Source organism: Pongo abelii, chromosome 6, assembly GCF_028885655.2.
Source record: "Pongo abelii isolate AG06213 chromosome 6, NHGRI_mPonAbe1-v2.0_pri, whole genome shotgun sequence".
NCBI classification, from domain to species: domain Eukaryota; kingdom Metazoa; phylum Chordata; class Mammalia; order Primates; family Hominidae; genus Pongo; species Pongo abelii.
This window is the reverse complement of record NC_071991.2, coordinates 7,651,176-7,711,923: the sequence shown is the minus strand read 5'-3', so window position 1 is coordinate 7,711,923 and position 60,748 is coordinate 7,651,176. Positions and strand designations below refer to the sequence as shown.

General features: G+C 46.4%; 2 protein-coding genes across 10 annotated transcripts; both read left to right on the top strand.

Moving 5' to 3' along the window:
• Positions 1-10,911: 10,911 nt before the first annotated feature.
• Positions 10,912-42,233, top strand: OCM2 (oncomodulin 2). Of its 3 annotated transcripts, none has more exons than XM_063725815.1 (4): positions 10,912-11,059; positions 38,449-38,546; positions 39,765-39,874; positions 41,934-42,233. In XM_063725815.1, the coding sequence occupies exons 1-4, from the start codon at positions 11,000-11,002 to the stop codon at positions 41,957-41,959; spliced, it is 294 nt and encodes a 97-aa protein (XP_063581885.1). In that variant the 5' UTR covers positions 10,912-10,999; the 3' UTR covers positions 41,960-42,233. The 3 variants fall into 3 exon arrangements, with proteins under 3 accessions (XP_063581885.1, XP_063581886.1, XP_063581884.1); XM_063725816.1 differs by having other exon boundaries at positions 38,414-38,546; XM_063725814.1 differs by lacking the exon at positions 10,912-11,059 and adding an exon at positions 36,624-36,837 and having other exon boundaries at positions 38,414-38,546.
• A 12,357-nt stretch (positions 42,234-54,590) lies between these two features.
• On the top strand, positions 54,591-60,459 carry LOC129060287 (olfactory receptor 7E24-like). Of its 7 annotated transcripts, XR_010140809.1 has the most exons (6): positions 54,603-54,800; positions 56,117-56,547; positions 57,025-57,099; positions 57,824-57,871; positions 58,877-58,999; positions 59,889-60,459. XR_010140809.1 is itself a non-coding variant. In XM_063725915.1 (3 exons), the coding sequence occupies exons 1-3, from the start codon at positions 54,685-54,687 to the stop codon at positions 59,995-59,997; spliced, it is 273 nt and encodes a 90-aa protein (XP_063581985.1). In that variant the 5' UTR covers positions 54,598-54,684; the 3' UTR covers positions 59,998-60,459. The 7 variants fall into 7 exon arrangements, 3 of the variants coding, with proteins under 3 accessions (XP_063581985.1, XP_063581986.1, XP_063581983.1); XR_010140812.1 differs by lacking the exon at positions 58,877-58,999 and having other exon boundaries at positions 54,606-54,800; XR_010140811.1 differs by lacking the exons at positions 56,117-56,547; positions 57,025-57,099 and having other exon boundaries at positions 54,591-54,800.
• Positions 60,460-60,748: the final 289 nt, after the last annotated feature.

Here is a 60,748-nt window from a genome sequence, read left to right as displayed (position 1 = left end):
AAACTAATATTTCTCCCAACACAAAGACTCAGGACCATGATTACAGCTAGTTCTGTGGCCCAGGACAGGCAATCTAATCCCTCTGAGACTCGGTTTTTTATTTATTTATTTATTTTGAGATGGAGTCTCACTCTGTCACCCAGGCTGGAGTGCAGTGGCGCGATCTCAGTTCACTGCAACCTCTGCCTCCCAGGTTCCAGCGATTCTCCTGCCTCAGCCTCCTGAGTAGCTGGGACTACAGGCGCCCGACACCACGCCTGGCTAATTTTTTATATTTTTAGTAGAGATGGGGTTTCACCATATTGGCCAGGCTAATCTCGAACTCCTGACCTTGTGATCTGCCCACCTTGGCCTCCCAAAGTGCTGCGGTTACAGGTGTGAGCCACCGCACCCAGACTATTCTTTCTTATTTTTTTAGAGACAGGATGTTGCTCAGTCACCCAGGCTGGAGTGTAGTGGCACAATCATAGCTCTCTGCAGTCTCCAGCTTCTGGGCACAAGTGATCCTCCCACTTCAGCCTCCTGAGTGGCTGGGACCACACTTGGCTCTTTTTTTTTTTTTTTTTTTTTTTGGAGAGATGAACGCTCACTGTGATGCCCAGGCTGGTGTTAAACTCCTGGGTTCAAGCAACCCTCTCACCTCTTCCTCCCAAAGTGCTGGGATTACAAATGTGAGCCACTGAGCCCAGTTGATTTGTATTTTTTAATCCGAAGCTGCTCTGGTGTTAGGACTGACTTGCTTCCTGACCACAGATATAGATGTCACTGCAGTACTGATTCCCCAGTGCTCTGAGGCACGCATCCTCCTGTTGGGGAGTCCTTATGGTCCCTTCAGGGCTTGATTCTTCTCAAATGTTTAAGCATTTTTATTTATTTATTTATTTTTTGAGACAAAGTCTCTCTCTGTCACCCAGGCTGGAGTGCAGTAGCGCCATCATGGCTCACTGCAAGCTCCGCCCCCTGGGTTCACACCATTGTCCTGCCTCAGCCTCCCGAGTAGCTGGGACAACAAGCGTGTCCCACCATGCCCAGCTAATTTTTTTTTTTTTTTGTAGAGATAGGGTTCTCACTATGTTGCCCAGGTGGATCTCAGACTCTAGGCCTTAAGCAATCCACCCACCTTGGCCTCCCAAGGTGCTGGGATTACAGGCATGAGCCACAATGCCCAGTGAAGCAAAACACTTTGTATGCTCTCCCTGCTCCAGAGACAGAGGGCACTTCCCGAAAAGATATGAGGCCACAGACACGCAGTGAGCTGGCAATCTGTGCTTAGTTTTATTTCCTGGAATTGGCAAGGGGAGTCACTGCTCTCAATTGGGCATCGAACTTCCAAATGGTGAAAAACGAGGGTTGTGTGTATATCATGGATATCTCTGTGTGTATGTGTGTGTGCGTGTGTGTGTGTGTGTGAGACAGAGAGAGAAATCGAGTTTGGCGGCCAGGCACAGTGGCGCACACCTGTAATCCCAGCACTTTGTGAGGCTGAGGAGGGTGGATCACTTGAGTTCAGAAATTTGAGACCAGCCTGGCCAGCATGGTGAAACCCCATCAATACTAAAAATACAAAGATTAGCCGGGCATAGTGATGCACGCCTGTAATCCCAGCTACTCAGGAGGCTGAGTAGGAGAATCTCTTGAACCCAGGAGGCAGAGGTTGCAGTGAGCTGAGCTCATACCACTGCACTCCAGCCTGGGCAACAGAGAAAGACTCTGTCTCAAAAAATAAATAAATAAAATAAAGAGTTTGGGGAGCTACAGAGAGCGGATAGCAGAGTTATTTCGCCCTGGGCTGTAGTCATCCTTGTTGAAATCTGACTTCGTTCATTCCATGGAATTTGGGGAGTGGGATGTATATGGAATAAATGTGTCTGGGATAGCTGCATTCAGCATTGCACACACCCAGCTAGGGAGATGGATCACCTTCCCAGGACAGCTTGATCCAGCTGCCTGCTTGGGGTCGGAAGCAAAGACAAACTGGGACCTCCACCAGAAGTCCCATCCCCTGGATACAAACAGGGGGAGGGCGGTGGCAGCACCTGGCTTCTTACTGCGTGCAGATATCAGCTGGCCACAGGAAGCCCCATTTCAACACCTTCAGAGGCCATCTGCCAAGCGCATCTATTCTAGATCCTACAGCTGTGATCACATGCACTGAGTAGGTGTGAAGAGCTGGGCGTCCAGGACTTTCCAGCCCAACCCTGCAGGGTCTTTCTTCTTGGCCCCAGTCTCTGGCTTCTGTTGACATAGCTGAGAGGACAAGCTCTCTTTCCCCGCGTTCAGGACTGTCACGCCATCCACGTATAGTGTGAGGTTGGCCTTTCCTGGGGTGGTTGGAGAATCAGTGTGCAATTCGCAGTTGACCTTCACTATACTATTCTATTCTATTCTATTCTATTCTATTCTATTCTATTCTATTCTATTCTATTCTATTAATTTAAATAGAGACTATGTTGCTCAGGCCGGAGTGCAGTGGCTATTCACAGGTGTAAACCCACTGCTGATCAGCACGGGAGTTTTGACCTGCTCGGTTTCTGACCCGGACCGGTTCACCTCTCCTTAGGCAACCTGGTGGTCCCCTGCTTCTGGGAGGTCACCAATGAATGCCAAACTCCTGGGATCGAGCGATCTCCTCACCTCAACCTTCCAAGTAGCTGGGACTACAGGCATGAGCCACCACACCCAGCGCAGTTGACATTTCTTATGTGCACCCAGAAATGTCATCCTGGTGACCAAGGAGAGAATATGATGCCCCCTGTTTATAAAAGCCCAGTGCTATAATGGGGTTACCAAGTGTCTATCAATGCTCACACAAAAAGTCTTCCATGAGAAGGAGTGAAGCTCAGCCGGGCACAGTGGCTCACGTCTATAATCCCAGCACTTTGGGAGGCAGAGGAGGGAGGATTGCTTGAGGTCAGGAGTTTGAGACTAGCCTGAGCAACAAAGTGAGACCCAACCCCCACACACATCCCCCCAAAAAATTAAAAAATTAGCCTAGCATGTTTGCAAGTGCCTGTGGTCCCAGCTACTCGGGAGGCTGAGTCGGGAGGGTTGCTTGAGCCCAGGAGGTCAAGGCTGCAGTGTGCTATGATAACATCACTGCACTGAAGCCTGGGCAACAGAGCAAGACCCTGCTCCTAAAAAAATTACAACATTAATAATAAAAATAAAATAAAGATCACCCAGGCAGCTTAAAACTCAGGTTATCCCTGTGGTCAGTGCTGCAAGGCATTGACTGTTAGCATTGACGAGTGTCTTCAAGAAGCTTCCATCAGAGGCTGCAAAATGGTACCCACAGGCCAAGCTCGGCCGTAGATCGCCTTGACTGGCCCATGAAGAGTTTGAAAATAATTGTAACTAACTGCCAATATTCAAACATTTGGAGATTTCATGTGGGAAAAAAAAAGTCTGCATTTTCCAATTCTCTGGCCACGCAGAGTCCACATTCAGGCCTAGTAAGCGCCCAGGAGCTGGGCTACAAATGCAGCTACCCCCTTAGAGTTGGCCTTGGTGCCCACAGGCCTCTCTCCCAGGGGCCGGGTCTGCTCAGGCCTGTGGACACCTCTCCAGCCCTGCTGGAAAAATGCAGTTCCCGGAGTGTGTTCTGACCAGGAGGGACTCCTCAGAGCTCCTGAGGAAGGCATGGGCCCCTGGCCTGAGGCCCACAGCAGCTGTCCCAACCCTGTCACCACCTCCGGGCTGTGGTTTGATTTGGTTTAGTTTGGTTTTAGAGACACAGTTGCACTCTGTGATCCAGGCTGGAGTGCAGCGGTGCAATCATAGCTCACTGCAGCCTTGAACTCCTGGCCTCAAGTGATCCTCCCGCCTCAGCCTCCTGAGTAGCTGGGACTATAGGTGCCCACCACCACATCTGGTTCATTTTTACATTTTTTTGTAGAGATGTTGCCCAGGCTGGTCTTCAACTCCTGACCTCGAGCGATTCTCCTGCCTCAGCCTCCCAAAGTGCTGGAATTATAGGCTTGTGTCACCCCACCTGGCTGATTTTTATTTGCCTATTTATTTATTTATTTTTGAGACAAGGATCTCATTCTGTCACCCAGGCTGGAGTGCAGTGGCACGATCATAGCTCACTGCAGCCTCAAACGCCTGGCCTCGAACGACCCTCCCACCTCAGCCTCCTGAGTAGCTGTTCATGCTCAACACCTGGCTCATTTTTAAGTTATTTGTAGAGATGGGATCTTGCCATTTTTCCCAGAGTGGTCTTGAACTCCTGGCCTCCAAAGATCCTCCTGCCTTGGCCTCCTAAAGTGTTGGGATTACAGGTGTGAGCGTTGCACCAGACCCCGGTGTTTGTCTCTGAGGGACTTCCCCACGCATGACCTCACCTGACCCTCAGAGAAATCATCCAGAGGGAAAAGGGACAAGGTCACTACCTGTGCAGGGAGAGCCCTTGGGCTGGGTAAATGGCGCAAGGTATGGGCTGAAGCTTCCCTTGGGGAGGGAAGGGACATAGGTCATGCGACAAGGTGATGTGGCCTGGACACTGTGGGGCACTTTCTCATCCTGGGTGAAAGTAAGGACGTAGGGAGGATGGGAGCATGGAGTAATAGCAGAGTGGGTGACAGGAGAAAGTGGAGGCCCGGCCTGAAAACGGAGGGGGACAATGGTGGGAGGTGATGGGCGGTGGAGATGCCAGCCTGGCCCAGCCGGGACTCAGAGCTGTGGCAGCGGCGCCCCCTGGTGGCCGTGAGGGAGCCTGCTTCCCCTTCCCTGGAGGTTTGATGGCAACATCATGGGAGAAATGATACAAAGCTGAGCAGGTGCCAGGCACCGTTCAAAGTACACAATACATGGGTGTTTCTCTTTTAAATTTTTTATTTAAAATATTATTTAAAATTTTTTAACAGGCAGTTTTCCTTGGGTCTTGAAGTCATAATTTCTTTTTCTTTTTTTCTTTTTTTTTCTGAGACAGAGTCTCATTCTGTCGCCCAGGATAGAAGGCAGGGACACAATCACAGCTCACTGCAGCCTCGACCTCCCACCTCCCAGGCTCAAGCAATCCTCCCACCTCAGCCTCCCGAGTAGATTGGACTACAGGTGCACACCACCACGCCCACCCAATTTATATATTTTTTTGTAGTGATGAGATCTCACTGTGTTGCCCTGGCTGGTCTTGCACTCCTGCGCTCAAGTGATCCTCCCGCCTCGGCCTCCCAAAGTACTGGGATTACAGGTGTGAGCTGCCATGCCCAGCCTGCGTGGGTGTTTCTACAAAATCTTAAGTATCTCTCACAGCAACCCTGTGATTGCCACTATTATCACTATCCCTTTTCACAGCTGAGGAGACCCAGGTTCTGAGAACTGAGGACAGTGATATATCCTATGCAGTGCTATACTGGGATTTGAGCAACCCAGGCCCACCCCAACCCACTCCAAAAACAAAAGTAGGCCAGGTGCAGTGGCTCATGCCTGTAATCCCAGCACTTTGGGAGGCCGAACCAGGTGGATCATTGAGGTGAGGAGTTTGAGACCAGCCTGGCCAACATGGTGAAACCCTGTCTCTACTAAAAATACAAAAATGAGCCAAGCCTGGTGGTGGGCGCCTGTAGCCTCAGCTACTCGGGAGGCTGAGGCATGAGAATTGTTTGAACCTGGGAGTGCAGTGAGCTGAGATCGTGCCATTGCATTCCAGCCTGGGTGACAGAGCAAGACTCTGTCTCAAAAAAAAAAAAAAAAATGTAGACCCAGCAATTCCACTTCCGGGTAGATGCTCCAAAGAATTGAAAGCAGGGATTCCAGCTGATATTTGTGGGATTTTTTAACCTCTTTTTTTTTTTGAGATGGGGTCTCACTCTGTCCCCCAGGCTGGAGTGCAGTGGCGAGATCATAGCTCACTGCAGCCTCAACCTCTAGGCTAAAGCAATCCTATTGCCTCAGCCTCTCAAGTAGCTGGGACTACAGGCATTCCCCACCATGCCCAGGTAAGTTTTTTATTTTTTGTAGAGATGGGGTCTTGCTATGTTGGCCAGGCTGGTCTCAAACTCCTGGCTTCCAGCAATCCTCCCACCTCGGCCTCCCAAAGTGCTGGGATGACAGGCCTGAGCCACTGCACCCATCCTCAACAGATATTTGTACACCCATGTTCATTGCAGCATTATTCACAATAGCCAAGAGGTAGAAGCAACCCAGGAGTCCACCTACCAATGAATAAACAAAATGTGTCTATCCATACAGTGAAATATTATGTAGCCCTGAAAAGGAAATAAATGCTGAAATAAAAGTTTCCTCCTGCTACTGCATGGAGGAAACTTGAGGACATTATGCTCAGTGAAATCAGTCAGTCACAGCTGGGTGCCGTGGCTCACACCTGTAATCCCAGCACTTTGGGAGCCTGAGGTAGGAGGATCACTTGAGCCCAAGAATTCAAGACCAGCCTGAGCAATAAAGTGAGACCTCATCTCTACAAAAAAATTTTAAAAGCCAAGTGTGGTGGTGTATTCCTGTAGTCCCAGCTACTAGAGAGGCAGAGGTGGGAGGACTGCTTGAGCCAGGGAGGCAGAGGTTGCAGTGAGCAGAGATCATGCCACTGCACTCCAGCCTGGGGGACAAAGCCAAACCCTGTCTCAAAAAAAAAGAAGAAGAAGAAGAGGAAGAGGAAGAGGAAGAAGAAGAAGAAGAAGAGAAAGAAGGGAAGCAAGGGAGGGAGCGGAGGGGAGGAAATAAGTCAGTCACAAAGAGGCAAATATGGCTGGGTACAGTGGCTCACACCTGTAATCCCAGCACTTTGGGAGGCCGAGGCAAGTGGATCACTTGAGGTCAGAAGTTTGAGACCAGCCTGGCCAACATGGTGAAATCCCGTCTCTAATAAAATACAAAAAATTAGCTCGGTGTGGCGTGGTGGCGCAAGCCTGTAATCCCAGCTACTTGGGAGGCTGAAGCACAAGAATCACTTGAACCCAGGAGGCAGAGGTTGCAGTGACCCGAGATTACGCCACTGCACTCCAGCCTGGGTGACAGAGTGAGACTTCTCTCAAAAAAAAACAACAAAAAGGCCGGGCGAGGTGGTTCATGCACTTTGGGAGGCCGAGGTGGGCGGATCACCTGAGGTCAGGAGTTCGAGACCAGCCTGGCTAACATGGCAAAACCCCGTTTCTACTAAAAATACAAAAAAATTAGCTGGGTGTGGTGGTGCGCGCCTGTAATCCCAGCTACTCAGGAGGCTGAGGCAGGAGAATCGCTTGAACCTGGGAAGCAGAGGTTGCAGTGAGCTGAGATTGCACCACTGCACTCTAGCTGGGGCAACAAGAGCAAAACTCCAAAACAAAAAAAAAAAAGGCAAATACAGCGTGATTCCACTTATATAAGGTACCTAGAATAGTCAAACTGATAGAGACAGAAAAAAAGTAAAATGTTGGTTATCAGAGCCTGGGGGTAAGGAGGATGGAGAGTGAGTGTTAATGGGGACAGTTTCAGTTTCAGAAGATGGAAGAGTTCTGGAGATGGATGGTGGTGACAGTTGCACAATATTTTGTTTTTTTCTCTCTCTGTCTTTTTTTTTTTTTTTTTTTTTTTTTGAGACAGAGTCTCGCTCTGTCACCCAAACTGGAGTACAGTGGCGCAATCTCGGCTCACTGCAACCTCCGTCTCCCAGGGTCAAGCAATTCTCCTGCCTCAGCCTCCTGAGTAGCTGGGATTATAGGTGCGCACCACCACACCCAGCTAATTTTTGTATTTTTAGTAGAGACGGGGTTTTGCCACGTTGGCCAGGCTGGTCTTGAACCCCTGACCTCCTGCCTGCCTCGGCCTCCCAAAGTGCTGGTGTTACAGGCGTGAGCCACCATGCCCAGCCCGATTGCACAATATTTTTGATGTTATAAATGCCACTGAATTGTACCCTCAAAAACAGCTAAAATGGCAAATTTTATGTTATGCATATTTTACCATAATTTTTAAAAAAAAGCAAGTGTAGGATCCACTCCCAGCTGGGGCTCTGGCCCTGCCCTGGCCCCACAGTGGAGGAAGGTGCTTCTCTCCCATTAAGGTGGACACACATTGACCAGGATTTTGAGCGTGTGGTTTTTTCCTTCCCTAGCCCAGGCCTCGACCTTCTATGACAATCTGCTTTCCTCTTTCATGTGATTTTACTTTCCCAGACTGGAACATTCGCTTTCTGTTCACTTTACTGAACAATTCTCAGATATCCAACCTCTCTTTGTCCTTTCTCTCTCTTCTCTGAAGCTTCCTTGGCACACAAGACACCTAGGCAAGCCTGGGTGGGTACAGGAGTGGTTCACCCCATCCCTGGAACAGGATCAGGGGCTTTCGGGCATAAAGGCCTCCTCCCTGGCTTGATGGTCAACCTGTGCCCGGTGTCACATCCACCAAATGACTTTGTATTTCCCAGCTCCTCTTCCACCCCCACTCTCTTGGGAGAGGTCAGGCCCTTCCAGCCCAGAGTGGGGGTCAGTGTGGACCTGGGATTTGATGTATACTCTAAGCTTGGAGAAAAAAAATGGTTAAAAAGTCCCCCAAGGGCAGCAGGAAATCAGGCTCTGGCCCCAGATGTATTTGTGACAAAAGGGATTAGACTATTGGCAGCTCCTGTTAAAATCAGCCACTGCTGATGGGTTGATCCATGGGTTGATCCAAGAATTCTCTGCAAAGTCTGTAAAATTCCATCCTTGGTCTTCTTGCTTTAATGACAGTCTTTCACATTTTTGTCCTAACGTGTTCCTTCTCAGCCTGATTTTTTAACAAACTGGCAACTTTGAAATGTAAAACAGTGAAATCTAGAATTTTCTCCCAGAGAAAACTTTTCCAGAGAGAACTTCACACACACACACACACACACACCAGTTGAGAACCATATGCTAAGAGCAACTATGTTTACTTTACAAAAGAATAATGTCTTGGCTGGGCACGGTGGTTCATGCCTGTAATCCCAGCACTTCGGGAGGCCAAGACAGGCAGATCACTTGAGCTCAAGAGTTCGAGACCAGCCTGGGCAATATGGTGAAACCCTGTCTCTACAAAAAAAATCAGCTGGATGTGGTGGCACGTGCCTGCAGTCCCAGCTACTCGGGAGGCTGAGGTGGGAGGATCGCTTGAGCCTGGGAAGTGGAGGTTGTGGTGAGCCAAGATTGCGCCACGGCACTCCAGCCTGGGAGACAGAGTGAGACGCTGCCTCAGTAATAATAATAACAACAACATCTTGAAATATCCATTTCTGTCTCTTTCTTGCCACTGGAGACAGTGAGCCAGGTTGCAATTATTTTTTTCCCATTCCTCGCTCCTGCAGGCAGCCAGGCCACTGGGTTCTGAGCTCCTTGTCTCCAGGGAGCTAAGATGAACATGCTAGAGTCAGCTTGCTTCAAGTCTCAGCTCTACCATTTGCTAACTTTGGGTAAATCATTCAAGCCTCAGTTTCCCCATCTGTAAAACAATGAAGATTATCAATGTAACTACATCCTACATGGAGTAGACAGCAGACTACAAGGGTGTCTCAAGACCAGCAGAGGCAACATAGTCTTGCTCTGTCACCCAGGCTGGAGTGCAGAGGTGCGATTATAGCTGACCGCAGCCTTGAACTTCTGGGGCTCCAGCGATCCTCCTGCCTTAGCCTCCCAAGTAGCTGGGACTACGGGCGCACGCTATCACACCTCACTAACTTTTTAACTTTTTCATAGAGATGGGGTCTCTCTATGTTACCCAGGCTGGTCTTAAACTCCTTGCCTCAAGCATTCCTCCTGCCTCTACCTCCCCAAGCAGTGGGATTACAGGCGCGAGCCACTGCGCCTGGCTAATTTTTAAATTTGTGGCAGAGACAGGTGTTGCACGATGTTGCCCAGTCTGAGTCTATATTTTCATATGGTCATTATTCCCCATGTTGAACTTAGAGGCAAAGTCTTATTATTATGGTTGTAGTTGAGAAAACCTGGGCTCAGCAATATAACAAGGTTCATCTGAGGTCAGCCAGTTTATAGCACACCTGAGTTGGAACTGGACCCCACCCCCGCCCCCGACCTTCTGTCGGGTACAAGGTGCTGCCTACATAATGCAAAATATCCACAGTAAATTACAGTGAGGTGAGGCTGGATCTGTAGTCTGCATGACAAAGCGTCTTTAACACACAAACACACACTGCAGTAATCCCCACGTACAGTATTCCCCTGTGAGAGTTAGTTGGCTTTTAGGTTGAAAACAAGCTGATTCTCTGAAACAAGAAACATGTCAGATTGCTTTGCCAAAAAGAGATTCACACACTTTTTTTTTTTTTGAGACAGTGTCTTGCTCTGTTGCCCAGGCTGAGTGCAGTGATGCAATCATGGCTCACTGCAGCCTCGACCTCCTGGGCTCAAGTGATCCTCCTGCCTCAGACTCCCACAGCTGGGATCACAGGCATGCACCACCACACCTGGCTAATTTTTTTATTTTTTGAGGAGATAGAGCCTCACTATGTTGTCCAGGCTGGTCTCGAACTCTTGGGCTCAAGCAATGCTCCCATCTCAGCCTCCCAAAGTGCTGGGATTACTGGGATTACAGGCGTGAGCCGTAGCACCCGGCCTCAGACACATAGGACGAAATCTCCAAACTGCTTCTCTATAAACGACAGACGGTGACTCAAGAACGTGAGCTCGGCCGGGTGTGGTGGCTCATGCCTCTAATCTCAGCACTTTGGGAGGCCAAGCTGGGTGGGTCACTTGAGGTCAGAGGTTCGAGACCAGCCTGGCCAACGTGGTAAAACCCCATCTCTACTAAAAATAAAAAAATTAGCCAGGCATGGTGGCAGGTGCCTGTAATCCCAGCTACTCAGGAGGCTGAGGCAGGAGAATCACTTGAACCTGGGGGGCAGAGGTTGCAGTGAGCCGACATCGCGCCATTGCACTCCAGCCTGGGCGTCAGAGTGAAACTCCGTCTCAGAAAAGAAAAAAAAGAACGTGAGTTCAAGGAACCTGACCCTCACGCCATCTTGTTTCCACCTCGGGCGTTTATTTCCTTGTTTATTTGTGTTTCTTTTCTCCTTCCCCAGAAAGCTGACTTCATGAGACCGAGGATCTCATTCGTTGATCGATGCTGCATATTCAGCATGTTGGATAATGAGGTTGGTGAGATTAATGAAATCCCACCCACCAGGGCCGACCCATAAAGAGTGTTTTTATGAAGAACATGCTCCTGAACTCCGCTCCAGAACCAGCTTTTGAAAAGAAAAATCTGAAAAAATTTGACCTCAGTTAAACTGGTCCAAATCCCTGAGCATAACCAAATCTTTCCTCATTCACTCTTCCCTTAGACCATGTTTAGTTCGGTTGCTGATGACAATATTTGTTTTAGTAAGGCTGTCACTCTACCTTGGGTGAAGATTTGGGTTCTGTGGACTGATGTTTTTATTTTATTACTTCATTTTATTTATTTTCATTTATTTTATTTATGTTATTTTATTTTATTTTTTACTTGACACAGGGTCTCACTCTGTTACCCCGGCTGGAGTGCAATAATGTGATCATAGCTCACTGCAGCCTCAAACTCCTAGGATCAAGTGATCCTCCTGCCTTAGCCTCCCGAGTAGCTGGAACCACAGATGCATGCCACCACGCCCAACTATATATATATATATATATTTTGTTGTTGTTGTTGTTGTTTTTGGTAGAGACAGGGTCTCGCTATGTTGCCTAGGCTGGTCTCTAACTCCTGGGCTCAAGCCTACCTCAGGCTCCCAAAATGCTAGGATTACAGGTGTGAGCCATTAGGCCTGGCCAAGATGTCTTGATTTAAAACAAAACCCTCTTCTGTGTTTGACACGGGGCCTTTCCACTCATGCTCTGGCGTCTGCTGCGGTGCTGCGGTTCTCACTCTGGGATTTTTATTCCCTCTGACTTGCCTTCCTCTGGTAACATCTATAGGCAGCTGCGTAATTCATGCCCACAAAGAAGGACAGACCGAGGAGGCTGGAGAAGTCAGGGTTCCTCTGGAAATAAATATTCTGTATTCTGTTGCATGCACACATATATGCACTTTTTTTTTTTTTTTTGAGATGGAGTTTTGCTCTTGTTGTCCAGGCTGGAGTGCAATGGCATCATCTCGACTCACTGTAACCTCCTCCTCCTGGGTTCAAGCGATTCTCCTGCCTCAGTCTCCTGAGTAGCTGGGATTACAGGCGCCCGCCACCACGCCTGGCTAATTTTTTTTGTATTTTTAGTAGAGATGGGGTTTCACCACATTAGCCAGGCTGGTCTCGAACTCCTGACCTCAAGTGGGGCACCCACCTCGGCCTCCCAAAGTGCTGGGATTACAGCCACGGTGCTTAGCCTTTATTTTCTTATTATCAAAAACCCTAATACTTTATATAGGCTCTAACCCACAATTCCCCTTCCAGGAACTTAAAATATTTACATAAATTGTGGAGATCTCCCCTTCTCATGGCCGAGATGGATAACCCTTCTTGCCTTAAATTCCTACAACTGCACAAAACACAGGAAACAGCAGCTTGTTTTCGTTTTTGAGAAGGGTCTTGCTCTGTTGTATAGGCTGGAGTACAGTGGCAAAATCAGGGCTCATTGCAGCCTCAACCTTCCAGGCTCAAGCGATCCTCCCACCTTGGCCTCCTGAGTAGCTGGGACTACAGGTGTGAGCCAGCATGGCTGGCTAATTTTTATAATTTTTGTAGAGATGGGGTTTCACCACATTGCCCAGGCTGGTCTTGAACTCCTGAGCTCAAGCCATCTGCCCACCTCAGCCTCCCAAGTACTGGGATTACAGGCGTGAGCCACCAAAAGCTTTAATTCTTTTTTTTTTTTTTTTTTTTTTTTTGAGATGGAGTCTTGCTCTGTCACCCAGGCTGGAGTGCAGAGGCACCATCTCAGCTCACTGCAACCTCTGCATCCCCAGTTCAAGTGATTCTCCTGCTTCAGCCTCCCAAGTAACTGAGATTACAGGTGCTCACCACCACGCCCGGCTAATTTTTGTATTTTTAGTAGAGATGGGGTTTTGCCACGTTGGCCAGGCTGGTCTCAAACTCCTGACCTCAGGTGATCCGCCTGCCTTGGCCTCCCAAAGTGCTGGGATAACAGGTATGAGCCACCACACCTGGCCAACTGCTCCGTTTTGACCAATAATTTGGGAATGTGATTTTAAAAAAGCTTTAATTCTTTATATAGCCTTTAACTCACCCTTCCAGGAACTTAAAATGTTTTATTTTTTTCTTGAGACAAGGTCTCACTCTGTCACCCAGGCTGGAGTGCAGCGGTGTGAACATGGCTCACTGCAGCCTTGATCTCCTGGGCTCAAGCAATCCTCCCACCTCAGCCTCCGGAGTAGCTGAGACTATAGGCGCACATTGTCATGCTCGGCTACTTTCAGTATTTTTATTTTCTTGTAGAGATGGGGGTCTTGCTGTGTTGCCCAAGCTGGTCTGGAACTCCTGGCCTCAAGCAGTCTTCCCCCCTCAGCCTCCCAAAATGTTGTAAAAATTGTGGAGACTTCCCCAACTTATAGCCAAGATGGATTAACCCTCTTGCCTTAAATACCTACAAAACCATACAATACATACGCAAAGGCAGTTTTTAGACACCGGTCAATAGGCGGCACTAAAGACCGTGATCTCTGTTAGGGAAGAACCCAATGAGGCAAAGTGTTTCCAGCTGCCACAGGAGGAGGGCAGCCAGGCAGAGCCCAGCGGTCTCCCTGAGTGCAGGAGACAGAGCTGAAAGTGTGAGCAGGCCTGGCCAGGTGTGGTGGGTCACACCTGTAATCCCAGCGCCTTGGGAGGCCGAGGTGGATGGATCATTTGAGGTCAGGAGTTCGAGACCAGCCTGGCCATCATGGTGAAACCCTGTCTCTACTAAAAATACAAAAAATTTAGCTGGGCGTGGTGGTGCATGCTTGTAATCCCAGCTACTTGGGCAGCTGAAGCATGAGAATCACTTGAACCTGGAAGGTGGAGGTTGCAGTGAGCCGAGATCGTGCCACTGCCCTCCAGCCTGGGCCACAAAGTGAGACTCCGTCTCAAAAAAAAAAAAAAAAAAAAGTTTGAGCAGGCCAAAGCAGCTGGAATTTGCAGGATGGAATCCCGCAGGAGAGATGAGCAAAAAAAACCAAACTCTGCAGCTTTGCAAAGGAAACCTCTTGACTCTGAAGCTGAGTGGGATCAGCTCACGCATGGAGGAAATTACCCGAGCAAGACCAGGGGAAGGAATCACACAATAGAAACAGGCAGAATAATTCCAAAGTCCACAAAAAGCTGGGAACCGTTCGTGTTCCCAGCAGGCAAAGTGAAAAACCTCATAATACATGGGGCATTGAGTCAAGTGTTCAGAGGAGCATTGCCTTCGTGGTGCGGCAGAATTGGCCCTAGACTAAGGGTTGCTCTAGTTCTGCAAGTCTCAAAAGGACCACACATCTGGGCATGGAGGCTCACGCCTGGAATCCCAGCACTTTGGCAGGCTGAGGCAGGTGGATCACCTGAGTTCAGGAGTTTGAGACCAGCCTGGCCAACATGGTGAAACTCCTGTCTCTACTAAAAATACAAAAATTAGCCAGGTGTGGTTGTGTGCACCTGTAGTCCCAGCTACTTGGGAGGCTGAGGTGAGTGCATCGCTTTAACCCAGGAGGCAGAGGTTGCAGTGAGTCGAGATCGTGGCACTGCAGTCCAGCCTGGGTGACAGACCGAGACTCCCTCTCAAAAGAAAAAAAAAAGGATTACGCTATTTCCAAGTCACTTAACCATGTCCCAGAATAAAGCTCAAGAATATATTTTTTAAACAAGAATATTCAGCGCCCAACCAGGTAAAATTCACAATATCTGGTGTCCAGTAAAAAATCACCAGGCATGGCAGGGAAGTGTTGGCTCACACTTATAATCCCAGCACTTTGGGAGGCTGAGGCAGGAGGATTGCTTGAGGCCAGGAGTTCAAGACCAGACTGGGCAACATAGCGAGACCTCATCTCTACAAAAGTAAAACTAAAAAATTAGCCAGGTGTGGTGGTGCACACCTGTAAGCCCAGCCAGTTGAGAGGCTGAGGTGGGAGGATCGCTGAAGCCCAGGAGGTTGAGGCTGCAGTGAGCTATGGTGGCACCACTGCGCTCCAGCCTGGGCAACACAGCAAGATCCTGTCTCTAAAAAATAATAATCACCACATATGCCAAGAAGCAAGGATTATACCCCAGGAAGAGGAGAAAAACCAATGAAATGAAATGACAAAGATAGAATTAATAAAGAGATTAAAACAGCTACTACAACTATTTGATATGTTCAAGAAGGTAAATGAAAATATGAGCATGTTAAGGGTAAGTATGATGGCTCACACCTGTAATCCCGGCACTTTGGGAGGCTGAGGCGGGCGAATCACGAGGTCAGGAGTTTGAGACCAGCCTGACCAACATGGTGAAACCCCGTCTCTACTAAAAATACAAAAATTAGCCGAGCGGGGTGGCACATGCCTGTAATCCCAGCTACTCAGGAGGCTGAGATAGGAGAATCACTTGAACCCGGGGGCGGAGGTTGCAGTGAGCCAAGATCGCACCACTGCACTCCAGCCTGGGCAACAGAGAGAGACTCTGTGTCTCTCAAAAAATAAATAAATAAAGTAAAAATAAGAAAACTGATGTTCTGAGAGATTAAGTGAATTTCCCAAAGGCAGACAGCTAGAAAAGCCCAAGATAGGATGGGATCTCCTGTCTCCTGAGCTTCTTTCTATCCATTCAAGGTCATATCTAGATAAGAACATGAGGGTTTTTTTAATTATTATTTTTTAGAGACAGGTTCTCGCTCTGTCACCCAGGCTGGAGTGCAGTGGCACAATTTTATCTCACTGCAGTCGTGAATTCCTGGGCTCAAGCAATCCTCCCACCTCGGCCTCCCAAGTAGCTGAAACTGCAGGCATGCGCTACCATGCCTAGCTAACTTTTTACATTTTTGTAGATGTGGGGTCTCCTCTGCTGCTCAGGCTGGTCTCAAACTCCTGGCCTGCAGCAATCCTCCTGCCTCGGCCTCCCAAAGTGCTGGGATTCCAATCGTGAGCCACTGCACCTGGCCAACATGAGAGTTCTTGAGGGTTTGGAACAATCCTCTGAATTCAACTCTGACATCTGTCCCAGGTCGTTGAAGCTTTTTTTTTTTTTTCTGAGACAGAGTCTTGCTCTGTCACCCAGGCTGGAGAGCAGTGGCACGATTTCGGCTCACTGCAAGCTCTGCCTCCTGGTTTCACGCCATTCTCCTGCCTCAGCCTCCCCAGCAGCTGGGACTACAAGAGCTCGCCGCCACCGCACCGGCTAATTTTTTGTTGTTGTTGTTTGTATTTTTAGTAGAGATGGGGTTTCACCTTGTTAGCCAGGATGGTCTCAATCTCCTGACCTCGTGATCTGCCCACCTCGGCCTCCCAAAGTGCTGGGATTACAGGCGTGAGCCACCGTGCCCGGCTCATTGAAGCTTTTGGGCGACAACATCTCTTCCTTGATGGTTTTCTTTTTGTTTTTTTTTTGTTGTTGTTTGCTTTGTTTTTGTTTTGTTTTGTTTTGTTTTGTTTTGTTTGAGACAGTTTCATTCTTGTCCAGGCCGGAGTGCAATGGCGTGATCTCGGCTCACTGCAACCTCCATCTCCCAGGTTCAAGCAATTCTTCTGCCTCAGCCTCACGAGTAGCTGGGATTACAGGCGCCCGCCTATAATTTTTGTATTTTTACTAGAGACGGGGTTTTACCATGTTGGCCAGGCTGGTCTTGAACTCCTGATCTTAGGTGATCCACCTGCCGTGGCCTCTCAAAGTGCTGGGATTACAGGCGTGAGCCACCGTGCCCGGCCAGTGTTTTTTTATGGGATGGTTTTTCCTGGGTTCTGAATCTCATGGGGATCTCTGCCCAATACAAGGAGACCCCCCACAAAGAGAACCCACATCATGGACAAGTGCAGACAGATAAAAATACAGGACCCTGGAGCGAGAGATGCCAGCTCTGTCATTATGTGGGGTTTAGTTGCAATTTCTCCTTAATTAACTCACTTAAGTCTTCATTAACTGTTGCCTCCAGCTCATCCGTAAGTTGAGATGGAGCCGCTCACATTTCTTGTTCATGAAAAAATCAGCATCCTATAGCATTTTGTTTCTTTTCTGCTATAGCATTTCACACGTGCCTAAGCAGTTTGGGGCTCTCCCAATATATATATATATGTATATATATGTATTTTTTGTTGTTGTTGTTCTTGTTGTTCCTGCTCAAAAACTGAAACATTGATTTAGTGACCACAGAGTTGGCCAGAGAGCAAAAGCAGCAAGAACAGGTTTTGGGTGAAAACTGCTGGAGAACTTCTTGGCAAGAAGTCCTCAAATGTGGTAGCCTGGAGGTGGCTCACTAATGCTGACACCAAATGTGTGTGCCACAGGTGGTGGTGGTTATAGTTGTTGCTGGTTTTTAGCAGGATGGGAGGGAGGTGTGCTTTAACAATCCCAGTTCTGGCCGAACGCGGTGGCTCACACCTGTAATCCCAGCACTTTGAGAGGCCGAGGCGGGCAGATCACCTGAGGTCAGGAGTTCGAGACCAGCCTGGCCAACATGGTGAAACCCCATCTCTACTAAAAATACAAAATTAGCCGAGCTTGGTGCCGCGTGCCTATAATCCCAGCTACTTGGGAGGCTGAGGCAAGAAAATGGCTTGAACCCAGGAGGCGGAGGTTGCGGTGAGCCGAGATCGCACCATTGCACTCCAGCCTGAGCAACAAGAACGAAACTCTGTCTTAAAAAAAAAAAAAGAATCCCAGTTCTTGGGGAGGAAGTTGGAATAGAACCAGCTGGGTCATGTGATAGACACTTCCACTGTGTTTTCCAAAGGAAATTTACATTCAGGAAGGAAAACATGTTGAAGAGTGGAAGGAGAGCCAAGAGAGTTGCTCAGTACTTGGGTAACACATTTCTTATTCAGAGGAAAGTGAGTTTAGCAGGGAAGGAGGGTTCCAGTTCCTCCCTCACCAGTGCTTGGCATGGGTCAGCCCTCCTCATTTTGGACATTTTCATTAATGTGTATTGGCATCTCATTGTGGTTTTATTTATTTATTTATTTATAATTTGTTGTTGTTGTTAGAGACAGGGTCTTGCTATGTTGCCCAGGCTGGTCTCAAACCCCTGGGCTCAAGTGATCCTCCCACCTCGGCCTCCCAAAACATTGAAATTGCAAGCATCAGCCACCACACTTGGCCTACTTTTTAATTTAAAAAAAAATTTTTAGAGACAGGGTCTTGCTATGTTGCCCAGGCTAGAGTACGGTGGCTATTCACAGGCATGAACATTGCACACTACAGCCTCAAACTCCTGAGCTCAAGTGATCCTCCTGCCTCAGCCTCCTGAGTGGGTGGAACTATAGGCATGTGCCACTGGGCCCTCACAGTGGCTTTAATCTGCATTCTCTAATGGTGAATAACGTTAAGCATCTTTTCATGTGCTCATTTGCCATCCATATTGAAAGTTTGTTTTAAAGATAGGATCCATACACCAGCATGTTTGTATTGTGAAAGAAGATAAATTCTCAGGACCCCAAACTCACTATGCCAAAGAGAAAGTCAAGCTTGGAAACTGAGTCATGCAATACTGTCTTCCCTTTTGTTCCCAAACGGAGAGCTGTATTTTCATAACCCCATGTTCTAGCCTCATGCATAAGCCAGGTGCCCACCATGATAGGTTACATATCTTCCCAGATGGCTCCCTCACAAGTTGCTCACAAAGTGAGCCCCTAATTCTTTCAGGATACATCTCCCCCTATAAACTAGCTCTAAAAGCAAATTATGTTAAATCTCACACTAACAATGTCGATTACCAGCTTATTTTCACATGGATAGGACAAGGACAAGACCATAAATCATCCTTCCACCTACCCTGAGATAAATGCAGCATGGCCCTATTCCCCTACTACCTCTTTTCATGTTTACTTTATGTTATATAAAATGCAGATTTACTGAGCTCAAGATGAATGCATCATAAACTTTACTCTTTTCACGTTTATCTTATGTAAAATGTAGATTCACTGGGCTTAAGATGAATGCATCACAGACTCCTTTTCAAGTTTACTTTATCTTGCGTAAAATGTAGATCTACTGAGCTCAAGATGAATGCATCATGGACTCCTCTTTTCACATGTTTATCCTATGTAAAATGTAGATTTACTGAGCTCAAGATGAATGCATCATGGACTCTTTCCTCTACTTCTTTTCACATGTTTATCTTATGTAAAATGTAGATTCACTGGGCTTCAGATGAATGCACCATGGACGCCTCTACTCTTTTCATATGTTTATGTTATGTAAAATGTAGATTTACTGAGCTCAAGATGAATGCATCATGGACTCTTTACTCCCTCATGTTTACTTTATCTTATGTAAAATGTAGATTTACTGGGCTTGAGATGAATGCAACATGGACTCCTGTACTCCCTCTTTTCATATGTTTATCTTATGTAAAGTGTAGATTTACTGAGCTCAAGATGAATGCATCATTGACTTTTTACTCCTTTTTTCACATGTTTACTTTACCTTACGTAAAATGTAGATTTCCTGAGCTGGAGACGAATGCCTCATTGACATGTAAAATGTAGATTTATTGATCGCTAATCAGAGCCTTGAGAGAATAGGACCACTTGCCTCTCTGCCTGCCCTCCCTTCCTTTATCCCTCCTGCTTGCTCTTTCCCCTTTAAATAGTGAAGTTCCCAAACCCTCTTTGGAAACTCACAGGTCACAGATGCTCCTGTGGCTGATGTTCCTCCCGGGCGTGTCCTCAAACTGCTGCATCAACCTCAGTCAATGGGGACTCATGCCTCAGTCCCTTTTTCGGTTAATATTATGTTAATGGGAAAGATCTGTTAGGGAGAGAGAAATTGATGGCACAGGAGAGGGAAGGGGGAGTATGTGGAGTGATGTGCTTGAGAGGGTGGCAGGAATGGAATCCAGTTTAGATGGTGGAGGGGCTGGCTTTAGATAGGATGTGGATGGTTCATTTTTTTTTTTTTCTCGAGACGGAGTCTCGCTTTGTCACCCAGGCTGGAGTGCAATGGCATGATCTCAGCTCACTGCAACCTCCACCTCCTGGGTTCAAGCAATTCTCCTGCATCAGCCTTCCAAGTAGTTGGGATTACAGGTGCGCGCCACCACGCCCAGCTAATTTTTTGTATTTTTAGTAGAGATGGGGTTTCACCATGTTGGCCATGCTGGTCTCAAACTCCTGACCTCATGATCTGCCTGCCTCGGCCTCCCAAAGTGCTGGAATTACAGGCGTGAGCCACCACACCCAGCCTGATGGTTCATTTTATAGCTAAGGCAGGAAGGCAGAGTGAAAGGATGCAGAGGCTGGGAGAGGGCTGATGTTGTCTAGGGAACTTGGGGACACTCCCCTCTGGTCGTTACTATTTTCTCAGTTAAGGAGAAGGCAAGGTCATCTGCTGAGGATGAAGACATATTAGGGTTTGAGAAGGAGATCAGGAATGCAAGAATGATCTGGGGAACAAGGGGGAAAAGAGGGGGCCAGGTGCTGTGGCTCATGCCTGAAATCCCAGCACTTTAGGAGGCCGAGGCAGGAGGGTCACTTGAGCCCATGAGTTCGAGACCAGCCTGGGCAACATGATGAGATCCCGTCTCTACAAAAAATAAAGCATTAGTCAGGCATGGTGGTGCATGCCTGTGGTCCCAGCTACTGGTGGCGGGGGGATGCTATAGTAGGGGAAATCACTTGAGCCCAGGAGGTTGAGGCTGCAGTGAGCTGTGATCGCACCACTGCACTCCAGCCTGGGTGACAGGGGAAGACCTTGTCTCAAGAAAAAAAAAAAAAGGAGGAAAAATGACCTTCACGGTGTTCTAAAAAGCAGTGGCTTCCAGTTCAGAAGGGGTTTGGTGCTCTCTGTCTAATGAGTTGGGGTTCTCTTTTCTCCTCCACGTTCTAGGGTTTTGATGCCTCTTAGCATCACCATCTCTCATTTGGGGAGCAATTATGAATCATTAGTAAAAGCTCAACTTTTTTAAGAAGCAAAACCAGCAAGAAAATTCAGCATGTCTCGGTTTTCTAGACGGCATCCTCGAAGATCACACCCAGGCGCTTAATAATTTAGCCTTTTGGGCAAAGTTCTCATTAGAATAGATCAAATAGGATGAGCATGGTGGCTCACGCCTGTAATCCCAGCACTTTGGGAGGCCGAGCCAGGCAGATCACCTGAGGTTGGGAGTTCGAGACCAGCCTGACCAGCATGGAGAAACCCCATCTCTACTAAAAATACAAAATTAGCTGGGCGTGGTGGTGCATGCCTGTAATCCCAGCTACTCAAGAGGCTGAGGCAGGAGAATTGCTTGAACCCGGGAGGCGGAGGTTGCAGTGAGCCGACATCGTGCCATTGCATTCCAGCCTGGGCAACAAGAGTGAAACTCCCTCTCAAAAAAAAAAAAAAAGAACTAGAGAAATAGAGTGTGATTTCCCGGCAGGAATTTTGACTGGCATGAGACATTTGACTTAAAAGACCTGCAGAAGACAGGGGGCAGTGGCTGTAGTTTGATACCATCGGATATGACCTGGGATTCCCATTAACCAAATTTGGTGTCATCATGACCCAGTCACCCGATCTAGTCACCCTGAGCCCCTCTGCAACTGCTTCAGGTGTTTCCTGGCCAGTGTCAGGGCCGACGAGTAGTGTGATTCGCAAATGCCTGCATTATTCATGTTTTTGATCCATTCTAATGAGAACTTTGCCCAAAAGGCTAAATTATTAAGTGCCTGGGTGTGGTCTTTGAGGATGCCGTCTAGAAAAGTGGGACATGCTGAATTTTCTTGCTGATTTTGCTTCTTAAAAAAATTGAGCTTTTACTAACGATTCATAATTGCTCCCCAAATGAGAGATGGTGATGCTAAGAGGCATCAAAACCCTAGAACGTGGAGGAGAAAAGAGAACCCCAACTCATTAGACAGAGGGCAGCAAATCCCTTCTGAACTGGAAGCCACTGCTTTGTAGAACACCGTGAAGGTCATTTATGGTGGCCATACCATTCCCATAGCTTGTCAGCCAAGGTGTTTTTTTATTAGGCTGGTGCAAAAGTTATAATTGCAAAATTATATTATAGTGGCAATAATACAAAAACCACAATAACTTTTGCACCAACCTAATTAATAAACATGAATCACCTCTAGCGATGGGAGAACACTAAATTCAGGAAATATACATGCTCAGCTGTGACCTGGAAGTCCCAGAGAACTGTTCTGGGCTTGGGCAACACATACCCTGTGCATTTAGAGACAGTGAGTTTAACTGTGTGTTTAATACATAGGTAACAATACTGAAATCTTTTGTTCTTTTATTCATTTTCGGAAAAGAAAATGCTTATACACATCTAGATGTAGGTCAAATATGCCACACTCTTGATAATAATAGAGTTGTCTTCATTTGGATGAAGATTTTCATCACTTCATTCCCATAATTTCAGGGCAGTTTAAAGGCTACTCGTGAATAGTATAGGTATTTGTACAAAAATCCAATATTTTTCTGCCTGGTGCAGTGGGTCGTGCTTGAAATCCTAGTGTTGGGGGAGGCTGAAGAAGGAGGATTGTTTGAGGCTAGGAGCTGAACACCAGCCTGGGCAACATAGCAAGACCCCCATCTCTACAAAAAAAATAAAATTTAATTAGCTGGGTGTGGTGGTGTGCGCCTGTAGTCCCAGGTACTTGAGAGGGTGAGGTGAGAAGGAGCCTTGAGCCCAGGAGTTCAAGGTGACAGTGAGCTATGAATGTGCCACCGCACTCCAGCCTGGGCAACAGAGTGAGATGAAGGACAGAAGGAAGGAGGGGGGGAGGGAGGGAGGGAGGAAAGGAGGAAGGAAGGGAGGGAGGGGGGAAGAGAAGGAGGAAAGGAAGGAAGGGAGGGAGGGGGGAAGAGAAGGAGGGAAGAAGGTAGGAAGGAAGGAAAGAAGGAAGGAAGGAAGGGAGGGAAGAAGAAAGGAAGGAAGGAAGGAAGGAAGGAAGGAAGGGAGGGAGGGAAGAAGAAAGAAAGGAAGGAAGGAAGGAAGTTAGAAAGGAAGGGAGGGAGGGAAGAAGAAAGAAAGGAAGGAAGGAAGGAAGTTAGAAAGGAAGGGAGGGAGGAAGGGAAGGAAGGATGTTGAATTTCCTACCTCCTTGATAGGATGGGGGAGGGATTGGAGTGAAAATTAGGTTGACTTATTATATTAAAAAACCAAATGTATTGTTTGATTTTCTCACATCTGACCTGTGTACTGAGAATTTAAACTCACTCAACTCCCAGTAATAACTGCTAAAACCATTTGGGTGAATTTCTCTGTAGCCTTTTACTGATATGTGGTGGATTTGTATTGTGTCAATTTAGCAAAACTGGGACTGCATTTCCTAAAATTCCCCTCCCTGCCTAGTTCCAGTTTATTGTGAGCAAGAAGACATATCTGTGGAGTGTGGAGGTTGGCACTGGTTACCATGTAACCTGCTCCCACAATTGTGTAAGGTCCAGTCCCTATAACCGCCATCCTGTGTCTATAAACATATATTTTCCAATTTACAAAATACATTTAATACAGTGTCTGTTTCACTTTACAATATGTGGTGGATATTTTTCCATATCATTAAATAGACTTGTAGACTATCCTTTTATTTTTTATGGCCCATCAATTAACAAATCCCTGCACATTGGATGTTGAGGTGATTTCTAATTGCTAAGAGAAACAAAATCTTTGTGTCCATCCGCAATAGTTTGTTTGTTCATTTTTCTTGCAGTTCTTTAAAAAAAATTCCTCCTCTGCCTTCTGGCCTGTATTGTTTCTGATCAGAAGTCTGATGTCACCGGGGGCAGTGGCGTGCGCCTGTAATCTCACCTACTCAGAAGGATCGCTTGGGCCCAGGAGTTCAAGACAAGCCTGGGCAACATAGCAAGACCCCATCTCAAAAAAAAAAAAAGAGAGAGAGAGCAGTCTGATGTCAATCTTATCTTTGTTCCTCTGAACATATTGTGTCTCTTTTTTCTGGCTGCCTTTATGAACTTCATCTTCTCTTTATCACTGGTTTTAAACAATTTTATAATAATGCGCCCTTTATACGTGTTGGCTCTTCCTCCTCCTCCTCCTTTTTCCTCCTCTTATTTTTTCTGGAGGTTCATTGAGCTTCTTGAGCCTACTTTTATCCAATGTGGAAAATTTTCTGCCATTATTTCTTTAAATATTTTTCTGTTCCTTCCTCTTTCTCCTTTCCTCTGAGACTCCAATTACATGTATATTAGGCCACTTTAAGTTGTCCAATAGCTCACTGATGTCTGGTTTTATTTCTTCCAGAATTGTTTCACTCTGCGTTTCAGCTTGTATCTTTTCTATTGCGATGTGGGGGTGTTTGGGAGGGGATTGGTTTTGTTTTGGGGGATTGTTATTTTTTAGGACAGGGTCTTGCTATGTTGCCCAGGCTGGAGTGCAGTGGCACAATCTTGGCTCAATGCAGCCTTGACCTCCTGGGCCCAGGTGATCCTCCCTGGTAGCTGGGACCACCATACCTGGCTACTTTTTAAAATTTTTTGTAGAGATGGGGTTCCACCATGTTGTCCAGGCTGGTCTCAAACTCCTGAGCTCAAGTGATCCACCCACCTCAGCCTCCCCAAGTATTGGGATTACAGGAGTGAGCCACTGTGCCCAGCCTCTATTCCATTGCTATGTTTTCAAACTCATTACTCTTTTTTTCTTCAGTGTCTACTTTGCTAATCCCATCCAGTGTATTTTTCATCCCTAGCTTCACTGTGTTTTGTTGTTGTTGTTTTGTTTTGTTTTGTTTTGTCTTTTTTGGAGACAGGGCCTACCCAAGCTGGAATGCAGTGGCAAGATTATAGCTCACTGCAACCTCAACCACCTGGGCTCAAGCAATCCTCCTGCCTCAACCTCCTGAGTAGCTGAAGTCACAGGCATGCACCACCACACACAGGCGAACTTTTTAATTTTTGTAGAGATGGGGTCTCACTATGTTGCTCAGGCTGGTCTTGAACTCCTGGCCTCAAATGGTCTCCCACCTTGGCCTCCCAAAGTGCTGGGATTACAGGTGTGAGCCACCACGCCCGGCCACTCCCATCTTTATTTCAGCCTTTTCTTCCCCGAACAATGCTCTAGTAAGCTCAGGAAGACACAGCCAGCCAAAGGTCTAAAGGGCTTTTGCCATCAATTTCACTGAGTAATTTAGAGCAAGTGTGTAAGAGTGAGGGGGAAAAAAGACATAGCCAATAATCTCTCAGATAATTTTAAGAAATTGTCCTCTCCTGCAGCATTTGGATAAGAAATGATGTAGCTTCTGTCTTCCTTTGAGGGTCAGAAGGCACGGGGAAGGTGAAGTCTGACACCCATAACGGCTCTGGGCTACCCAGAAAGTCAGCTAAACCAATACTCATGCCAAGAGCTACTGAGTCCAGGCTGGTCACAGTGGCTGATGCCTATAATCCCAGCACTTTGGGAGGCCAAGTCAGGTGGATCACCTGAGGTCAGGAGTTCGAAATCAGCCTGGCTAACATGGTGAAACCCTGTCTCTACTAAAAATACAAAAATTAACCAGGCATAGTGGTGTACACCTGTAATCCCAGCTACTTGGGAGGCTGAGACAGGAGAATTGCTTGTACCCGGGAGGCAGAGGTGGCAGTGAACTGAGATCGTGCTATTGTACTCCAGCCTGGGCAACAGAGTGAGACTCTGTCTCAAAACAAACAAACAAGCAAACAAAACAAAACAAAACAAAAACGACTGAGTCCAAACTTCTAAATAGCTGGGCTGACTTCATACCATTGGCATTCTGAATACGGTACTGACAGAAAGCTGCAGGAAGAAAAGAGAGAAGAAAGGAACTCAGGAAGCATGAATGTTCCCCACGAGGGGGTGCCAGGCCCTCCTAGACCCACCTGTGAACCTACCCCTTCCCCAAGGCCATTGGCAGCTGGAGTCTTAAAATACTTCCTGAGCTCTGGCTGGGCACGGTGGCTCATGGCTGGTAATCCCAGCACTTTGGGAGACTGAGGCAGGCGGATCACTTGAGGTCAGGAGTTCGAGACCAGCCTGACCAACGTGGTGAAACCCTGTCTCTACTGAAAATACAAAAATTATCCGGGCATGGTGGTGTGCACCTGTAATCCCAGCTACTCAGGAGGGTGAGACAGAAGAATCACTTGAACCCAGGAGGTGGAGTTAGCAGTGAGCCGAGATGGCGCCACGGCACTCCAGCCTGGGCAACAGAGACTCCATCTAAAAAAAAAAAAAAAAAAATTTTTTAATTTAAAAAATATATTTCCTGCAGCACTGTATCCTCCCCTATGATCTCATTCCCACCTGCACCCTTCTCCAGTCCCCTCCCACCTGCACCCTTCTCCAGTCCCCTCCCACCTGCATTACCCTAGAACAGCTTCTTCCGCACTACCCAGCAACAAGTCACCGCCCCACCCATCATCCGCACGTGCTCGCCCTGGAGGCCTCATCCTAACCTCTCGGAAGCACTCAACTTGCCGGGTCCATCCTTCCTTCTCGAAGCATTCGTACCCTCGCTCCTGCCCCTGACATTGGCTGACCCGGAACCAGAGCAGAGAGGCCCACGCGCCACGTGTGCGAATTGCAAGTGAAACTGACAAGCGGTTAAGTACAGCACGTTTGCGCCATCCTCCAGCCTTGACGAGAGTATTCTCATAGCAACAAAACCATAGCTGTGACATCTTTGCTTTGTTTTCTTTGTTATTATATATTTTGGGCAGAGGAGTAGGCTGACATTTGCAGAATCCTTTTTTATTTTATTTTATTTTATATTTTATTTTTGGAGACAGGGTCTCGCTCTGTCACCCAGGCTGGGGTGCAGTGGCATGATCACGGCTCACTGCAGCCTTGATCTCCCGGGCTCAAGCCATCCATCGTCCCACCTCAGGCTCCTGAATAGCTGGGACCACAGGCTCGTACCACCCCGCCTGGCTAATTTTTAAATTTTTTTTTAGAGACAGGGTCCCACTATGTTGTCCAATCTGGTCTCGAACCCCTGGGCTCAAGCGATCCTCCCTTCCTCAGCCTCCCAAAGTGCCAGGATTATAGGCATGAGCCATTGCGCTCGGCCTTTGCAGAATTCTTTATGCATTCTCATAGCAGCCTGTCCATTGTCTGGGGCCAGAACAAGCCCTTATTAATAATAATTTCTTCTCACTGGGGTTCTGTGCTCTGTGTCTTATAAAATAAGTCATTAGTCCAGGCCGTGTAGGAAAAGCAGGGAACCAGAGATTTCAGCACGCATCTGAAGGCTGGTAAATTCTGCATCTAATCTCTGAAATTTAGTTTATCTTCATCTGTAAAATGGAGGCATCAATACCTGCCTTAATGTTCTGAGCAGTGAGGTATCCTGTGGAAAATGTTTGCTGCTTTGCTGGGTACAGAAGTGCTTGATATATCAGCACAGAGGCTTAACACATGTTAACATAAGTATGCAGTCTTAGCCAATGTTTAATCTGGGGACCCCATGGCCCACTCAAATTGACATACAAAATTAACTATCACAACTACCACATGAAATTCTTGTAAACATCACGCTAATTGGTGGGTATCTTTTTTTTTTTTTTAGACCGAGTTTTGCTCTTGTTGCCCAGGCTGGAGTGCAATGGCATGATCTCAGCTCACCGCAACCTCCACCTTCTGGGTTCAAGCGATTTTCCCGCCTCAGCCTCCTCCCCAGTAGCTGGGATAACAGGCATGGTGATCCACAAATTAAAATGCCCAGAAAGCCGGGAGCAGTGGCTCACACCTGTAATCCCAGCAGCTTGGGAGGTCAAAGCGGGAGGATGGCTTGAGCCCAGGCATTCGAGACCAGCCTGGGCAACATAGTGAGACCCCCCCCTCATCTCTACAAAAAATAAAATAAAATAGCTGGGTGTGGCGGCGTGTGCCTATAGTCACAGCTACTTGGGAGGCTAAGGTGGGAGGATTATTTGAGCCCAGGAGGCAGAGACTGCAGTGAGCCATGATTGAACCACTGCACTCAAGCCTGGGTGACAGAGTGAGACTCTCGAAAGAAAAAAAAATTAAAGGATAGGGGTCTCACTCTGTTGCCTACGCTGGTCTTAAACTCCTAGCTTCAAGCAAACCTCCCAAAGTGCTGAGATTATAGGCTTGAGCCACCACACCCTGCATGACCTGGGATATCTCTCCCTTTTTCGTCATGGGGATAATAATATTTCACAGAGTTGTTGCCATGGTTAAATGACATGACATCATATTGGTGAACTGGGCAATGTTGTACAAACCTCTTGTGAGCAGGGCAGGCTTCAAGGGTGTGAGACCTATAGTCTTCAGGGTCCTGCACTTAGAAAGCCTGCACACTTGATTTAATCCGCTGAGGCCCCCATATCGAAATTCTTTGAACAAGAGGACTTGCATTTCCTATTTTCTTTCTTTCTTTTTCTTTCTTTTTTTTTTTTTTAGGGATGGGGTCTTACTATGTTGCCCAGGCTGGAGTGCAGTGGCTATTCACAAGCATAATCCCACTACTGATCAGCACAGGAGTTTTGACTTGCTCCGTTTCCAACCTGGGCTGGTTCACCCTCCTTAGGTAACCTGATGGTCCCCTGCACCCAGGAGGTCACCATATTGATGTCAAACTTAGTGGAGACACCCAATCGGCAGAGTGCACTGCAGCCCAGAGCTCCCGGGCTCAAGCAATTCTCCTGCCTCAGCCTCCTGAGTAGCTGGAACTACAGACACCAGCCACCATGCCTGGCAGGACTTGCATTTTCACTGTGCACCGCAGCCCACAGATTACGAGGCCAGCGGTAATTAGGGGACTTGTGCCATTTCCACACCCATAGTAGGTCATGAGGGATGCATTTTGCCCTGCCCCGTGGGTAATCAAAACTGTAAACCCAGGAGAGGTCAGCTCTTATAGACGGGGGCTGTGTACTCCTGAGGATCCCCCATCCTTGTTATTCATTCATTCCATTGGGAAACACACAAGCTGTCCTTTTCACGCAGCCCTAAGACACTTTACGGTCTTCGTTTGTAAACAGCAGTCACTTCGTCTTATGAAGGAGCTTGTCCCAAACCCCCACGTGTAAACTTATTTAACCAATTATTGCTCAGTCTCTGAGTGGAAAAGGAAATCCACTCCTAGAGAAGTATCTCATTTATAAATAAACACTCCGGTAACTCTGGATCCCACCCCATCCCCCACGTCACCACACGGAGACAGTTGGATGCACAAACTCAGATTCAGAGAGCCAGTTCATTCAATGCACAAATGTGTTCATTGAATAGTTACACTGTGACAAGGAATGTGCCAATGAAAGACCGAAGATAAAAATGGACGATGGGGCTGGGCGCGGTGGCTCACACCTGTAATACCAGCACTTTGGGAGGCCAAGAAGGGAGGATGGCTTGAGCCCAGGAGGTCAAGGCTGCAGTGAATCACAATCGCATCATTGCACTCCAGCCTGCATGACAGAGCCAGACCCTGAATCTACAAAACTTAAATTAAAAAATTAAGCCCCGGCGCAGTGGCTCATACCTGTAATTCCAGCATTTTGGGAGGCTGAGGCGGGTGAACCACTTGAGGTCAGGAGTTCAAGACCAGCTTGGCCAACATGGTAAAACCCTGTCTCTACTAAAACTACAAAAAAATTTGCAGGGTATGGCTGCACACACCTGTAATCCCAGCTACTTGGGAGGATGAGGCAGGAGAATCACTTGAATCTGGGAGGTAGAGGTCGCAGTGAGCCTAGATCTTGCCATTGCACTCCAGACTGGGCAACAAGAGCAAAACTCCATCTCAAAAAAAAAATTTTTTTTTAATTTAATTTAATTTAATTTAAAAATTAGCCTGGGGTGGTGGTACATGCCTGTAGTCCCAGCTACTCAGGAGATTCAGGCAGGAGGACCGCTCAAGCCCAGGAGCCTGGATAATTATTTAGTTATTTTCATTTTTTGTAGAGATGGGGTCTTGCTACGTGACCCAGGCTGGTCTCAAACTTCTGGGCTCAAGCAATGCTCCTGCCTCGGCCTCCCAAGTTGGGATTACAGGCATGAGCCACCCAGTCCAGCCATGTTTGGGTTTTTTCAAAACCCACCTGGCTAGGTTGGAGGTGACCCCGAGTGGAGAAAGGTTAAGAGGCCACCATAGTTGTTTCCATTCCCAAAAGAGATGCTGGTGGCTTGGGCTGGGGTAGTGACGGTGGTCCGTGAAGAGAAGATGAAGTTGAGAGACGTTTAGGAAGTGATGTCTGTTGAGAGAACATGGAAGTGGGTCCACGGTGCTCTTAACTAGCCCATCATACATGATGGAAGGAGGGTCTCCCATACATTCAAGAGTTTTGTCCCCACAGTGGCAGCCAGGCTAGGCGCGGCGGCTCATGCCTGTAATCACAGCACTTTGGGAGGCTGAGGGGGGTGGATTACTTGAGGTCAGGAGTTGGAGACCAGCCTGGCCAACATGGCGAAACCCCGTCTCTACTAAAAATAATAAAAAAAAATTAGCCGGGCATGGTGGCGGGCACTTGTAATCCCAGCTACTTGGGAGGCTGAGGCAGAAGAATCTCTTGAACCTGGGAGGTGGAGGCTGCAGTGAGCCGAGATCGCGCCACTACATTCCAGCCTGGGTGACAGAGCAAGACTCTGTCTCAAAAAAAAAAAACGATCTACTTCCACATCTTCCTCCTATTCTTTCCTGGGAGCAATTAGGAATTGGTGGCCAAAATAATGAAGACGACTGAATCAACGTTTAAAAATTGTTAATATATACATATACATGATATACATAAGCATTACATTTCATAAATATGCAAATATGATAAACAACATATCATTATGCATATGCAACATATGTCAGATGCATAACATGACATGCAACATAAAATACATAATATGAAATTTACCATCTTAATCATTTTCTTTTTTTTTCTTTGGAGAGACAGGGTCTCACTCCGTTAACCAGGCTGGAGTGCAGTGGTGTGATCACAGCTCACTGCAGCCTCAAACTCCTGGGCTTAAGTGATCCTCCCACCTCAGCCTCCCGAGTAGCTGGAACCATAGGTGCACGCAACCATGTCTGGCTAATTTTTTTTATTTTTTGTAGAGAGGGGTAGTGCTTTGTAACCCAGGCTGGTCTCAAACTCCTGGCTTCATGCAATTCTCCTGCCTCGGCCTTCCAAAGCACTGGGATTGCAGATGTGCACCTCCGCACCTGACCCATCTTAACCCTTTTGAAGTTCAGTGGCATTAAACATATTCACATTGTGCAACCGTCACCACCATCCATCTCCAGAACTTTCTTATCTTCCCAATCTGAAACTCTGTCCCCATTAAACACTCACTCCCGTTACCCCTCCCCCCAGCCCTGCTAACCACCATTCTGTCTGTCTCTGTCAACTTGAATAGTCTAGGTACCTCGTATTAGTGGAATTATACAATATTGTCTCTCTGTGTGAATCTATCTATATATATACATATATATTTTTATATATATATATGTATATATATATATATATTTTTGAGACGGAGTCTCGCTGTGTCACCCAGGCTGGAATGTAGTGGCACCATCTCGGCTGACTGCAGCCTCCACCTCCTGGGTTCAAGCGATTCTCCTGCCCCAGCCTCCCAAGTAGCTGGGATTACAGACACCCACTACCATGCCCGGATAATTTTTTTGTGTTTTTAGTAGAGACAGCGTTTCGCCATGTTGGCCAGACTGGTCTCCAACTCCTGACCTAAAGTGATCCGCCCACCTCAGCCTCCCAAAGTGCTGGGATTACAGGCGTAAGCCACGGCGCCCGGCCTGAATCGATATTTGATGCTCAGATTGCACATAATGGAATTCAAGTTATCATCTTAAGTGCCTCCTTGATTCAGAAAACATGTTCACTGAATGTGTTATCTTTTTAAAATTTAAATAAATACAATATTTTTCTATAGAGATGGGAGTCTCACTACATCTCCCTGGCTGGTCTCGAATTCCTGGGCCCAAGCAATCTTCCCGTCTCAGCCTCCCAAAGTGTTGGGATTACAGTCATGAGCCACCACTCCTGGCCTGGTCTCTGGTATCTTTATTTTCTATCAGAAAAATAGCATGAACATAAAAAGTATCTTGGTTTAACCCATATGCTACTTTGATTTAAATGAGCAGATTTTTTAAAAATGTTTTATCTCTATGGACAATTGTAAACACTCCCAAAGGAAAAGAAAGGGCTCAGCTAGTTTCTATGGCAACTTAATGTCAGAAACCTAATTCAAAACTCTTAAGACTTATTTTCAGAAACTTTTTTTTTTTTTTTTTTTTAAAGACACGGTCTCACTGTGTCGCCCAGGCTGGAGTGCAGTGGTGCAATTGTAACTTGCAGCAGCCGTTATTTCCCAGCCTCAATCAGTCTTCCCACCTCAGCCTCCTGAGCAGCTGGCCACAGGCATGCGCCACCATGCCTAGCTGATTTTTTTTTTTTCCCAAGGCAGAGTCTCACTCTGTCACCCAGGCTGGAGGGCAGTGGCATGATCTCAGCTCACTGCAACCTCTGCCTCCCGGGTTCTAAGCGATCCTCCTGCCTCAGCCTTCGGAGTAGCTGGGATTACAGGCATACACCACCACACCAGGCTAATTTTGTATTTTTAGTAGAGACGGGGTTTCACCATGTTGGCCAGGCTGGTCTCAAACTCCTGACCTCAGGTAATCCACCCGCCTCGGCCTCCCAAAGTGCTGGGATTACAGGCGTGAGCCACCACACCCAATCTTCAGAAACTTCTTTAAGGGGCTGGGCGAGGTGATGCTAGTTGGGAATCGTATTTTCAACTTCTTGTTGCTATTTTTATCTGTTCATTCATCAAATAACTGCTGAACACCTAAATCTAGGTCAGTCCTGGGCTAGGCACTGGGGAATAAAATGTGGACAAGAGATAGGGTGCCGGCTGGAGGTTTGGTCATTTAAGAGAGGCTGCAGGTATCCCTGAGAGAAACTGTTCACTCACGACACTAGAGTGTATACCATCCTGGTAGGAGAATATATCTGGGGCAAAGTGAAGATGCCCACTGTTTTACCCCGGAAAGAGTCTGAGGTCTTGCTCTAGGTATCCTGAATTGTCTACTTCTTTTTTTTTTTTTTTTTTTTTTTTTGAGATGGAGTTTCACTCTTGTTGCCCAGGCTGGAGTGCAATGGCGTGATCTCGGCTCACCACAACCTCCACCTCCCCAGTTCAAGCGATTCTCCTGCCTCAGCCTCTCGAGTAGCCAAGATTACAGGCATGTGCCACCACGCCCAGCTAATTTTATATTTTTAGTAGAAATGGGGTTTCTCTGTGTTGGTCAGGTTGGTCACGAACTCCTGACCTCAGGTGATCCACCTGCCTCAGCCTCCCAAAGTGCTGGGATTACAGGCATGAGCCACCGCACTCAGCCTGAACTGTCTACTTCTAAGCCACTGTATGTTTCTGATTGCAACATGGGATCTATTTTTGCACTTTTTAAAAACTTCAGGCTGGGCACAGTGGCTCACACCTGTAATCCCAGCACTTTGGGAAGCCGAGCAGGGTGGATCGTTTGAGTCCAGGAGTTTGAGGCCAGCCTGGGCAACATCATGAGACCCCCATTTCTACCAAAAAAAATACAAAAAATTATCCAGGTGTGATGGTGTGTGCCTGTAGTCCCAGCCTCCCGGGATGCTGAGCTGGGAGGATTGCCTGAGCCCAGGAGGTCAAGGCTGCAGTGAGCCGAGATCACACTACTGCATTCCAGCCCGAAGAGCGAAACTCCGTCTCAAAAACAAATAAAATTAAAAATGAAAAACAAACAAACAAAAAACATGAATCCAGCTTTTAAAAAGGAGATCCTAGGCCAGGTGCGATGGCTCACACCTGTAATCCCAGCACTTTGGGAGGCCGAGGCAGGTGGATCACTTGAGGTCAGGAGTTTGAGACCAGCCTGGCCAACATGGTGAAACCCCATCTTTACTAAAAATACAAAAATTAGCCAGGTGTGGTAGCATGTGCCTGTAATCCTAGCTACTCGGGAGGCTCAGTCAGGAGAATTGCTTGAACCCGGGAGGTAGAGGTTGTAGTGAGCCGAGATCATGCCTCTACACTCCAGCCTGGGTGACAGAGCAAGACTCCATCTCAAAAAAAAAAAAGAAAAGAAAAGAAAAAAGGAGATCTTGACACATGCCACAACATGGATGAACCTTGAGGACATTATACTCAGTGAAATAAGCCAGTCTGAAAAAGACAAATACTATATTATTCCACTTATATGATGTCCCTAGATAAAGCAGTCAAACTCTTTTTTTTTTTTTTTTTTTTTTGAGGCGGAGTCTCGCTCTGTCACTCAGGCTGTAGTGTAGTGGCGCAATCTCGGCTCACTGCAACCTCTGCCTCCCAGATTCAAGTGATTCTCCTGCCACAGCCTCCCGAGTAGCTGGGATTACAGGCTACCATGCCCAGCTAATTTTTGCATTTTTAGTAGAGATGGGGTTTCACATCTTGGTCAGGCTGATCTCGAACTCCTGACCTCGTGATTTGCCCACCTCGGCCTCCCAAAGTGCTGGGATTACAGGCATGAGCCACTGTGCCCGGCCAGTAGTCAAACTCTTAGAAGCAGAAAGTACAATGATGCTTACCAGGAGCTGGGAGGTGGGGGAACAGGGGAGTTGTGGCAGCTCAATGGATACAGAGTTTCCATTTTTCCAGCTGAATAAATTATAGAGGTCTCTCGTTCAATAGTGCACCAAGAGTTAACACTATTGTACTATACATACACTTAAAAATGGTTAAGATTATATATTTTATGGAATGTGGTTTTTACCCAATAATTAAAAAGAAGAGTCTAGCACGGTGCTGGCCATATAAAGGCTCAGTAAATGTTTGCTGAAAATTAAAAAAAAAAAAAAAAAAAAGGCCGGGCGCAGTGGTTCACACCTGTAATCCCAGTACTTTGGGAGGCTGAGGTGGGAGAATTACTCGAGCCCAGGATTTCGAGACCAGCCTAGGCAACATGGCAAAACCCTGTCTCTCCAAAAAATATGTATATCAAAAAAATTAGCCAGGCATGGTGGTGTGTGCCTGTAGTACCAGCTACTCGGGAGATTGAGGTGGGTGGATCGCTTGAGCCTGGGAGGTCAAGGCTGCAGTGAGCTGAGATCATGCCACTGTACTCCAGCTGGGGCAACAGAGCAAGACCCTGTCACAACAGAAACAAAATCTTGAGGTGTCTAGTCCTGGCCTCAGCCTCAGAATATTTGTTTCTGAACATGTTAGTTTTGGGGGTTGGGAATGCTGGTTTGATTTCCTCCTTTTTGCCTTTTGAGTGTGTGCAATTTATGGTATAGCTGGGAAATGTCAAAGTCAAGAGTTTTGTAGGAAAATCACGTCACTTAGCCCTGTCTCCTGTGCCGGATGAGTCCTGTGTGTGCACTTGGTGACAATGGCTTTGAGTCTGTCAACTCCAGATTGAGGTCAGCCTTACACACCCATAGTTCCCAAAGCTGAAAACAGGCCTACCTCCAGCGGTACCTGCTAACATCTGGGGAGCCTTTTCAGCTTACAGAGCACCCCGTATGTGTTTGTCTTAGTTCAGGCCACCATCTCCACCTTACCAGGCATCTAGAACCTCCTCCACACTTTGCCAACAGGGTTCGTTTGCAGAATTGAAACCTTAGTTAAGGTTTGTTGAGGTTTTTTTTTTTTTTTTTTTTTTTAACAATTGGCTATTCCCACCCACATTCTGTTGAGACATAAATAGAAAAAAAAAGAGGTTTCATAAGTAAGACAAGACATTTGAGCTACATCCACTTGATCCTTGAAAAGGAAATCTAAGAGGTTGTAACTATCACTTTTTCTAGCCTATATAAGGTAGGTCAGTAAGGTAGCAAAAGCACATCTGTTGTTTTTCTCCTTCAACTCTTTTTCCTGATTCTTCCTGGGGGGAAACCTAAAACGGTGAGTAACTGGTGGACCCATCAGACCCCAGACTCTTCTTCACTGCATGCATTCACATTAGGCTCAGGTGCTTAGACTCCTCTTTTCCCGTGGCTCTGACACCTGGAAGGATTTTCATCTCTGGGAGATGGGCTTTTCATCCATCTGCTTCCCACCTTTCAGGACAGGTAGCATGCCTTCTTCCACAGAATGTCTGCAAGCAGCCCAAACTGTATCCTTTCCCACATGGAATTTGCAACATTGCATCTCTCGAGCTGCTGTAGGAAAATGCCAGTGCATTTCTAACAGTTTACGGCTGCCTATGCAAATGACTGATTATGTCAGTATAATTTTTGTAAGAAAACAATTGAATCCTTCTTTGGGTCATTTTTTTTTTCATTTTTGGCATATATTCAAAAGAAGGCTCTGAGACAAAAAGGGCTGGGGTCTTTTCAGTATCTGGTTTTAATTTGGATATTCTGTCCTGTCACTTAATACAAAACCATGCTTATCACATTTTAAAAATTCTAGACAGGCCTGGCTCGGTGGCTTATGCCTGTAATCCCAGCACTTTGTGAGGCCAAGGCAGGCAGATCACCTGAGGTCAGGAGCTCGAGACCAGCCTGGCCAACATGGCAAAACCCCATCTCTACTAAAAACACAAAAATTAGCCAGGCATGGTAGTGCGCACCTGTAATCCCAGCTACTCGGAAGGCTGAGGCAGGAGAATCACTTGAGCGCAGGAGGCAGAGGTTGCAGTGAGCCAAGATCGTGCCACTGCACTCCAGCCTGGGCAGCAGAGTGAGACTCTGTCTTAATTAAAAAAAAAAAAATCTAGACACACATACAGTTTCAGTGGGCCTGGGAAGATGTGTTTCCCCTGGATGTGTGCATTCCTGTTTGTGGCTTATCGCCTCTTGTTTATTCTGTGTGAGTAGGTAGAAAATGAGCATCACGGACGTGCTCAGTGCTGACGACATTGCAGCAGCGCTCCAGGAATGCCGAGGTAGAGGGGAAGTGGGGCGGGGATGGGATTTCCTCACAGCTTTGCACCTCCAGCGAGGCAACACAAAATCAAAATGTAGGACAGGCGGCCAGACGCAGTGGCTCACACCTGTAATCCCAGCACTTTGGGAGGCCGAGGTGGGTGGATCACAAGGTCAGGAATTCAAGACCAACCTGGCCAAGATGGTGAAACCCCATCTCTACTAAAAATACAAAAAAATTAGCTTGGCATGGTGACAGGTGCCTGTAATCCCAGCTACTCGGGAGGCTGAGGCAGAGAATTGCTTGAACCTGGGAGAAGAAGGTTGCAGTGAGCTGAGATCATGCCACTGCACTCCAGCCTAGATGACAGAGCAAGACTCTGTCTCCAACAACAACAACAAGAAATACATATATATATATATATATATATATATATAGAGAGAGAGAGAGAGAGAGAGAGAGAGAAGGCATGGTGGCTCACATCTGTAATCCCAACACTTTTGGAGGCCAAGGTGAGAGGACTGTTTGAGCCCAGGAGTTTGAGACCAGCCTGGGCAACATAGCAAGACTCCATCTCTACAAAATAAAAATAAAAATAAAAACTAGCAGGGCATGGTGGCATGTGCCTGTGGTCCTAGCTACTCGGGAGACTGAGATAGGAAGATCACTCAACCTCAGTGAAGTTGAGGCTGTGGTGAGCTATGATCGCTACACTGCACTCCAGCCTGGACAACAGAGTGAGACTCTGTCTCTAAATAAATAAATAAATAAATAAATAAATAAGAGCTTGGCTGGAAAATTCATGGAATCGGAGGAGAAAACTGCTATTTATTAGATAACTAAAATTATAGAGATCTGGGATCTGAGCACGCGATTACATTTCTGTAAGACAAAAGAAACCAACTAAACATGAAAGCAAGAAATCACTGAAGGGCCAGGTGTGGTGCTCACACCTGTAATCTCAGCACTTTGGGAGGCCGAGGCCAGTGCATCATTTGAGGTCAAGAGTTCAAGACCAACCTGGCCAGCATGGCAAAACCCTGTCTCTATTAAAAATACAAAAATGAGCTGGGCATGGGGGTGCACGCCTATAATACCAGCTACTAGGGAGGCTGAGGCAGGAGAATCACTTGAACCTGGGAGGCAGAGGTTGCAGTGAGCCGAGATCATGCCACTGCACTTCAGCCTGGTGACAGAGTGAGACTCTGTCTCAAAAAAAACGAAAGAAAGAAAGAAAGAAATCGCCAAAGGCCATTTAGCCTGTTGAAATCCAGTGATTGCATGTCCCCCTACCAATTAGACCAGGGATGTTGGGGGCTCGGCTACACAGCCTGTAAAGTGGGCCAGGGGGAGGGGGAGGGAAAAGGGAAATGGACAAAACCAAGTGGAGGAGGGAAGACCGGGGCAAAGGGGACATGGGATGCCATCACAGAGCCATCAAGTCTTGGCTGTCCCAAAATCTTGGACCAGTTGAGCATCCCCTCAGCTCAGGGATATTGTTGAAGTGTTTTTAATCATCTGTGTTTTCAGTACCTTGGCCCCAACATAGAATGTGATCCAATGAGTGTCAGAATAACCCATTCTCTGTTCTTCAGACCCAGACACTTTTGAACCCCAAAAATTCTTCCAGACGTCAGGCCTCTCCAAGATGTCAGCCAGTCAGGTGAAGGATGTTTTCCGGTTCATAGACAATGACCAGAGCGGGTACCTGGATGAAGAAGAGCTTAAGTAAGCTTTGTCCTGAGTCTGTCTGGTACCTGGCACTGCTGGGTGGGCCTGGTGTTGGTCATTCAGCCAAGCATCATTAAAGCAAAGGACATGAGTCAGCTGATCGCACATCTACCCATGCAAAGCCCTCAACGTGGGCAGTGAAGACTGCAGGTGCAAATATTCTTTTTTTTTTTTTGAGACAGGGTCTCGCTCTGTCACCCAGGCTGGAGTGCAGTGAGGTGATCTCAGCTCCCTGCAGCCTCTGCCTTCCAAATTCAAGTGATTCTCATGCCTCGGTCTCCCAAGTTGCTGGGATTACAGGTGCTTGCCACCACATCCAGCTAATTTTCGTATTTTGAGTAGAGATGGGGTTTCACCATGTTGCCAGGCTGGTCTCAAACTCCTGACTTCAAGTGATCCTCCTGCCTTGGCCTCCCAAAGTGCTGGGATTACAGGTGTGAGCCACTGTGCCCAGTCGCAAAGATTCTTTCATGTAAGGGATTTCCTTTGGCAAATGGACTTTAAAAAACTAAAAACTTGGCTGAGCGTGGTGGCTCATGCCTGTAATTCCAGCTACTCAGAAGACTGAAGCACAAGAATCACTTGAAATCAGGAGGCAGAGGTTGCAGTGAGCCCAGATCGTGCAGCTGCACTCCAGCCTGGGTGACAGAGAGAGACTGTCTCAAATAAATAAATAAATAAATAAATAAAAATTAAAAACACTAAAAACTTAAAAATGGGCCAGGCACTGTGGCTCACACCTACAATCCCAGCCCTTTGGGAGACTAAGGTGGGCGGATTGCTTGAGCGAGCCCAGGAGTTCAAGACCAGTCTGGGCAACATGACAAAACCTTGTCTCTACAAAAAAAAAAAACAAATGTTAGTGGGGCATGGTGGGGTGCACCTGTAGTCCCAGCTACTGGGGAGGTTGAGGCAGGAGGATTGATTGAGCCCAGGAAGTTGAGGCTGCAGTGAGTCATGATGGTATCACTGCATTCCAGCCTGGGTGACAGAGCAAGACCCTGTCTCAAAAATAAACAAATAAACAAACAAAACCTTAAAAATGAAGTGCCCACCATTGGTTTCTACAGCTTAAGGAAACCTCTGCTTGCTAAGACCTTGGCTAATTATTGCAGGTGCTGGAAACAGATGATTTGCTTAAAGGAAAAACAAAAGTATAAACACAGAGATGCATGATCTTTCAGAAAATCCCCATGGATCTTTATTATCCTGTAGGTTTTTCCTCCAGAAGTTTGAGAGTGGTGCCAGAGAACTGACCAAGTCAGAAACCAAGTCCCTGATGGCTGCGGCGGATAATGATGGAGATGGAAAAATTGGAGCAGAGGGTATGTCCACACGTGTACATAGCATAAAACACTCTAGCTCAGGAAGCATTCGTGAGGGCTTGGGCTGTGAGATCAAACCAATGTGACTTAAAATCTCCCTTTCTTAACCTTACCGAGCCTCAATCTTCTTATCTGTAAAATGGGACTAAAGTAAGGATGCAAATAATGTGTGTAAAAACCCTGGCATAATGCTCGGTAGGTACTATAGAAGCTGGTCACACTGGTCATTGTCTATGAGCTGCAAAATATCCTTCACCTGACTAGGGGACTAGCTAGCCACCTAGCCAATTATTTGCAAGATACTGTAATGCACCTGCATATAGCACAAGGAATTTCCACCAGTGGGGTTTGAACCCCTCAGAATAAGGGAAAGATTTACATCCTCAGACCAGGGTCCATTGGCATGCGTAGGAAGGCCTCTTCGTCTTCAAGGGTTTAGACAAATATATTTTATTGGACATTAGCCCACCAAGGGGATAATATTAAACAGAGAACAAATAAGCCAGCCTCATTTATTGAGTCTTCCGTAGGCAGAATCCTAGGTTTGAGCTTTAGAATACACTAGCACAGCTGTAGGACTACTTTCACTTGATTTTGTCATGTTGCTAGCGTGCTTTTTAGCTACTTTGTACCTGCCAACTCAGCAGAACGTGTGGTGGTCCTTCTGGTGGTGCTAATTTGAAATTTAAAACTGCTACATTAGATGCTTATTTAAAAAAAACCTGTTCAAAATTATACCACTATTGCTTACTACATGGGAGTTAATGCAGATAGATAGCTCATAAAAACAGACTAGGTAAGGGGGGATTGCCTTATTTAAACATAACCACAGGCTGGGTGTGGTGGCTCAGGCCTATAATCCCAGCACTTTCGGAGGCCAAGGTGGGCAGATCCCCTGAAGTTAGGAGTTCAAGACTAGACTGACCAACATGGTGAAACCCCATCTCTATTGAAAATATAAAAAATTAGCTGGGTGTGGTGGTGGGCACCTGTAATCCCAGCTACTCGGGAAGCTGAGGCAGGAGAATTGCTTGACCCTGGGAGGCAGAGGTTGCAGTGAGCCAAGATGGCACCATTGCACTCCAGCCTGGGCAACAAGAGTGAAACTGTATCTCAAAAGAAAAAAAGAAGATAAACATAACCACGAAAGATTTCCAAATAAAGCTTACCAATAAATATAAAGCAAGTCCCCAGTTTTTTATATCAATCTGTAACAGCCATACCTTGTTATTATTACTATTATCCTTCTTTTAGTAACAGAAACTTTTGGAGTTTGGTTTGATGGAGGAAAGTCAGTTCAAAGTCCCACCCTATCAAATATATCCTAAAAATGCAATACCCAGCTATGGAATAGAGAAAGAAAACCTCCCCTTCCTGTCTGAAATTGACCAGACAAAAAGTTAAATGTTCACAGATGGTCACAGGTAATTACACTGAATTCATGCATTGTCAGGGAGAAATGATGGGCTTGACAAGTTCTAATTCAAAGTTCTAATTCCTCTATTGCAAAGCTGAAGATGTTTGTTAAATAAGATTATTCAGAGAAATGGAACCCTGTGGACTCCCTCGAGATATAGTCATTGATACCCAGGTTTTTCCTTCTTTCTTTTTTTTTTTTTTTTTTGAGATGGAGTCTGGCTCTCTCGCCCAGGCTGGAGAGCAATGGCGTGATTTCGGCTCACTGCAACCTCCGCCTCCCAGGTTCAAGTGATTCTCCTGCCTCAGCCTTCCAAGTAGCTGGGACTACAGGCATGCACCACCATGCCCAGCTAAGTTTTGTATTTTTAGTAGAGACAGGGTTTCACCATTTTGGCCAGGATGGTTTTGATCTCATGACCTCATGATCCACCCGCCTCGGCCTCCCAAAGTGCTGGGATTACAGGCGTGAGCCACTGTGCCTGGCAGGTTTTTCTTTCTTTTGTGCCCTCCAAGGGGGCCGTGCCCATCATCTGACAATTTTCTTCGCTTCCTTCCTGCTTTGGGATTCTCACTGGCCACGGCATGTCTGTAAAGAACCAAGCCACCTCCACTGACCCTGTTCTCACCTCTTCTGTTCTAGAATTCCAGGAAATGGTGCATTCTTAAAAGCCCGAGTCTCTGGAGAAAAGAGAGAAAGGGATAATCACCTGGAAGGATTCCAAAGCCCTGGGAATGGGGAACCCCACATCCTACCCCTACCTAATTTGTAAATTTTCCCTGAAAATCTTCTGCAATTTGCTCATTCTTTTAGCGAGGTCACGAGAGAGTCACTCATGACTTTCTTGGTGGTGGGAATATGACCTGACAACTTCTGTAAGCCCCCCTTCCCCCAACACGCAATGCCTCTAAAAATCACCCAATAAAGACAGGCTTCTCATCATCTGCTCATGTGTGGGCGTGTTTTTTCCTCAGCACGACACTCAAGCAAGCTGGGACCAAAGGCTTTTTGTAGGATTTCTGGTCCCATCAAGCTTGGAGCGGGCCACACTGGTGTTATGCTCGAGCCAACAAGGAAATCAGGTTTTGGAGGGTGTTTTTGTTGTTTCTTTAAAGTCACAAATAAATGCCATTGTCATGCTAGGATTTTTCTCAGCAAATCTTCTGACACTGAAATTATTAGGAAGGGATTTTAGCCAGCATAAAATCACTCTTTTTTTTTTTTTTTTTTTTTTTTTTGAGACAGAGTCTTGCTCTGTTGCCCAGGCTGGAGTGCAGTGGCATGACCTTGGCTCACTGCAACCTCTGCCTTCCAAGTTCAAGCTATTGTCCCACCTCACCCTCCCAAGTAGCTGGGATTACAGGTGCACACCACCACACCCGGCTAATTTTTGTATTTTTAGTAGAGATGGGGTTTCACCATGTTGGCCAGGCTGGTCTCAAACTCCTGACCTCAAGTGATCTGCCCACCTTGGCCTCCCAAAGTGTTGGGATTACAGGCATGAGCCACTGTGCCCAGCCAATCACTCTTACCGGTGTGTTTTCTGCCATGTGTTAGCCACTTTGCTTTTAATTAAAAGCAAAAGGTACAAGACAAAACAGAATACGTGTCTGTAGCGGTCTGTAAAGCTCAGGAGAGACTTGCAATTCCAGGTTAGTACAAACGGACCCATTTCCTCTTTATTATTTATTTATTTTGAGACAAGATCCGGCTCTGTCACCCAGGCTGGAGTGCAGTGGCACGATCTCAGCTTACTGCAACCTCTGCCTCCTGGACTCAAACCATCCTCCCACCTCAGCTTCCTGAGTAGCTGGGACTACAAGCATGCACCACCACACCCGGCTAACTTTTGTGTTTTTGGTAGAGGTGAGGTCTCACTATGTTATTTAGGCTGATCTCAAACTCCTGGGCACAAGCGATCCTCCCACTCAGCCTCCCGAAGTGTTGCGATAACAGGCGTGAGCCACTGCACCTGGCCTTACTTTTTATTGTTTGTTTATTTATTAGAGATGGTGGGGGAGGGTCTCGCTCTATTGCCCAGGCTGGTTTGGAACTGCTGGTCTCAAGCCATCCTCCCACTTCAGCCTCCCAAAGTGCTGGGATTGCAGGTGTGAGCCACCACAGATCCATTTTCAAGTCCTTTTTCTTCTTTTTTTTTTTTTGAGACAGTCCCACTCTGTCACCCAGGCTGGAGTGCAGTGGCATGATCTCGGCTCACTGCAACCTCCGCCTCCCGGGTTCAAGCAATTCTCCTGTCTCAGCCTCCTGAGTAGCTGGGATTACAGGTGCCCGCCACCACGTGCAGCTAATTTTGTATTTTTAAAGACGGGGTTTCACCATGTTGGCCAGGCTGGTCTGGAATTCCTGATCTCAGGCGATCCTCCCGCTTAGACCTCCCAAAGGATTCCAAGCCACAATTAGGCATGAGCCACCATACCCGGCCATCTTCTTCTTCTTTGAGAAACAAGCTCTCAAAAAAAAAAAAAAAAAAGAGAGAGAGAGAGAAATGAGTTCTCAGAGAGGCTCACCTGCTCTCACCCAATCCTCTGACACCTCCCCCTTCTCTTTCTCAGCCACTGGTTTCCTGGCTCTAAGGCGATTCACCTAAGCCCAATACACCTAGCCTTGCCTTCGGTTTGAGGTGAGCCTCCGGGGTTCTGTTACAGGGCTGTCATTAGGGCTGGGCAGTCTTAAGCCAGGAAATTCTCACCAGGCTGGTTTCCAGGTGGCACATTAAAGCTCTTCTCTCGGGCTAACCCTACGAGTTGAGGACTCCTGGGAACAATTGGGGCATTTTCTGGAGAGCTTGTGTAAAAGCTCACACTTTTTACTAAACCCTCCAGCTCATAAGAGGCCTTGGGGCTCTTCCAGATTGCTTCTGGCACACTACCCAGCTTAATGGCTTTTGAGCCGCTGTTTTCCGGAGGGTCATGTTAAACGCAGTTCCTCAAAGTATGGGGCGCATACTAGTAGGGGGCCTAAAGATGACTTAGGGGGACAGGGACAAACTTTTTTTTTTTTTTTTTTTTAACAGTATCACTCTCAGCATAGTGACTTTTTTTGTTTTTGTTTTTTGAGACAGAGTCTCACTCTGTCACCCAGGCTGGAGTGCAGCAGCTCACTGCAACCTCCGCCTCCCAGGTTCAAGCGATTCTGCTGCCTCAGCCTCCTGAGTAGCGGGATTACAGGCATGGACCACCACACCCAGCCAAGTTTTGTATTTTTAGTAGAGACGGGGTTTCACCATGTTGGCCAGGCTGGTCTCGAACTCCTGACCTCTGGTGATTCGCCCACCTAGGCCTCCCAAAGTGCTGGGATTGCAGGTGTGAGCCACCACACCTGCCTGAGCCTTGATTCTTAAAACAATTCACATTTTGCCTTCACCGCCACACCATACACTGGTATTCTGATCTGCTATTTTCTTTTCACTCCACCGACCGTCCCCAGCTAAGGATTCTCATCAACAGTTCTAAACAGGTGATTCTGTTGTTCCATGGGGCTTCTGACCACCATAGACACCTCAAAGAAAAAACGTGGATGATAATGCTTTTTAAATCACAGTTGTGAGTTTTTCATGGGCCAAGAACTCCATTACCCACTGGAGCTGCCAATACAACCTCACCCTAATGTAGGTTAAGAGCGTGGATTTCTCTCTCTCTCTCTTTTTTTTTTTTAAATAGAGATGGGGGTCTCACTATGTTGGCCAGGGTGGTTTTGAGCTGGTCTCAAACAGTCCTCCCTCCTTGGCCTCTGAAAGTGCTGGGATTACAGGCATGAGCCGTATGCCCAGCCTAATTTCTCTTATTTCTTTTCTGTCAATCAGAAGGGCACCTGAATATAAAAAATGACTAAAGGGGTTATATGGAGCTGCCAGGGGACACTGTGTCATTAAGTCTTACATAGCAAGACCCCATCTCTACAAAAATAAATTCATGCCCAAAGAGGTTTACTTGTATTCATAGGTGGAATTAAACACCCCAAGAGCATTCCCCAAATCCAAACACCACAGTTAAAAACTGGTGTGAGTAAAGACAAGACTATTAGCATTGGATTAGGTCAAGACTATTAGGTCTGACTGTCTTAGGGAAAATGTTTCGATGTATACAAAGGGATAAATAGCCAGAAAATTTTTTTTTCTTTTTTTGAGGCAGAGTCTCGCTCTGTTGCCCAGACTGCAGTGCAGTGGCACAATCTCAGCTCATGCAACCTCCACCTCCCAGTTCAAGCAATCTCTTGCCTCAGCTTCCTGAAAGCTGAGATTACAGGTGTGCACCACCATGCCTAGCTAATTTTTGCATTTTTTGTAGACACGGGGTTTTGCCATCTTGGCCAGGCTGGTCTCAAACTCCTGGCCTCAAGTGATCCACCGGCCTTGGCCTCCCAAAGTGCTGGGATTACAGGCGTGAACCACTGCACCTGGCTGGATTTTCTATAGGTAGAATTTTAGTTGGTTATTCATAAATTATGTTCATTCTACTGTTTGAAAACTACAATTCAAATGGACAATTATTTTTGTCCATTTCAAATAACAGTACACTACTTTTTCATTCTTCCAACCCGATCTTAGGGACATCATTTCAGAGTCTCTGTCAACAGACAATAAGCAGCAATAATGAAGCACTAGCTCTATTTACCACCCAAGAAGTGCCAGGTGGTACACTTACATGAAACCTAATAATCTTGTCTTTACTCATACTGAAGTTTAATTATGTTATTTGGATTCTGGGTATGCTCTGGTGGGGTTGGGGGGGGATTTATTCCACCTGTGCATACAAGTAAAACTCTCTGGGGATTAGAAAAAAAGTTTTTTAGAGATGGGGTCTTGCTATGTTGCCCAGGCTGGAGTGTGGTGATGCAATCACAGCTCACTGCAGCCTCCAACTCCTGAGCTCAAGTGATTCTCCTGCCTTAGCCTCTCAAGTAGCTGGGACTACAGGTGGTCACCAATGCACCCAGCTAATTTTTGTATTTTTTGTAGAGATAGGGTCTTGCTATGTTGCCGGGGGTGGTCTGGAACTCCTAGCCTCAAGTGATCCTCCCACCTGAGCCTCCCAAAATGCAGGGATCACAGGCATGAACCACCATGGCTGGCCTCTTTGCACATTTGAGCATATTCATTAATTAGCACTTTTTGATTAAGTTGTTATTTTTCTAAGTTTGCATTTTGTAAAAAAAAAAAAAAAAAAATTAGCATTTCCAAGTCTTTGATGGGAAGTATAATTTGAAAATAATTTTTTTGAGTTACCTGAGTTTAGTCATTACATAAATTTCATACAAATTTCCTATTCAACATGTATCTCACAATAAAAAGAATGAAATGAGATGCAGTAAAATTTTAATACTAGTTATTGCCAGCTGGGAGGATTACAGAACAGTGAGAGAAGACTGGAGCCTTTATAAACATGCAGCTGGGCCAGGTGCGGGGGCTCACGCCTGCAATCCCAGCACTTCGGGAGGCCAAGGCAGGCAGATTACCTGAGGTCAGGAGTTCGAGACCACCCTGGCCAACATGGTGAAATCCCATCTCTACTGAAAGTACAAAAATTAGCCAGGCATGGTGGCAGATGCCTGTAATTCCAGCTACTTGGGAGGCTGAGGCAGGAGAATCACTTGAACCCAGGAGGTGGTGGTTGCAGCGAGCCGAGATCATACCACTGCGCTCCAGCCTGGGTGACAGAGAGAGATTCCATCTCAAAAAAATAATAAATAAATAAATAAAAAGAAATAAAGTGCAGCATGGTAACTAGAGAAAATGAAGGAAAAAAATTAAAATCAAAATTTTAAAAAGACCAGTCTGGACAACATAGGTAAACCGTGTCTCTACAAAAAAACTTAAAAATTAGCTGGGTGTGGTAGCATGCACCTGTGGTCCCAGCTACTCGGGAGGCTGAGGTGGGAGGATCCCTTGAGCCTGGAAGTTGGGGCCACAGTGAGCCATGATCATGCCACTACACTCCAATCTGGGTGACAGAGCGAGACCCTGTCTCAAAAATAAATTAATAAAATAAAATGAAAAGAGATGCAGAGTTTGCCCAATTATCAATTATCACTAAACTGAAGTAGTAATAAATTCTTTTTTTTTTTTTTTTTTTGAGACAGAGTCTCGCTCTGTTGCCCCCAGGCTGGAGTGCAGTGGTGTGATCTTGGCTCACTGCAACCTCTACCTCCCGGATTCAAGTGATCTTCCCACCTCAGTTTCCCAAGTAGCTGGGATTGTAAGTGCCCACCACCATGCCCAGGTAATTTTTGTATTGTTACTTGAGATGGGGTTTCACCATGTTGGCCGGGCTGGTCTCAAACTCCCAACCTCAGGTGATCCACCCGCCTCAGCCTCTCAAAGTGCTGGGATTACAGGCATGAGCCACCGCACCTGGCCCAAAGTAGTAATAAACTCTGATTTCAAAAAAATCTTTCATGCCTAGAGTGTGTCCCACACTCAAATTAATGAAAGCTTGGCATGCTATTCTGTTCCCCAAATTTCTATTCATTGTTTGACTCATTTGTATGTATTTTCATGTACTGAAGGAGAATGTTAAATATAACATACCCAAAATGAAATCAAAACTCTAGAGAAAATTATAACAATCCAGAAAAGGGATTGACAAACATATAACCAACTTTATCTTCATGCTCGCCTTCTCAATTTTTACCTAATTTGTAGATGACCACAGGTCTACCTCAAGAGAGCTTGTTCTCAGCACCAAAATGATGTATGTTGACTTTGTTTTTGTTGAGACAGAGTTTCGCTCTTGTTGCCCAGGCCAGAGTGCAATGGTGCAATCTCGGCTCACCGCAACTGCCACCTCCCCAGTTCAAGTGATTCTCCTGCCTCAGCCTCCCAACTAGCTGGGATTACAGGCATGTGCCACCACACCTGGCTAATTTTGTATTTTTAGTAGAGACAGGGTTTCACCATGTTGGTCAGGCTGGTCTCGAACTCCCGACCTCAGGTGATCTGCCCACCTTGGCCTCCCAAAGTACTGGGATGACAGGTATGAACCACTGAGCCCGGACATATATTGACTTTGAAATGAAAGTCTACGGCCAGGTGCAGTGCCTCACACCTGTAATCCCAATACTTCGGAAGGCCAAGGTTCAAGGATCACTTGAGCCCGGGAGTTTGAGACTAGCTGGGGCAACATAGCAAGATCCCATCTTGAAATTTAAAAGTTAGCTGGGTATGGTGGTGCGGCTATTGTCCCAGCTATTCGGGAGGATGCCTTGACCCACGGAGTTGGAGGCTGCAGTGAGCTGTGATTGCACCACTGCACTCCAGTCTGGATGATAGACCAAGACCCTATTTCAAAAAAAAGAAAGAAATGAAGGTCTGATTGCAACGCAGGTCACAGAGTTGAAAAACCAGGCATCCTATTATTTTCCCTAATTGCTTATAAAACAGGACTGGAAGTGTGGGCTTTCATTTTGACTATTTTTACTTAATTGTAATTTTGGCTTATAGTTTGGGAGAGTAGTTCATATTTTGGTAGAACATGATTTATTTATTTATTTATTTATTTATTTATTTATTTATTTATTGAGATGGAGTCTCACTCTGTCACCAGGCTGGAGCGTGGTGGCGTGATCTCGGCTCACTGCAACCTCCGCCTCCCGGGTTGGCAATTCTCCTGCCTCAGCCTTCCAAATAGCTGGGACTACAGGCACCTGCCACCGCACCTGGGTAATTTTTGTATTTTTAGTAGAGACGGGGTTTCACCATGTTGGCCAGACTGGTCTTGAACCCCTGACCTCAGGTGATCCACCCACCTCAGCCTCCCAAAGTGCTGGGATTACAGGCATGAGCCACCGCGCCCGGCCAGAACATCATCTTAAAACCAGCTTTGTGTGTTTGCTTTGGCAGCACGTATACTAAAATTGGAACAATACAGAGATTAGCATAAAAAAATAAAAATTTAAAAACCAGCTTTGTGAATGTTTAGTTGTTGAGACTAATAAGAATTATTAAAATACTTCAAACATTATCTAGTATTTGCTTCAGCATCTGTACATTATGATTTATAAGATTTTGTAAATACTATTTTGTAAGTACTACTAATTAGTAAATACTTTAATAATTTGTAAATACTAAGTATTTTAATATTTAGCACTACTACATAATTGCACAAAATCTAATTAATTAGTATTTTGTAATAGTTATTTGCTAAGTACTGCAACTCATTAAATACATTAGTATTTTGTAAGTAGTCATTTGCTAAGTACTGCTACACAGTAAATACTTTCATATTTTGTAAGTAGTCATTTGCTAAGTACGGCTATTCAGTAAATGTTTTAGTATTCTGTAGGTAGTCATTTGCTAAGTACTGCTACACAGTAAATATTTTCATATTTTGTAAGTAGTCATTTGCTAAGTACGGCTATTCAGTAAATGTTTTAGTATTCTGTAGGTAGTCATTTGCTAAGTACTGCTACACAGTAAATACTTTCATATTTTGTAAGTAGTCATTTGCTAAGTACGGCTATTCAGTAAATATTTTAGTATTCTGTATGTAGTCATTTGCTAAGTACTGATACTCAGTAAATGCTTTAGTATTTTGTAAGTAGCTATTACTAAGTAGTAGCACTTAGTAAAGACTTAGTAGCAGTATTTACAAAGTAGTTCTTTCTAGCTCATAAGCAAAGGATAGCAAAATAGTGAAGATAGGAAATACTTGTCCATTTGTACAGGTTTACAAGGTACATAGTTAATTCTCTGTCACGACTACAGTTTAAGTTTATGTAATGGGCACTCAGGAATCCAATTGCAAGCAAAAACCTATCTTCTATCTCTTCTGCTCATGTTAAGCTATGGGGTTACTTTGCAAACACTTAAGAAGACAGATGAAATTGGAATCACCAGGATGGTTTCCGCCTGGCCTGTTAATTTATTCACTGGAAAGACTCTTCATTTGCGTACGTTTTCACAGGTTTCAAAAAGTCAACTTTTTTTGGCGGGGGTGGGGATAGATTTTGACATTGTTTTCCTAGGGGCTCTACAATGAATATAAATCTATTCACTTTAAATTATTATGTTTTTGAGACAGGGTCTTGCTGTGTTGCCCAGGCTGGCATACAGGGGAGCGATCACGGCTCACTGCAGCCTTGACCTCCCCAGGCTAAGGTGATCCTCCCACCTCAGCCTCCTGAGTAGCTTGGAGTACAGGTGTGTGCCACCACGCCCAGCTAAGTTTTATATTTTTAGTAGAGACAGGGTTTCACCATGTTGGCCAGGCTGGTCTCAATCTCCTGACCTCAAGTGATCTGCCCGCCTTGGCCTCCTAAAGTGCTGGGATTACAGATGTGAGCCACTGCGCCTGGCCAGAACTGTGACTTTCTACTTGGAACTGAGCTCCCTTTCCAACACCAAAATGTGTCTTTCCCACAGCTCATTCCCTTGGAATTTTGAGTTCGCAAATTCTTTGTGCAAAACATCTAACTTCTATTTCTATAACTGAACTTGATTTGAATTCCCATTGTGCTGGGAGTCAGAATCTTAATTATGTCAGGTAATTAAGCAGCCTCTTCTCCCTTCTTATCGTAGGCTGAGGGAGAGAGTCGAGGCCCCACATGGGACTGGAGTATTCTCAGTCGGAATAGTGAACACAGAGTCATCCTCAATCCTCTCTACTCTGGTGGTCTTGAGGGGCCACTGCTACCTCCTCCTGGTCCTGACCTTGAGGCTTCTCAGCACTGGCTTTCTCTGAATTCCTTCTGTGCACAAGTAAATCATTCAGCTTCTTCCTGAACCAATAAGGATTTCTTGCCCAGATACTCCTGTTCCGTGGTTACTCTAATGTTACTGAACCATGCTTGACCCAGAGGGGAACTCTGCAAAGCTCACCACCTCCCCCAGCTTCCCCAGGGAGAAAGACACACACACCCTCTCCTCTGAGACCTCCAAACCTATGTGGGTGTCTGTCATCACTGCCACTCCTGCCTCGTACCCGTGCACACCCAAGGACTGTGTTTGGAGAGGCGGATGCATTGATGTCTAAGCGTTCTTGCATCCTTAACTTTGAAACCGTACAAGCATGTTCTTTTCTTTCATCTCTGGATGTTTCATTTTGTTTTTTGTCATCTCCCTCTTTAATTGCCTCCTGCAACGAATTGTATGTGGGAGGAAGGGAGAGGCAAACATGTACAAGGACACAGAGGTATCCTGGGAGAAACTGTGACTCATACTATAAAATATTAACCTCACTCACTTATATAGCACCTTGTACTTTATTTTTATTTATTCATTTATTTATTTTTTGAGGCAAAGTCTCACTCTGTCCCCCTGCGGGAGTGCAGTGGCGCAATCTCAGCTCACTGCACCCTCCGCCTCCCAGGTTCAAGCAATTATCCTGCCTCAGCCTCCTGAGTAGCTGGGACCACAGGCACCTGCCACCACGCACGGCTATTTTTTTCTTTTTATTTTGTAGTAGAGACAGTGTTTTACCATGTTGGGCCTCAAACTCCTGACCTCAAGTGATCTGCCAGCCTCGGCCTCCCAAAGTGCTGGGATTACAGGCATGAGCCACCACACCCAGCCAAAACACGTATTTCTAATGGAATAATTTTATGCATTAGAGCAAGCTAATTGGGAAAGTCAATAGCAAGGAACAGTAGCAATCGTTTATGAAATAGTGATTAGGTGCTGGCACTTGATGCACATTCATAGTCCCACTTAATTCTTCAAGTGAAATTCTCACTTGGCAGGAATTTACTATTAGCCATTTTCCAAATAAGAGATAGAGACGAGCGAGTCTCTATCTCTTCTTTGGTGCAAGGAGATTGGTGCAGTCGGTGAATGGCAAAAGTGGATATGTACCCAGGTCTGTCTCAAGTCCAAATTCCAACTCATCACTTCCCTAAATGTGGTCTATTCTGCCAGGCTGGATAAGGGAAGTGGTTCTGCTTCCAAACTTAATATGTGACAGATGAGGCAATCTAAACCAAAGTCTTCTTGAGTTTGGTCAAACCATATGCTGCCAAGGCGTGAATGCAAATAGCAAATAACTGTAACGAGCCATCCCAACTATGCCACAACTCACACAACTCAAAGGCAAGGGAATCCCAGGCGACAAGGTCCAGGAACAGCCACTCTGGGGAGTCTGCCACCTCTGATATTGCTCCCGTGGCACACACAGTGCCCCATCTGCCTCCAGACCTGCGCTGAAGGAATGGGGGGAAGGGGCAAGCTTTGTAGGTGTGGGTGATCCAATGGTCACTTGAGGTCTCTCAAACAAGGATTCTGTAGATGATGTTCATGGGCCAAACAGAAATGTGTTTCTTTTCTTTTCTTTTTTTTTTTTTTCAAGACAGGGTCTTGCTCTGTTGCCCAGGCTGGAGTGTAGTGGTACAATCTTGGCTCACTGCAACCTCCACCTACTGAGTTCAAGTAATTCTCCTGCCTCAAGCCTCCCAAGTAGCTGGAACCACAGGCATGTGCCACCACACCTGGCTAGTTTTTTGTATTTTAGTAGAGACGGCACTGGTCTCCAACTCTGATCTCGAACTCCGGGCCTCAAGTGATTCACCCACCTTGGCCTCCCAAAGTGCTGGGATTACAGGCATGAGCCATCATGCCCAGCCTTGTTTCTTTCTAAATGAGGCTTCCTTTGTGTCTTTACAGTTCCTTCTACAAAAAAACTGCCATGGTGGGCACAGGGGCTTATGCCTATAATCCCAGCACTTGGAGAGCCCAAGGCCAGTGGATCACTTGAGCCCAGGAGTTCGAGACCAGCCTGGGTTAACTTAGTGAGACCCCAGCTCTACGAAAAATTTAAAAATTAGCCAGCCATGGTGGCATGCACCTGTGGTCCCAGCTATTCGGGAGGCTGAGGTGGGAGGATCACTTGAGCCCAGGAGTTCCAGGCTGCAGTGAGGTATGATCTGGCCACTGCACTCCAGCCTGACCAACAGAGCAAAGTGCTGTCTTAGAATAAAATACTTTTTAAATAAACTAAAAACAAAATAATGGGCCAGGTGTGGGTGGCTCACATCCGTAATCCCAGCACTTAGGGAGGCCAGGTGAGGCAGAATAGGGAATGAGGGGAACCAAGGCTTAAGGCATAAACAAAAGAACAGCAGATGCAGCCAGTTCTAGGCAAGATTAGGCAGCATAGAGGCCACGTGTTCATTTCGTCAATCAGAGGCTGATTGACGGCAGGGGGGCGCGGGGGGAGGGGAGGGTAACAGCCTCTGATTGAGGGCGGGGGTGGGGGTGGGGGTGGGGATGGGTTGTGCGTCTCCACTTCAGCCTCTGATTGGTCACAGGCCAATCCTTCAGAGGGTGTAACCAATCGGAGGCCTCTAACGGGCACCTAGGGGCGTTACCTAATTCTTCCAGCTTAATAAAAATCCTAATGGGAGCTACTAAACCGTTTGCTCTATCCGGCTCCTGCTCTGTGAATTGTACTTTCGCTTCAATAAATCCGTCTCTTCCTTACTCCAGTTTTTTCTTTTGTTTTCGTTGCTTTGATCTTTTTTTACTTTGTGCATTTTGTTCAATTCTTTGTTCAACACGCCAAGAACCTGGGCAATCCACGGTCAAGACCTTCCATCCAGTAACAGAGGCAGAAGGATCCCTTGATGCCAAGAGCTCGAGACCAGACGGTAACAAAGTGAGACCCTGTCTCTCCTATCTATCTATCTCTCTATCTCTCTATCTGTCTATCTTTTAATTATCTGGGCATGGTGGTGCATGGCTGTGGTCTCAGCTACTCCTTATGCTGAGGTGGGAAGATCGCTTGACCCCGGGAGTTGAGGCTGCAGTGAGCTATGATGGCACCACTGCACTCCAACCTGGGTGACAAAGCGAGATCCTGTCTCTAAATTAAATTAAAAACAATATCACCAAAAAAACAGGTTGGGTGGTGGTGTCTCACGCCTATAATCGGAGCACTTTGGGAGGTCGAAGTGGGAGACCATGTGAAGCCAGGAGTTCGAGAGCAGCCTGGGCAACACAGACCCAATCTCTACAAAAAATAAAACTGGCCTTGGCGCGCGCCTGTAATCTTAGCTACTTGGGAGGCTGAGGCAGGGGGATCGCTTGAGTCCCAGAGGTTGAGGCTGCAGTGAGCTGAGATCCCGCCACTACACTCCAGCCTGGATGACAAACTGAGACCCTATCAAAAAACAAAACAGTGCCCCGCTCAGTTTTTCCTGAAACGTGCAACCCTCGCCTGTAGCCAGGAGAGAACTCCGCGAGCCAGCAAAACACAAACTCGGCCAGGAAACAGATAAGGCCACCCGGAGGTGCCAGAAGAGGACGCTGCGAGGCGGGTTCTTCTTCTGGGTCCACGGCGAGCGCTTCCGGGGTGGTGGCGAGAGAGGCGGAAGTGCGGTATTTTAGCCCGTGGCTGCTGTCTCTGGGCGGGTCGTGGGAGGCTCCCGAGGTGGGGACCGGGCCGGGATGGCTGCAGCGGCGGCCGGAGCCGGGAGCGGGCCCTGGGCGGCCCAGGAGAAGTTCCCGCCGGCGCTGCTGAGTTTCTTCGTCTACAACCCGGGCTCGGGCCGCGCGAAGGAGAGGTATGCGGAGGGGGCGGCGGGCGGGCGATGTCTGTGCTCCCCGGGGAGGCGGCCCTGTGGTTCTGCCCACCTCCAGCGGCACTGACCTAGCCTGCGTTGTGCCAGGTGCGAGCCCGCGCCGGGGGCTGCGGCGGGGACCTGACAGCAGGCGGGGACGGCTTCAGGTCCTGGATCGATGCCTGGCTATGGAGTAAAGCCCCGTCGGGTCTATATCACTCCACACCCCAGGTTGAGGCTCTTTGTGCTTTGCTTTGCGTCAGTTCTGGGAAATTAAAATTGCACTTGGCTTTGTTAAGCGGGTAGTCCCCAACTAGAAGCGTGAAACCAGGGTGGCAGACGCTAGCCTTCAAATGATACAAGCCTGGAGGACCCTGTAAAAGTTTTCACCGAAATGAGGAAATAAATTAATTCCGGGAGGGGTGTGTGTGTGTGTGGTTTTTCTGATGTGGGGACGGCGACTTTCTCAAAGGATATCCGGAGCTGTGTTTCATTACCAGCAAGTCAGGGTTCTTTTAAAGACTGTCCAGGCTGGGCGCCCTGACTCGCGCTTGTAATCCCAGCACTTCAGGAGGCGGAGATGGGAGGAGTACTTGGGGCCAGGAGTTCCAGACCAGCCTGAGCAACATGGCAAGGCCCCCAACTCTACCAAAAAAAAAAAAAAAAAAATCGAAAAATGAGCTAGGCGTGGTGTCACGCACCTGTGTTTCCAGCTACTCAGGAGGCTGGAGGCCAGCTTGTGATTGAGGCTGCAGGTGAGCTGTAATTGGGCCGCTGCACTACAGCCTGGGCGACAGAGACCCCATCTCCAGAAAAAGAAAAAGAAAAAAACCTTGTCAGTTCGAATGCCTGGGAACTGGCTGGATTTAATTTTCAGGGAGCTATGTGTCTGCACATGTGCACACCTTTATTTCTTACAAGCATTGGTGTATTACAAATTAGCGCCAGGAAAGAAATCTGGAGACTTGAGTTTTCATAAAAATTACCTGGTGCTACTTCAGATGTGATTTATTGACTATCGAAATTGCCTTTCTGACTGGCGGGCAGTATTTGCACAATGATATAATTCCTGGTCTTCTTATTTTAAATAGAGACGAGGTCTCACGGCGTTGCCCAGCCTGGTCTTGAACTCCTGAGCTCAGGTGATCCTCCCTTCTCGGCCTCTCAAAGTGCCAGGATTACAATTCCTGTTTTTCTAAAACCGGTTTTTCTTTTGTTTTGTCATTAGCATGTGCGCCACAAGAGGTCGACACTGAACTTAGCGTTTTCAGTAGCTAAGATGAAATGTTTCTCTTCATGATGTGCTTCTCTTTCCTCAGTTTCAGGAGGAAAATAAGATTTGATTTTATCATCCAAATGAGGTAGAAGAGAAGAGGCCGGGCGCGGGGGCTCAAGCCTGTAATCCCAGCACTTTGGGAGGCTGAGGCGGACGGATCACGAGATCAGGAGATGTAGACCACCCTGGCTAACAAAATGAAACTATGTCTCTACTAAAAATACAAAGAAATTAGCCAGGCGTGGTGGCGGGCGTCTTTAGTCCCAGCTACTCGGGAGGCTGAGGCAGGAGAATGGTGTGAACCCGGGAGGCGGAGGTTGCAGTGAGCGGAGATTGCACCACTGCACTCCAGCCTGGGCGACAGAGTGAGACTCCGTCTCCAAAAAAAAAAAAAGAAAAAAAAAACAGAAAAAGAATGAGAAGAGAGAAGATTAGAAATGTCGGATTGTGTGAAGCCATTGTACAGTTTACAAGGTAATACCTCTAAGCGTGCCTTTTAGAGTTCAGTGAATTCTTAAAACTGCTGCTGGAGAATTGTCCCAAAGATAATTTTTTCACCTTTGTAAGACCTTTAGCCCATCAAAACCTGCAAAATCTTTACATACACAGAAGAACAGACAGTTCTTTAATGAACCAGAAGGAAATTTCTGGATGGTCATGATATTTACATACACAGTGTATCTTTCTGAAATTGTATGGTGAAGTTACGGGTGATCTTTGCTATTCAGAATTTAGGAAAGTTCTCTGGCTGTTGCATCCAAATAAAATTACAATAAAATTGGTTGCAATTTTAAAATCAAGTTCTTCCAATTTGCTTTATTCGTTCTTGGGGCTGCTTTAAGAAGCTGTGTGTCTGGTGCTGTCGCATGTTCAAAATTTTTAAACTAAGGCAAAATAAAAAACATGGTCTAATGAATTCATTGTATAAATTGAGTATATCAAACTTTGTAGGTTGTTCGGAATCCTATAATTGAAAAACAGTAAAGATGGAAACAAGTTATTGAATATCAAGAGGAGGAGTTGTTGGTAATGTGTCATTGTTTGTTTATTTATTTTTTTTAAATGTATTGATTAGTATGTTGAATGCCTTACTTGGTCGGATTTAAACTAGGTGGCTTTTGCGGAAGTTTCTCGGGGTATATAGCAAAGGTTTATGTTTATCATTTACACTAGCACAATCTTTTAAAAATATATATGCACCCTATCTCACTAATAGCTTCTATTCTTCATCTATATTGAAAGCCCTCCTCTACTAAGGCTTACTGATTCACAAATTAGAATGTAAACACTTCTGGCTGGGAACAGTGATTCACACCTGTAATCTTAGTACTTTGGGAGGCCGAGGTGAGGTGGGCCGATCACTTGAGGTCAGGGGTTCAAGACCAGCCTGGCCAATATGGCGGAACCCTGTCTGTACTAAAACTACAACAACTGGCCAGGGATGGTGGCACACACCTGTCATCCCGGCTACTCGGGAGGCTGAGGCAGGGGAATCTCTTGAACCAGGGAAGCAAACGTTGCAGTGAGCCAAGATTCCACCACTGCACTCCAACCTGGACAACAGAGCAAGACTCCCATCTCAAAGAAAAAAAAAAGAACAGAAACACTTTTTTTCAGCACACGACTATGGTGGGACCAAGTTTATAAACATTATACTGTTTGGCCAAGAGTCAGTGTACCTTTGCCATCTATCCAGTGGACATTGATTTTCCCTTGAATTCAGATGTGTGCTGTGTTTTCGTGTTTGCAGGACAAGGTTTATAGTTCACTGCCGCAGCAGTGCTACAGCATGTACAAGGTAAGCATGGCATTCTTTTTGAACTGAGAGTCCAGCCACTTACCCCTATTTCTAGGCTCCACGGGTGTTTAAAGAGAAATCTGTAAATGACTGCAAAGTGACTCTATCTTAGAGAAGAAAATAATGAGACCTTTGAAACAGGTAGTGAGGTTTATGCCTACATTTATTCAGTAAGTATTGAACTCCCTTCTCTTTTCTCAGCCTTATAGTAGGAATGTGTCCCCAATGATGAAAAAGTGTGTCTATGCGCTCAAGGAACGTACAGAATGCAGATAATTTTATGATGTAAAAAGTTCAGTGAGGCAGGGCACAGTGGATCACACCTGTAATTTCAGCATTCTGGGAGGCTAAGGCGGGAGGATTGCTTGAGCCCAGGAGTTCAGGACCAGTCTGGGCAATATAGCAAGATGTCATCTCTACAAAAAAATTTTATAAAAGTTAGCCAGGTATCATGATGCATGCCTCTACTGCCAGCTACCTGGGAGGCTGAGGTGGGAGGATCACTTTAGCCTCAGAGGTGGAGGTTGCAGTGAACTTTGATTGTGCCACTGCCCTCTACCCTGGGCAACAGAGTGAGATTCCATCTTTAAAAAAAAAAAAAAAAAGATGGTGATTCCATTCATTCAGTGAAAACTGAAAAATGACAAAAATGTGGATGATATTCTGAATGTAAATTGAAATTCAGGGTAAGTTGAAATTTTTGAAAGATGCCTAGAGCAATTAGGTGGTTTCATAAATAAAACAGCATCACATAACAGTATTTTTTGTAACATATTTTTAACTTAAGTTTTGTCATGTAAATATTCTCTGTATTGAAAAGAACTGGGAGATTTAATAAGCTGAATTAATAATTCCCCAGAGCCTATATCTTGCCTGGCATAGAGGAGAGAGCAAAAGTAAAAATCTATGTTAATTATTGAATTGACGCTTCCTTGGTTCACAAAAATTGGCTGTCATAAGTGTGACTTTGACTTACTTGATCCCTCTTGTTTTTTGTTTTTTGAGACGGAGTTTTGCTCTTGTTGCCCAGGCTGCAGTGCAGTGGTGTGATCTCGGCTCACCGTAGCCTCTGCCTCCCAGGTTCAAGCCATTCTCCCGTCTCAGCCTCCTGAGTAGCTGGGACTACAGGTGCGTGCCACCGTACCAGGTGAAGTTTTTGAATTTTTAGTAGAGGCAGGGTCTCACCATGTTGGCCAGGATGGTCTTGATCTCCTGACCTCCATGATCCGCCCTCCTCGGCCTCCCAAAGTGCTGGGATTACAGGTGTGAGCCACTGCGTCTGGCCAAACTTTCTGATGAAAACTCTTAAGTCCTCCTAAGCTAAGGACAGGAGTTATAGCTTACATGAAGTTTAAAGCCAGACCCACCGATTTGAGGAAGCAATTACTCTCTTGAAGGAGAAAAGTCAGAAAACATAACGATGAAATCACTAGGACCTAACTGGCATGTGGAATGATTTTCTGCTTATGAACTATCAACTTTAATTTCATTTCCAGATGGCATGGTCTCAGCTGTTATACAGTGTTTATAAATGTTCTAAATCAAGGGAATTTGTATCAACCTTCTAGACTAAAATATTTGAGTTCTTAATTTGCTTTAATTAGGATAACCTTTTTCTTCAAGTGAAGAGAATCGTATTTTTACGTAGTTTTTTTCAGAAAAGATAGGCTGTATTTTCTAGCAGTTACAAATTTGTTATGTATGATGATCTCGTTCTTGGAACATTCTTGAATCTAACGTCTCTAAGGTGTGTACAGGAAGAAATGAATAACACAGAAATCAAAGATGAAAGCATTAGAAGACAATTGAGTCTGTCAGAACTGCAAAATATTGCTGAGTGTGGATTGCTCAGAAATCTGAGAACATGACTTGTGAATTGCTTCTATTCAAAATGCAGACACAATGCCGGGGTTTGTTTATTTGTTTCCGATTTTTCAACACTCTTTTCTAGGCAAAAGGTGTCCAAACTATGCAGACCCACAGAATCTAACAGATGTCTCTCTATTCCTCCTCCTAGAACTCTCAGGGGATCCAGAACTGCAGCCGGTCCTCGCTGGGCTGTTCCTGCCCATGTGCCTGGTCACAGTGCTGGGGAACCTGCTCATCATCCTGGCCATCAGCGCTGACTCCCACCTCCACACCCCCATGTACTACTTTCTCTCCAACCTGTCCTTGCCTGAAATCGGTTTCACCTCCACCACGGTCCCCAAGATGATTGTGGACATCCAATCTCACAGCAGAGTCATCTCCTCTGCAGGCTTGCCTGACTCAGATGTCTCTTTGCCATTTTTGGAGGCACGGAAGAGAGACATGCTCCTGAGTGTGATGGCCTATGACCGGTTTGTAGCCATCTGTCACCCTCTATATCGTTCAGTCATCATGAGCCCGTGTTTCTGTGGCTTCCTAGTTTTGTTGTCTTTTTTTTTCTTCTCAGTCTTTTAGACTCCCAGCTGCACCACTTGATTGCCTTGCTAATGACCTACTTCAAGGATGTGGAAATTCCGAATTTCTTCTGTGATCCTTCTCAACTCCCCCATCTTGCATGTTGTGATGCCTTCACCAATAACATCATCATGTATTTCCCTGCCGCCATGTTTGCTTTTCTTCCCATCTCGGGGACCATTTTCTCTTACTCTAAAATTGTTTCCTCAATTCTGAGGGTTTCGTCGCCAGGTGGGAAAGTATAAAGCCCTCTCCACCTGTGGGTCTCACCTGTCAGCTGTTTGCTGAGTTTATGGAACAGGCGTTGGGGGGTACCTCAGTTCAGATGTGTCATCTTCCCCCAGAAAGGGTGCAGTGGCCTCAGTGATGTGCACGGTGGTCACCGCCATGCTGAACCCTTTCATCTACAGCCTGAGAAACAGGGATATTAAAGGT

Excerpts from the sequence above, each read along its gene's own strand:
- LOC129060287 (XM_063725913.1), top strand. The coding sequence starts at position 56,511 with ATGTCGGATTGTGTGAAGCCATTGTACAGTTTACAAG. Across the intron at positions 56,548-59,888 it reads GCCATTGTACAGTTTACAAG|AACTCTCAGGGGATCCAGAA; the intron begins GTAATACCTCTA and ends TCCTCCTCCTAG.
- OCM2 (XM_063725814.1), top strand. The coding sequence starts at position 36,777 with ATGAGCATCACGGACGTGCTCAGTGCTGACGACATTGCAGCAGCGCTC. Across the intron at positions 36,838-38,413 it reads AGCGCTCCAGGAATGCCGAG|ACCCAGACACTTTTGAACCC; the intron begins GTAGAGGGGAAG and ends TCTGTTCTTCAG. Across the intron at positions 38,547-39,764 it reads CTGGATGAAGAAGAGCTTAA|GTTTTTCCTCCAGAAGTTTG; the intron begins GTAAGCTTTGTC and ends ATTATCCTGTAG.